The sequence below is a fragment of the Prunus persica genome, chromosome G2, assembly GCF_000346465.2.
Source record: "Prunus persica cultivar Lovell chromosome G2, Prunus_persica_NCBIv2, whole genome shotgun sequence".
NCBI classification, from domain to species: Eukaryota; Viridiplantae; Streptophyta; class Magnoliopsida; order Rosales; family Rosaceae; genus Prunus; species Prunus persica.
In genome coordinates, this window is record NC_034010.1 from 7,264,035 (window position 1) to 7,317,142 (window position 53,108).

Here is a 53,108-nt window from a genome sequence, read left to right on the forward strand (position 1 = left end):
AAGGAGAAATGTTCGTACCTTTAATCGATTGAAAGGATTGGATTTATAATGAGGAAAACTAATGAACTGAGAGTCCGTGCGTGCATAAGTGATTGCCAAGCAGTTATTGGACGTGAATCCTCTAGTGATGTAAACTATTCTATCCCGGCATCACTACCTTTCTTTTTATTTCTCTCCTTATGTACTAATTTATGGAAAAAAAGATACGGAAATCATAATTCATGGAAAAAGAGAGATACAGAAATCATAATTCATGGAAAAAAAGATACAAAAAGGGCACATGACACCGAAATAGGATAGTGTGTTTCCACAATGAGACCCACATCCATCTACCCTACCAAAACTCTAACAATGAGAATCAACATCAGCCTGGATAAGATAGGTTTTGATGGGAGGGCCCAACAACCTCGTGAGATAGGTTCTGGTCCCATAAAACTTCTCCAAAAATATTTTTAGAACTTTCAACCGTTTCAAGCTTTCCAATTTGTTATAGATTTTGTGTATGCTTTTACATTCTTAAATCTTTGGGTTTTAAACTATCTTTTTTAAAAACGTTTTATACACGTAAAAACATTTGAATTTTAATTTCAAATACATATTTTAGAAAAGTTCTATGTACCAATCGTATTTTGAAAAATACATTGGCAAACAGGGTCTAGTCCGTGGACACCTCAGTAGTGTGTATGAGAAAGAAAAAAATCGAGGTCCTCTGCAATTGTCAATTGTGGTCTTGCCTGCATTTCATATAAACAAAAAATAAAAATAAAAAATTCTAAACTTATCACTAACGTATTTGAAACTCTCTCCCCTCTAGTTTGGATTATCGCTTGTACTAAAAAATAGCGTATTAGAACATTACAACGCATATAGTTATTAAGTTTTCAAACTTTAATGGCTATCTGCTATACACTCAATGCAGGGCCATCAATGCAGTGATGAAGGACGACGGACGGTGTCGTGCAAAGGTTTATTTGGTTGTGAGATACGGTAATGGTGTTGATCAATCTAGGGATTTTGGTTAATCAGATAAATTTTGTTTTAAAAATAATTAATCACTCTTTAATTCATGTGGGAGATATAATGGATTTAAAGTTGATGATGTGGCGTATGCCACTTCATCCGAGATTCAAATTTGGTAACTTTAGCATTATTGATTGCATAAAGTCTGTTTTAGTTAGACTTCTTGCAAACGCCCTAGACCATTGTGGAATTGTTAGAAGTCATGATTGAACACACATATAATTGTATGAATTTTATAAACTTTATAAAAGTTCATTGATGTCTAGATTAAATGCACCTAGACTTTTATATTTTTTTAAAAAATTAATTTTGATTAAATACCTCCACTAAAAGGAAATGACTCCCTGTGATTGCAGGAGATGAGAAATTATACAATAGCAGTAGCTGGCATTGATGATTGGTACCGCCCAACAAAATTCAGTCATGTGTACACAAAAGTTGTGTCATTAGCACCACCAGCGTTGCATATTGAACAGAACCCAAAAAAAAGGTCACAGGTATCCAATCTATGACGGGGATACGTGACCAAAAGCCGAAAGGCCTCACGGCGGTGGCTTTAGACCATGATCGCTTCAACACTTCACCATAGATTGACAAATTTGTGTGCAGGGGCAGAGCCACCTGCAGGCCCACAATGGCCATCGTCCCCAATATTTTATAAGCCTCCCTCCAATCAATGTAATGAATTGTACAAACTAAGAGGAATTTGTATGTTTTAAGTTAATGGGCACCCAATAAATTAAATTTGGATAATAATGTGTCTTTTGTCTTTTGTTTTGGGCTTTAAAAGATATTTTGGTTTCTTTAAGATAAAAATAAGAAATGATGGCTACAGTTGGATAGATTTAGTTGAAAAATCTTAGGACTAGATAACTAGCCAAATAGGTTGAAAATATTTGATAAAAAAAAATAATTGAAATGACTATGAGTTTAACATATTTCTAAATAAGTATTACAAATTAGTTTTTAAATTGTTTAATAATATACGTTTCTTTTTTCCTAAATGCAATCAATAGAATTTTGTTTTTCTTCAATATTTTTGGTATATGTTAGGGGTGTGTGTCAATTCAAAATCAATGTAATTTAGTTAATCCGCATTCAATCCAATATAGATTGGACTGTGATTTTTCCACTCCAATTTGATAGGATCAAAAGTAAATTCAATCGAATTGATATTGAATTGGACTGGTTTTGATAATGAAAAAAGACAATGATGAAATATGAAACATTTATCATTAGGTTTAATCTAATCAAGCCAACGGAATCTAGCCCAATGGAAAAGGGCATTGACTTACAGACTAGAGGTCTCAGTTCAAACTCCCATGGCCTCTTAGCTGTGTGTGTGAGAAATCCCCCTCCCCTTTTGTTTAGACTATCACTTGTACTCAAAATATATATTTTAAAAAAAAGGTTTAATCTAACCAAACACATTAATATACTTAAATTTAAAATATAAATGAAATGCTAGAGGAAATTATTTTCATTATCTATATATTACATGGGGCTGGTTATATATTAAGCATGACTCCATCAAATAACTTAAAATGTTTATAACCTTTTCAATTACACATACCTACACAAGCAAAATAAGCATGAAACAAACTATATTGGATTGGATTCTCACAAAAGAAATCCGTCATCTGATCCAATCATATTGATTTTTGAAATTAGGGATACAATCCAATCAGTCAAATCATTGAAACCAATAAAAATTGAATTGAATTGGACTGGATCAATCGATTTTCCGAATTGAATTAGATCTTGCACACCCCTAATATATGTTAATTTTTTGGCCCCCTAAAATCTGAATTCTAGCTCCTCTCCTTGTTGTGTACATAATATTATTTGATCATTACCCAAAATACATAGGCTTAAGGCCATGATGGGCTATTGGGAGACACAAGGGGTTGGCTGAGTACCTCACCACCAATAAGCCATCAACTTTATGGGGAAAGATGAAATCCCAATGTCTTGTTGATGTCTTTGATTATTGTACCGTTGAAGTTCATCTAATGAAATTTGTCTTCAATCAAAACAAAAAAACAAAAAACGAAAGGGAGTGAAAAAATCAGCTCCCTATTTTTAACATTATAATCACAACAATTGTCGTTTTTTAATTTGTTAGCAATCGCTTTGACAAAATATTGCGGAAAAAAAAAATATTTGGGCTATTTGCGAAGAATGTAGGAAGCGAAAAGCCTTAATTGGTCTTAAGCACCACTCTATAATTAGTCTTGTCCACCCAAGTAGCCTAACAAATTTATATTTCCACAAAACAGGTGGATAATTAATAGAAAATTTACCCTCTCTCAGTTTGTTCATTAGTTGTTTATTGTTGTTGATCCCAGAAAATTAAAAAAAAGTTTCTTGTTAATTATAATCAGTTTGTTTTGCACATGGTTGTACAAGAGGAGGTAACTAAATATATATACATATGTATTCTATATATGAAATTTCGGGATTAAACTTTAATATCCAATAATACTAATTAAAGAATTCGATTAGAGGTTCGGTTTGCAGGCCATGGAGTTCTCACAACCATGATCAAGGATTTCACAAGGGATGTGTGCCATTGCTTTGTTTGCATGTTTGTCACAAGGTTTTAATTAATTATTCTCAACTTCTTTACAAGGTTTTAATTTTTCTCTAATTCACCACAAGATTATGATGTTCAATCCATGATGGTTGCAAATTACTAGGTAAATTTTGCGTTTCTCTTTACCAATTTTGTTTTCCAGTTAATTACCCTAAGAATTTGAGTCTAAAGAAAAAAAAATTTTAATTTAAGTGGATTTTTTTTTTTTTTGAATTGAAGTGCTTCATTCAATAGCGGCAAAGAAACCACTACAAGGCTACAAATCAAGAGGGCCCAGCCACAAAGGGAAACAACATGGTGCCCAAGGTTAAAAACCAACCAAATTTAACATGTGCCAAAAGCAAAACACTGCTAGTGCCAGAGATAAACCAGCTAAAGGAGTTACATGAGTAGGGACATAGGCAGAGCCTAACACACATCCATTCCTTCCAACAGGAAATATGGAGCCAAATACTTGGACGGCAGAGAAGACCATCTTTGTTCAGAACATGGGTCCGAAAAGATGGGGGTCTAATGACCCACACTTCCATGTGCATCCTTTCCTTCGTTTTCATTGCCAAAAGATTGGCTGCTTCATTGGCTGAACTAGGAATCCAAGAGCAATGACAACTAAAATACTTGGAAAGTTTCTCCTTGAACTTGTTCAGGATGGAATACATCGTCCAAGGCCCTCTCGCAATATTACCATTTAAGCATTGAGTCACAGACCTTGAATCCGATTCTATAATTACATGTCTTTTCCCCATCTCCTGAGCAAACATGCTTCCCCATAGAAGTGCTTAAGCCTCGGCTTGAACTATTTTTGCGGTGATGAACTTGCATTGAGAGTCTCTAATTATAATTCCAAGTCTGACCTTGCCGTTTCTCAGGTTCCACATAGCATCCACATTGAATTTGACGGTATTTCCATATAAGGGTAACCAGACAGAGGGAGTAGTTTGATGGTTGTTCAACTTCAGAATATTGTTGTGGGTATGCGCAGTTTGGGCAGTAAGGAAAATGGTTACAACAATTGAGGTAGCATACATCATCACTTATGGGGATGGTCTTTGGAGCTCAAATACAACATTACATATGGTTTTCCATATGTTCCACCAGATGAAAGCAATTTGTGTCATGACCCATCTTAAGTAATCCTTACTTTTTGCATAGATATGGAGAATATTGGAGAACCATTGGCTAATATTGGTGACTTCCTGAGGGTTGACTCTGTAAGTTAGGTAGCCACCAAACCGTACACTTTTAACCCAAGGAGATAGAAGCAAAAGATGCTCAAATGTCACCTCATGCAACTCGCAGATGGGGCAAATATGCTATTTTCTTATTCTTCTTTCGTATAGGTTGTCATTGGCTGCAAAGCTTTTTCTAAAGATCCTCCACATGAAATTATTGATTCTTTGGGTGGGTGGGGGGGGGGGGGGGGGGGTGGTTTGAGATGGTGATGTTGAATCTTCCATAAGGCTTTCCAGATGTTCTTCGTAATTGTGATGGAGGTTGAGGGATATTAATGGTTCAGTACTTGGTTTTTGTGATGGTCCCAACGATAGCCAGATTTAATAGTATAGCTACCACTTTTCTCATATGGCCAAATTAAGCGGTCTATGTCCTCCCTATGACCAATATCTTTAGAGATCATGTGATGGATTGAATCCAACTTCCAGGTACCTATCTCATGATCAATGATAGACCCAACTAAGGTGTCATCCAAATGGACCATGCTATTGTCTCCCTCAAGGGTCCCAGAAAGGCTAGGAATCGAAAGGTCTTTCCAGAGTTTAGTTTGTGAGCCACTTAAATTTGCCCTAAATTTAATTGGATATAATTTTGATTAATCATATTGCAGTTCCTGTGAATACTGCTGAGAGCAATTTTCAACCATTGCAAAATGTATCCAACACTGAAGAATTGGAAGTCAAGTGGTCTGACTTCCCTAAAGATTTTGTATTTGGAGTCTCTACATTTGCTACACAAGTGCATAATAATCTGTGATACTATTGTTTGTACCATAATCAACTGAGCACATTCGATACTGGAGGATTGGAGTGCATACAAACCTACAACGTGTGGAAGGTAAAACACTTATGGAAAATCCCTAAACACTGATGACGTCATCATAACCTCAGCTACCGAAGAGACATATTCCTCCGATGTGGCAATAACTTGTTGAAGGTGATTGCTGAAGCTCCAAATGGTATAACCTAAGCCTTGGACATGTATCAGCACCACAGTGATTTGCACAAAGTCCCACATCAAAACTTTGTGCAAATACTCACATCCATTCCTCTATAAAATGGGAATAATGCCCAAGTAAAAAGGTAACTACTTTTCACCTTTACCATTACTTAGCCAAAATTACTGTGCACACTACACTTACTGACTAAGCATCAGAGAGCCTTCGACAAGTATCACACCGGTACCTGAAGCTTGACAATTGATTCTTATGTCCCTCTTTTTGTAAGACAACATTGCGACCAAAGGTTCCCCTGCCGAAGGTCCCCACTTCTCCATTCCCTGTAGAAGACTCCACACCTCCTCTATCTAAGGTGAATCCAGTTGTGGACATCAACACATTGGTGCCGTCTGTGGGAACCGACTTCTGAATCTCACATCTCTCTTGGCCTTGCTGGCTCTTTCACCCATCAGACCTCTCCGTCTCTTTAGCCCATCATATTATATCATGCCAAGCGAAGCTAGCCTTGGTACTCAGCACAACACTCCCTATGTGGTGTAACATCCCATATCGACCAACGGAGAGGAGGTGATGTGCCTTATACGTGCATGCCCACCTCCATCTAACACGAGGCCTTTTGGGAGCTCACTGGCTTCGAAGTCATGGGAACTCCGAAGTTAAGCGAGTTGGGGGTTAGAGTAATCCTAGGATGGGTGACCCACTAGGAAGTTGCTCGTGAGTTCTCAAAAACAAAACCATGAGGGCAAAGAGGAGGCCCAAAGTGGACAATATCGTGCTACGACGGAGCCGATCCCGAGATGTGACAATTTGGTATCAGAGCCACTCTATCGTGTGGTGCGAGTGTGCCGATGAGGACGTTGGGCTCCTAAGGAGGGTGGATTGTAACATCCCACATCGACCAACTTAGAGGGGGTGATGTGCTTTATATGTACATGCCCACCTCCATCTAGCACGAGGCCTTTTGGGAGCTCACTGGCTCCGAAGTCATGGGAACTCCGAAGTTAAGCGAGTTGGGGGCTAGAGCAATCCCAGGATAGATGACCCACTAGGAAGTTGCTCGTGAGTTCCCAAAAATAAAATCGTGAGGGCAAAGAGGGGGGCCCAAAGCAGACAATGTCGTGCTACGACGGAGCCGATCCCGGGACGTGACATGTGGAGTCCTCCAAACGAAGACACTCTACTGATGCCGATCTTCTGGCCGAAATGGCGTGCCTCCGTGTTGATGTTACCAAAATCACAGAGAAAGTATGATCACTTTCGCACCAAAACGGTGAACTTGAGCACGACTGTCGTACCTTGAAGCACAATTGAGAGAACATTCACCAACAGTTAGACCAACATGATGTTACCTAGGGTGTTAAGCATACCGTGCCGACCCAACCAGCCATCTCCCTTCACAACACTCTAACTCAGCCTCAGCTTGACAAAGGTTAAGGCTACCATCATCTTGAAACAACCAGGTCACACCTCCTCTAAATTTCTGCACCTTGGGGTCAACCTCACTGTTCAACCAAGGGGTACAAGGATTGTAGGGATTGCATATCTGAGCTTTGGCCAAAACCCATCCAAGTTCCTATGGACCTCGACGACCCACATGTTGCCTAACTTGGCCCTCCACCGAAGCCATAACATCTACTCGTTCGAGAAAATATTGGTGATTTTGAGGATTGGGAACCTTATAACCTTAAGGATTGGAAACCTTACCATTCAAAAGCTCTTGAGGAATGAGAAGCTTATCCACCATCACCGCTAAGCACCAATCTTCGGCACATGATGTTAGATGTATGCCCTAGAAGCCAATATAGAAATGGAATATTCTAAGGATATAATATAATTAATATAATCAAAGGGTCATGAATGTTACTCTAAGGTACATAATGTACACAAAGTAACAACTCCATGGATAAAGATATGAATGGAAAGAAGTCTAAAAAAGTTTGATTCACAAGAACTTTTCATAGGATCACCAATTGGACAATGGTAATCCGCAACGACTAGTACACACAATGTTTGCTCAATTATGAGGATGACTAGTCTCAAGTCATTTGTGTAGAGACACTGAGACAGGTGTGTAGGTGCTCTATAGAGATGAAGTTCACTGAATGCGATCAACTCAAGAATTCTTGTATGGAAGTCTTACTCAAAAGTGTCAAACAAAGAATTCTAAGTTGTGATAATGCAAATTAGTCCTTATACCTAAGACATCATAGTTGTCTTGTGTATGAGCTGTTAGTTTGTTTAGAACACTATACAGTTGTATCAAAAGGATGTGACTTAAAGATGTTCTTTAGGATGCTCAGCATATGCACATAGGCATGTGAATGTACAATAAGGAATTTCTACTCTTAGTAAAAAGATAGAATACTCTAAAGATATGATTCGTTGAATCTTTGGCCAAAGTACAGGATGAGAATTGAAATAAGAACGTTTGCAATGACAACCAAGTGAATCATAGAACCTAAAGATGTCATTTTAGGGATTTGACACAAGTTAACCTTATTCTAACAACACGACATGGAGTATTATAATAAGAGAATGACCAAATTACATTGTAATCACAAACTGACTAGGTTCTCTAAATTAATAGTATTTACCTTGCGTAGCCATGACTTTCTGCTAAGTGTCACTCATGGTTTGTGGAACCCTTTTAAGGACTAATTACAATTAGTCTTCGCCAATAGGGAGAATTGTATAGAGGGATACTATTGACATTCGATTTATAAGTAATCATTCTTACCCACAGCCTCGCTAATTAGAAGTTAAAAGATCGCACACTGAAAATGTATGGATCAAGAATTGAAAAGATAATAAATGATTTTGAGGCTTGGTCAAAGTCAAAGTCAAGGTCAAAGTCAAAATTCAAATTAAAAGGTCAAACTGTTGACCTGAGACTTGATGCAGTCAACACAAGATTGACTAGGACCAATGCTTGTTAGACAAGTTAGTGATTTAATTAGTTAAGTCATTAAATCAATTAAACTAATTAGATTAGCTTGAAAATTAATTAAAGTTATGGAACTTTAGTTTTGGTCCTATATGACTTAAACATTTATAAGAAAATGGACCTTATAGACTTAGACAAAGTGTGACACATTATAAGAACCAAAGTAGCCTAAAAAGGCCCAGGAAGAGGAGGGTGTGGCACATGGTTCTTTAGTGGCACATGTATGACATTATGTCTCTATATAATCATAGTCATAGCACAACACCTTCTTAGGGTTTCAAGTTAGGCATTTAGGAAGAGACACATATCAAGCCTCCTTCCTAGCCTCCCTTGGCCGACCACCATAAAGAAGAAAAAGTTAGCACCCATTTTTCTTCTCTTGGTTCTTTATTGTTGGTGTGATAATTAGGTTTAGGGTTTATTATTTAATATAGTTGACTTTGTATAATTACCTTTTTTTGTATACTTTGTACATATTATAAATAACTCAGAATGAGAAGAATAAAATCATTCGATTCATTCATATTTCTAGATGGTATCAGAGCAATCGATCTGATTGGCTCACCTGTGATTTGAAACCCCAATTAAAAAAAAATCCCTAAACCACTCTCTAACGTCGTCGCACCTCTCTAGCGTTGTTTACCCTACCTCTATGTTGCCGCAACCTTCTAAACTTTCATCAAGAGTATACTGATCTTGGTGTTGTTACCTCTCTCCCTAAACACAAAACCCAATTCCACTGCCAATATGCCTACTCTTCCTAGTGAAACTAATCCTTTCGCGCCCTTACCAGGGACACCCAGTGTTACCATTCAACAAGACGTTGCTTCCTCTCCCATCAACGTCAAACTAGATGGAACAATTATAGCCTCTAGTCCAAGGTTTTAGAGATGCATATCGCTGCCCATAACCATACTGCACCCAACAGTTCTGATTAGAAGTATGAAGAATGGGTGGCCGAGGATGCCTTACTGAAGTTATGGCTCATCAACTCCATGCATACCAATCTCATGTTGAACTTTATTCAATGTGAAACTGTGAAGGATGTGTGGGATACGGTGAAGAAGGCCTATCATGATGCTTTTGCCTGTTTTCAAGTCTATGAATTGATGAAAAAGTCCTTTTAACTTTGACAAAGTGGTCGGCCCTTATCCACTTATCTTATTGAGATGAATTGTCTCTTTATGGAATTGGACTATCGTCCTCTAACTGATCTTAAGAATCCATATGATATTGCTAAATTAAAGAAACGCACTTCTGAAGAACGTGTCTACATGTTTCTTGCTGGTCTGGATCACAATCTTGACCAAGTGTGTAGTTGTGTGTTGGCTATTATACCTCTTCCCGATCATACTGAGGATTAAGCCATGGTGTGTCGGAGGCCCAAAGACAAGTTACTATGACTGCTGAGGGTTTCACTGAAGCATCATCTCTTGCAGCCAAGAAGGGCATATTGAGAATGGTTCAAACTGAAACAAGTTGCCCGCTAGGATAAACAGAAATCCCAACCACATTTAGTCTCATCGGACTCAACCCCAATAGCCACTACCTCTCAGGTTTATTATTCCTCAACAATTACATGTAATATCGGTTGTGCATTCTCTTTTACCTCTACACGGCCTTGGATCATTGACATTGGAGCCTCGGATTACATAACCAGTGACTTTTCTTGGTTTGTCACTTTCACTGCACCTCATTGCAGCCCTGTTAAAGTTGCTAACGGTGCTCTAACTTCTGTTCAAGGAGCTGGTCCCTTAGTTTAACACCGCTCTGTCATTGTCCTCTATCCTATATGTCTTTTATTTATCCAACAATTTGCTCTCAATTCGTCAAATTACCAAATTTTTCTGTAACCATCTTTCCCACTTATTGTGTTTTTCAAGACCTTCCCACAATGATGCCGCTTGGAATTGGTAAGGGGAGGGTTGATCTCTATTATTTTGAAGAAACTTACTCTGCTAGCTTTGTGTTTCAAGTTGATGGGGATCATATACATTGAAACCAGAGAAGATTATATTATGGCATCGCTGTTTAGGACACCCATCTTTCTTGTATTTGGAACGCTTATTTCCTAGTTTGTTTACTAAGGTTTTGAGTTCTAGTTTACGGTGTGAACATTGCATGTTGGCTAAGAATCATCATGTTACTTTTCCATCTTCCTCCAATAAAAGTGAACAACCTTTTGATATTGTTAACACTGATGTTTGAGGTCTGTTTTCTTCTCCTACTTCTGCTAATGCCAAGTAGTTTGTGTCATTTATTGATAATTGCACTAAAGCTTGTTGGATTTATCTTATGATGCAGAAAAGTGATGTGACTTGTATACTTCTTAGATTTTATCAAATGATTTGTACCCATTTTCGGGCTCAAGCTCAGGTGTTTTGATATGATAATAGGAATGAGTACCTCAATCAGACTCTTATTGATTTCTTCCATCAACATAGGATTCTCCACTAGACGACATGTGCCTCAACAAAAAGGGATTGTAGAACGTAAGAATCGTCATCCACTTAAGGTGGCACGATCCTTGTGTTGCACTATGCAAGTTCTGAAAAAGTATTGGGGTGATGCTTTCATGGCTGCTGCCTTTCTTATTAATCAGATGCCCTATCGTGTCTCTGATTATCACACTCCACTTCAGATGACGTCTACCTTTCATCTGATCCATGGTCTTATTTCCTTGGATCCTACGGTGTTTGTATATGTCTGTTATGTTCATCTTCACTCGATCCACCGTGAAAAATTGGATCCAAGGGTTCTCAAGTGTGTTTTCTTGGGATACTCTTCTACACTAAGAGGTTACAAGTGTTTTCATCCACCCATGAGCAAGTACTATGTCTCCATGGACATTGAGTTTCAAGAACATACTTCTTATTTTTCTCAAGATGTTCCCAATTCTCTCCTTCAAGGGGAGCATCCAGCTTGTGAAGGTGTGAATTTGACGCACTTGGAGTTTAGTGATTATTTGAAAAAAGATATATGAAAAAAATAATTAAAGAAGGAAGAAAAGTCAACAAACAAAACAAAAAAGGAAGAAGAAAGTGGTTGTGCTCCACTTTGCTTGAATGTGCATATAGATAAAATAAAGGGTGTAGGCCAACATGGAGGAAAGTAAAGATGCTAACTAAAGGGGAAAATGAGTATAAAAAAAAAATACACAAAGAAACAAGACTCACTGTGGGTTTCTACAAGAGTTTCATAATTATCGGGTTGGCTTCAATTGGCTACTGGGTACCAAAGCTTTTCTGATATGCACTCCTTGATCATGGGCTAATTGATAACAAATATCAAAGGCCCGAAACAAATTAATGGGTTGTCAAAAATATTGGCCCATTAGTTCTCAAAAGCCCAAAATATTTAATCGGTGATCTAAATAATTACTCATTAAATTTACAGAGGCCCAAATTGCATATTATATGGTTAATGGATTAATTTTAAAATCCTCATAGCAATATTTGGGTCCAAATGCAAATGTCAATTGTAGAAAATTAATGGGTTCATCAAAATTGCCCATTGTTTTTCTTGGACATTGACAATAAGAAAAATGGTACAAAACTATCCAATTTTTTCCCATGGGTCAATTTCAATGAGATTAAATTCAAATCTCTTAAACACAAATTCTCAATTAGTGGGCCACACTTACCCATTCATTTCCAATTTTTCCCATAGGTCATCTACCTATGAAAATCTCCAAATTGTCTCAAAGACACAAATTCTAAATTATTGGGCCACACTTACCCATTAATTTTCAAATTTTGGAACTACGCCGGTTTGATCCCATAAATGGTACATAGGCAGTCCAACATCTCAATAGATGCAACCGCAACCAAATTTGAATCATTGGTTAGGTCAACCAAATTCCCACAAATCAAATATCCATCTTCACACAAATCAATTTGGAACTATGCCAGATTGATCCCATCAAGGGTACTTAGGCAGTCTACCATATCAATAAATGCAACCGCAACCAAATGAGTAGGGTTCAGAAAAACTTTCGTCATTGATGAGAGCTTCATCAAGTGCGTTGTTCCAAAGCCGATTCAGAGGGCCAGGCCTCAGGTCACTCCTAAGGTCTTCAAGACCCAACTGAAGAAAACACCGTCCAAGAACGCTCTCCGAAATGCAAGAAAGAGGTCTACGCGTGCTCTGAGGAAGAAAGAAGCAAAGAGGTAGTCTATTGAGGCAATCTTATCCGAGCTTTCTAGGACAAGTTCAATGGTGACCGTAAGCGAGAATATCTCAAACACCTTAATTGTGCCTACTCCAAAGAAGAGTCATACCACCTGATTTGTGCAAATCATGATTGGATCAATCCCGATCAACTTGTATCCTACAGATTCAATCCTAATGACTTCCACCGACGAAACTAGTGAAGAAAGTCAAAAGGATGACTCTCATGAAAACACTAAGGTCCAAGGGGCCGAACCTCCATCAAGATCAAGAGCCCATGTTGTGGAATCCACATCATAAGAGGTTTACCCGTGCTCTTCTAAGGGTAAAAGCAAAGCCATCATCATAAAAAGGAAGGTGGTGAACATACCTCATCTACAAAGGAAGCTCGTGCAAAAGGTAAAGGTAACTGATGCTTTAAGGGATCAAATTCCCATATCACAAGGGGTAGTCCCAAAACCTCAAGATCAGTCGAGGTCCTACATGTGACCATTAACTCGTTTGAAATCTCGAGACATGATGGGGATGATTATTCCCGAGTTATCAGCTCTAAACTCAATCCCGAGACATGATGGGGATGATTATTCCCGAGACACTAGCACCTCATGTTCTAGGGTATCGAAAGCCCTTCCCTTCTCACTATGACGTCATCCCATTCCTGAAGGGTTATTAAATGCCCATGTTTGATAAATTTGATGGCACAAATAGCTCACCCCATGAACATCTGGCACTTTTTTATTCAACATGTGGTGAGACATCCCAGTCAAACGCTCTCCTGATGCATCAATTTTCCCAATCCCTAAAAGGATAAGCTTTTACTTAGTATACACAACTACCACCAAACTCTATCCTGACATGGGACAACATGCAAAAAGCATTATTGGCACAGTTTTTAGTTCTAAGAAGAAGTCTCGATCATGAACCTATCTCAAACTCCCCAAAAGCCAGGGGAAAGTGTCAATGACTTCATAATAAGAAGAAGTCTCTATCACGGACCTATCTCCAATGCCCGAAGAAAATTACTAAACAATTAGCAGTTCAAATGTGCTACAACAACCTCATGCCAAACATTGCAACTTTTGTTGCCATTGCTGAACCATAATCATTTGATGCTTTGGTGTCATAGGTGAGTAATGTTGAAAGACAAATTGCTCGCCAAAAGTCTGTGACTCAAAAAATTCAATTTGGGGAAAAGACAAATGACAAGAAGTTGGCAAAGGGAGAGTCGTTGACCACTTTTGTCAAAACATAAAAGAAAAATAACAAAAGTCAAAGCAAAGACCTACCCAAAAGGCTCACTCTTAAATGACGCAAAGAGGTCAAATATTCTTTTAATGATGATGATGTAGAAGAAATATTTGACCACCTTCTTGCCTCCAATACTATTACCCTGCCAGAATCAAAGCGTCTGGTTGAGGCCAATAAGACAAATAACCCTAGTTATTGTCGGTATCATCATCTCATCAATCATACACTCAAGGATTGTTATATCCTGAAGGACAAAATCCAAGAGCTCCTCAATAATGGTGGTTTGGAGATAGACTCTTCTTTCCGACATCAATTAGCTACAGCAAATATGATTGAGGAAAAGCTCACACCCACATTTGAATTACTAAAGGAAGTGAAATTTGCAGGTATTACTACTGATAATGGGGGTACAATTGTATATGCCTATCCAAAGGCATCACGGTCTAGTGATCTTCAAATTCCCACCATTCATGTGCTCATAACTGCACCTAGTCTAGAGATATGGGAAGATTCTTCCACCAACGAATCTGTTGAGAGGTGGAAGACATTGTTAAAAGAACCAAGCACATGGCCAAACATTTTCCACCCAATCACAAATCTATTACTCATCCTGGTGTCAAGATTCGAGGCATGCAGTCCTTGAAAAATAAAAGGAAGAAGAAGAGGGTGCAAAAGAATCCCTCAAGAAGATGAATATGAGCAATCCTCATGGGTCCCTGTCACACTCACTGAGTTTTTGCAAGTTGAGTTCTTCTCCAATGACTCCAAAGTTGAGGAAAAAATTATTCAATGCAACATGTTTTCTATGGAGGAATATGTAGTTGACACAGAAGTTGATGAGATTAACCTCCGCTCTGGTCAAAGCATCCCATCTGTTGATAAAGCACAATAAAATAAGGAAGATGTTTCCTCTAAAATCAAGAAGAAAGAAGTCAACGGCGAAATAAATTAAGGTCTCCTCATCGAAAAAAATTGTTGCAGGGGAAGTTCCGCCGTCCTCCTTAAAAGCAAAGGATTTAAAGCTCGATACTGGTAAAACAAAGGAGTCGTCACAATCACATGCACTTAAGTATGATATTTTGGTTCATCTTAAGTGCATCCCTGCTCCTTTATGTGTCTATGACGCTTTACAAATGTCGAGAAAGCTTAGGGAAGCACTTGTAATGGCTTTAATGAGCCCGGATTTGTACAAGTCATGTTTCAAATCAACAGATGTCCACACAACGATTACTTTTAGTGAAGATGACTTTTTACTTATGTTCAAATTCCATAACCGACCTCTTTATGTCGCTGGCGAAGTTAGAGGCATGACCATTAATTGAATCATGTTAGATTGTGGTTCGGCCGTGAATCTTATCCCATTAAAGACGCTCCACGCTATAGGGATGAGTGCCTGACATTTGTCTCCCTCTATGCTGACTATTTAAGGGTTCAACCCATTCGGGCAAAGGGTCATGGGCTCTATTGCATATTCATTGTTTGCCAGCATAAGATGATTCACAGTTAGTCGTCAGACAGTTGAATGGCCAATACGTAGTCAGAAATGCTACTCTCATCCGATACCATGAAATGGCAATATATCTCATGTCACAATTCAAGACTTTCATGTCAGTCACATCCCGAGATCAGAAAATGATAAAGCTGATGCACTAGCTAATTTGGCTGCATCACTAATGCTACCTGACGAAAGTGATATCCAAATCACTATTAGGGAACATTATTTACTACCTCATAGCTATAAAGAGAATTGAAGAAGTTGTTGATTCAAACGTCATTACGGCTTCCGAATGTGAGGAAAAACCAGATGATCTTGATTGGCACCATCCCATAATCGAGTATCTCCAACATGGTAAGTTGCCAAATGACTCAAGAAAAAAGGTTGAAGTCCGATGCAGGGCCACTCGGTTTCTGTATTTAAATGACACCTTGTACAAACATTCATTTGATGGTATGTTGTTAAAGTATCTGTCGAAACAAGACGCAACTAAAGTCCTCTATAATACTCATGCTGGCACTTGCGGTGCTCATTAAGCCAATCCAAAACTCTCAAATCAACTAAAGGGATAGGTTATTACTGGCCAACAATGGTCTAAGACTTGATGGAATTTGCAACTGCATGTAAAGATTGCCAATTACATGGAGACTTACACCAACCACCCCAACAATTGAAACTGACAACTTTATCTTGGCTATTTGAAGCTTGGGGATTGGATGCTGTGGGTATCATAAAGCCTAAGTCATCATGTCAACATTAATACATCTTGGCCGCGACCGATTACTTCTCTAAATGGGCTGAAGAAATTCCTTTAAAGGAGGCACGAGCAGACGATGTTACAAACTTCATAAGGAACCACATCATCGACTATTATGGGGTTTCATCAAAGATAATATCCGACAATGCATTGTATTTCAAGTGCAAGTCCATGACCAAGTTGTGCGAGAAGTATAGGTTTCAACACTCGTTTTCTGTGAGTTACAATTCGTATTCAAACAGTCAAGCTGAAGCTTTCAATAAGATATTGTACAATATCCTAAAGAAGATGGTCTCAAGGAATAAAAGAGACTGACATGAACGCCTTCCTAAAGCATTATGGACTTATATGACAACCATACACAACTCAACAGGATGTACACCGTACAATTTGGTGTTTGGCTCCGAGGCTGTTTTGTTGTTAGAAGTCCAATTGCCATCGTTAAGGGTAGCCTTACAGCTGAAAAACCCCGACGAAAACGCAAATGTGAGACTGGCAAAACTGAAGCTCTCAATGAGAAAAGACTTGGCTCGAAATATATCAAGCTCAAGTTGCAGGGGCATTCAACAGAAAAGTTAAGTTCAGATCTCTCTCAACTGGAGATTTGATTTTAACTATCTGAAGACTCTTTGTCATTACCAGGAGAATGCATGGTAAGTTTGAACCAAGTGGGAGGGGCCCTACGCCATTACTAAGGTTTTCTCCAAGGGTGCATACGAGTTGCCAAACTCCGAAGGCAAGTACATTTATCCTTGTGTGAATGGAAAATTCGTCAAGAAGTTTTATGCCTGATGATTAAAAAAAAATGCTCATTGGGCTGAAAACCCGAAAGGGCAGTCCAAGCAAAAATTAGAGCTAACCCAAAAAAAAAAAAAAAAAAAACTTTGTGGGCTGAAAACCCAAAAGGGCAGCCCAAGCAAAGAACTACGGTTGACTTGATCCCTCAAAAGGGGTACATAGGCAGTCTAGTTCCCAAAAAAATAGATTAAGTCACAAGTCCCAAAATCTCCTTTCATCACCTCAATTCAAATAGGGTGAACTACGTTCTGCTTGATCCCTTCACAGGGTACGTAGGCAAGCTACCCCAAAAGCTAGGTGCAGTCGTAAATTATCACAAATTCATTCTTGTCCATTGATAGTGTTAGCACGTGGTTAAACTGTTGTATACTATGCAAGAACTCTAACTTCACATAAGTATAAACTGGGAAATAGGAAAGCAAAATCCTACAAAATCTTTATTTTAAAAATTGTTCTTGGTTGAAAAACCACATTACAAGAGCAAAGAATACTGAAACGAAGGCCTATCTATGAATTCTTGGTGGATGAACCATACTACAAGAACACTTATTAAAGGGAAAAAGCATGCTAAACAAAAATAATAACAATAGGCTCATCTCATAGAGCTCGCTACAAGAAAAAAACAGGGCATTAATCAGACGGTGGATCTCTTGCTCTTGAGCCTTCATTGACCGTTGAGCGCTCCCAATTTGGGGAAGTAGATCTTCTTTAGCATCAATTCTTGATTGTGGAAGTTGTGTTGCTTGTTCATTCTGATGCTCCAAAGAAATCTCCAAGATCATCTTTTGCATAATAAGGGAAGTTTTCTTAACTTCATGCTCTTCCCGCACCTGGTGAACTCTCTCTTCTACTTCCCTGATGGTAGCTTCCTTGACATCCAAGTCTTCAATCTTTTTAGCAACCTCTGTAAGTTGTCTCAAGAGCCAGCTTGGTGTTTAAACATTCCTCATGTTGACGGATCAAATCCTGAATCACATTAACATTCACATCTCCTAAGGCTTCAATATAGGCACTACTCTTGAAATGTCGCCTAGCAATCTCAAAAATCCAGTCCCACGAATGTCAACTATTGACCCCAAAAGTTGAAGGGCCTTGATGATCTCGGAATGGTACATATGAAGTTGAGCAGGTGTTTCTGAGGAGGAAAGTCGGCTAAAGATACCTTCAATTTCTCTGCTGATAAACTCCCGCCTACTCTAGTTCACTCAATTCCCAAGAATCTGACAAACAAAATTCTCGACTAATATGGGCCCTACACCTTCAGAAATTTGATCATTAGCTGGGCTATTCTGAACTTGTTGAAATTCAGATTCTTCAACTAGGGGGTCAGACCCACTATCACCCATGTTAGAGTTAGCACTCTCATGAAGAATGCTTTCCTCTTTATCTAAAGAAATGAACTCAAAAGCTGGGTTATCAGCATTAATAGGCTCCATTTTGAGAGGGAAAGAGACGTCATCAAATCTCATTTCCCCTTGCACCGGATTAGAACTCTCTTCATCGGGTACATGGCTAGAGCTTCCAACCTCAACCTTGTTGTGATCTTCATGATGTGCTCGTTTAAGGTGTGAGTCTCGATTAACCCTTTAGGAGTGGTGCATCATGTGATTAACCTCTGAGAAAGGTTGCCCTCTAGCATTGCGAATTCTCTTCTTGTGTCTTCTGCTCGAAGAAGCACCATAAGGAGGTGAAAATGAATTGAAGCCTCTTTTGCCCATGCTTGTCAAGATACGTTTCAAATTATCAGTCACAAAGACGTGGTCCCTCCTTTGGAAGTGCCTGTCTACAACTGAGAAATTTTTTGACAGAAAAACCCCATGTAAGGTGCACAGGCAGTCATCTACCATCTACAATACCACCAAGAGTACTCCGCTATGCAGATAAAGTGTGGAATATAGAAACGCGTTGTTGGATCCTTGCGAAGGAGGACAGCTTGTGCTCTCGCCAATTTTTCAATCCCACACCGCTATCTCTCACAGACGCTAAATAGAAATTTGTTTGCTGGAACTCCTTGGTCAAAACCAACTAGCGAGAAAATTTGTTTGGGTAATAAGGTTCCAACCAAATGTGGCCACCCACCCTTGCAGGAAGTAATGCAGAGCACATGCAAATCAAGTACTCAAAAGTATCATCTGCTAGTGTCTCTGTTTCTAAAAGCATACAATCTTCATGTGCAACGAAGACACTAGGGGGATAAACCACAAAATCACTCCTGAAGATTATTCTAGCTCGAGTGGGGTCAACATATTTGGCCTCGATTTGGCTATACCTAGCAAGAAGAAGGTAATATTCTGGAAAGTCGTTATCACATCAACGTGTAGTCTAGTCAGGAAAATGCTAGTCTAACAGTCCAAGCACATAGTGAATGGGAAGACATGCGTTTGCTAAACCAGGACCTCTAGGGTGAGTAGCAACTGTACCAAGAGCATGGTAAATAACACCTAATACCACTGGAGCAAGTGAAACTTTGAGCCCATAAGCCATCAAACTTTCCATATAGAAGCACTCGGCCTTATGGCCTTGCCAGTAGGCATGAAAAAATGGCTAAGCCAAAAAGCTAAGAAATCAGCCAACTGATTGTTTAGCAATTACGTTCTTGCCATTTCCAGTAGCACCATATACAGCTTCTCCTCGGAAAAAATGCTCAACCCAATGATTGCAAAAGACTTGACCTTTCTTATGGAAAATGTATAACTATGCATGGATTCTCAAAAGTTCAACACTCAAAGGATACAAATCTTCACGACATAATTCTTCGTTTAGAGGGATGAACTCTTCATACTAGAGACCCAAAATTGGTAACCCACCAATAACTTTCAAGTCGTACAAATAAATGCCCATTTTGCCATTTCCTTGATGGAAAATGTCGGATAGAGGCCCCCATAACTCACAAAATGCTCTCCATACATTAAAGCAACAATCATAAGAGTAACGGGAAACGGCCACTGCACCAAAAATACTAGCTTGGTGGAAAATATCTCCAAAATTGTGCAAGGTAGTTTCTGTCCATTCCATTACAAACTGTTGGAAGGTAGCTCAACCATGAAACTTGAAATTGCTCTCCCATGCAATTTGCTCACGAAGCATCTTGTGCAAAGCCAGATAAAATTCATCTTTGGGTAAAAACTCTTTGTCCCCATCTAACGAGTTGTTTACTTTCGCCAAACGGTGAGCTTGAAAGTAAGCACATCTTGCTTGGGAAACCTGAATGACTCTATCCTCTTCATGAGGATTAAACTTGAAATGTCCACTACTCACGTGATCAAATACTGCACCAAGTCACATGACTCTCAAGTGATAAGGAGAGGTTGATCGAGTTCATAGGAAAAGATCTCATATATTCCGAGCCAGCCATGTTTGCTTCTCCATGCGCATCGAGGGCATGTTCTTGGAGAAGGTTCCAGTGTGCATTCATCACCTGAAATTGAGAATGCAAAAGGGAATTAGTTCACAGTTTAAGACATTACACACATGAAGCTTGAGGGGGCAACTATTGAGATAAAAAAATCGGCAAAATAAATTGCATTATTGTTCAAATAAAAATAAAATGATAAATGCAAGCCAACATAGGTTCCCAAAAATTTTGGGACATCTGTTATGTTTCAAATTGATGGATATAAAAGATAATAAGCCTAAAAGGGAGGCTGAACCTGATCAGCACTTATTTGAAATTCAAAAGTATTGTTTGTTCAAGGGAGACATATCCATTTGGCCTATAAAAAAGGCTACAATAGAAAAAAGAAAGAAAAAAAGAAAGAGGAAGCTGGCGACAGATTAAAAAAGGATGCTGCAGAAATTAGAGCAGTGCAAAGAAGAGAAAAAAAAAATTTGCTATAGGTATACTGTCATCCCTATTTTCTTTTCTATGTTAGGCATAGCATGCCACAAATCCATGGGTGAAAAACCCCGAAATTACTTGGATGCAAATCCATGGATGAGAAACCCTGAAATTACTTGGATGCAAATCCATGGATGAGAAACCCTGAAATTATTTGATGCAAATCCATGGGTGAGTAACCCCAAAATTATTTGGATGCAAATCCATGGGTGAGTAAAATCCGAAATTAATTGGATGTAAAAATCCATGTGGGTGAGAAACCCAGAACCTCTGCAGATGAAAGAAATCTGGAAAAAATGAGTTCAAAGATCCATGACAATTAGCAAATGAAATGGGTCTTTACTTTCATCCTGTTGTTTCTCCTTCTCTCTGCCTGAACCAGCTACAAATGAAAAATGAGAAGTTAATTCTCTACCACCAAGTGCAGCAAGGGAAAAAAATAGTTGAAGTAAAGTTATTGGGGGTTTATTCCCATAGCATATGCAAATAAAAAAGGGTTATACCTCTGCCTTTGGAGAATTTGATCAACTCTCTCCCTCTCTGTTAAAAAACTAATTTTCTCTGTGTCTGCACTGCTCTGAAACAAAAAAAAAATAGAAAGAAATTAGCAGTTTGCATATAGACAGAACCAAAAAAGAAGAAAGGTTTGAATGAGCAGGTCCTGTTGCACAACCTACTCTTGTATCAATTCCTAGTTTGGTGTTTGTGTACAGACTGTCAAACAGACTGTCAAAACAAAAGGAGGACAGCCATGGAATCCCGAGTTAAACAAACCCATTTGAAAATGGAGAAGTGCAGCAAACAATATAAAAACAAAATGGAGAAATTGATGACTGAAGCATGAGCATAGGAGTTCAGTCTCACAACAGGTGCATAATAAAAATTGCAATTTTGCTCAACTGTCTCTTCTTCTCTGTCTAGCAAATCGCACAACCCTTTGGAATGTGTTCTAAATTTGTGTTAGTTCACATACAAACAGAACAAAGAAAGGCAAAGAAAAAAAGGGGTTCCATAGAAAGAAAGAAAGAAGGCTTGAAGGGGGCGAGGCCACATTGCACAGACTTTGAAATTGTGTTTGCAAACAGGCAAAACAAAAGAATGGTTGTTGGTGTGTGAACCGGAAAGGAAAAAAAAAATATGAAAATAAAAATAGTTGGAGAAGGAAGAAAAGTCAACAAACAAAACAAAAGAGGAAGAAGAAAGTGGTTGTACGCCACTTTGCTTGAATGTGCATATAGACAAAATAAGGGGTGAAGGCCAACATGGAGGAAAGTAAAGATTCTAGCTAAAGGGCAAAACAAGTATAAAAAAAATTAAAGAAACAAAACTTGTTGTGGGTTTTCTCTCCCAGCTTGCTTCGCACCAGCAAACCTGTTTCGAAATTTTGATTTGATCATACGAATAGCTATTATGAGATATTTGAGTTAATCTCAAGTACTCCAGATAAATATGGGAGTTGTAAAGCCTGGTTATATTTGGAAACAAACTCTACTAGAGTTTCATAGTTATCGGGTTGGCTTCAATTGGTTGCTGGGTACCAAAGCTTTTCTGATATGGACTCCTTTGCTCGTGGGCTAATTGATAACAAATATCAAAGACCCGAAATAAATTAATGGGTTGTCAAAAATATTGGCCCATTAGTTCTGAAAAGCCCAAAATATTTAATGGGTGATCCAAATAATTACCCATTAAATTTACAGATACCCAAATTGCCTATTATATGGTTAATTGATCAATTTTAAAATCCTCATAGCCATATTTGGGTCCAAATGCAAATGTCAATTGTAGAAAATTAATGGGTTCATCAAAATTGCCCATTATTTTTCTTGGACATTGACAATAAGAAAAATGGTACAAAATCATCCTATTTTTTCCCATGGGGTCATCTACCCATGCAAATCTCAAAAGGATAAAATTCAAATCTCTCAAACACAAATTCTTAATTAGTGGGCCACACTTACCCATTAATTTTTAATTTTTCCTATAAGTCATTTTCCTATGAAAATCTCCAAATTGTCTTAAAGACACAAATTCTAAATTATTGAGCCACACTTACCCATTAATTTTCAAATTTTGGAATGCCGGTTTGATCTCATCAAGGATACGTAGGCAATCTAGCATCTTAATAGACGCAACCGCAACCAAATTTGAATCACTGATTACATCAACCAAATTCCCACAAATCAAATATCCATCTTCACACAAATCAATTTTGAACTACGCTGGTATGATCCCATCAAGGGTACGTAGGCAGTCTACCATATCAATAGACGCAACTGCAACCAAATTTGAATCCATGGTTTACTTCTTTAACCAAATTTGTCCCAAACACAATTCCATATTGAATCCCTGGTTTATTTAGCTAAATTCACTCAAACACTTCTTAATACAATTCAAATCGAATTTTTCTAGCAATGAGTCATTTATTCATTGCGATTCTTTGAACTACAAGTGGCTTGATTCCCGCAAGGAATGCATAGGCACCCTGAGGTTGGACTTGGGAGCAGCTGCAAAATCAAAGGCACACATTCTGTTTCTTTATGATGGAATCAAATGGTGTTCCCTTGAGGCAAGGGATTGTAATCAAGGGACATTGTGTCTCGAACGGGTTGAACTTAAAATTATAAAACCCCATTATTTAAGTAGTGGTGGTAAAATTATGTTTGGAGGTTCACATCTATGCCGATCGTGTAAGGGAGAGCCTCTCTTGTGACACGCACATCCCTTACCGATCGGTAGGCTCCGTGCCAAACTTGTAAGGGAGAATCTCGCACAACTCTCCCTATCGATTCTTCAAGATATCACCATCTAGGAAATCATTGGTTGTGGTCGTGGTACTAAGAGGGGAGGCTTACATTATGTGGATGATGTTAGCACATGAAGGAGTTTATCAATAAAGGGATTTGCTCAAGATAAAGAAAATCATATTTGGTTATGGTATCATTGTTTAGGCCATTAATCTTTTGGTTATCTGAAACATTTATTTCCATATTTATTTTCAGATTGTACCATTTCGGATTTCATGTGTAACACTTGCATTTTGGTTAAGAGTCACCTTTGTTACTTATCCGCTAAGTTCTAATAAAACCTATGTCCCATTTGCTTTGGTTTATACTAATGTTTGGGGTCCTGCCCTTGCTTCTACTGCTTCTGGATATTGGTGGTTTGTGATCTTTATGGATGATTTCACTCGTATGATGTGGTTATATTTCATGAAAATAAAGAGTGATGTCTATGATTGATTTCGTGTTTTTCATAAAATGGTACAAACTTAGTTTTATGCTACTTTGAAGGTTATTTTTTCTAACAATGGAGGTGAATATGGCAATTAGATGTTACAAGCTTATTTTTCAGGATCATGGTATTATTCACGAGATAACTTGTCCTTAAACACCACAATTGAATGAAGTTACAAAAAGGATAAATAGCAGCTTCTGGAGATAACTCGAGCCAGTCTCATTGGTGCCCACATGCACCTTACCTTCTAGGAGGATGTTATCACCTTTGTAGTATATCTCCTTAATCGTGTCCCAACCAGTGTTTTGCAATTTAAGACACCTTTGGAGAAACTATCCGCCTATGTTACACTCTCTTCTCATTTGACCATTGCTCCACAAGATTTTGGGTGTATTGTATTTGTCCACCTTCATAAAAATTTGTGTACTAAACTTGACCCTTTTGCTTCGAATTGTGTGTTTTTTGGCTACTTTCCACACCAAAAGGGTTATAGGTGTTATCATCCACCTTCATGGCGTTCTTTTGTCATCATGGATGTTACTTTTTCAGAAATACAGATGTATTTTGCCCAACAGTGTCCAATTCTTCTCTTGATGAGGAGATTGTAAGTATGGAAGAGCCGAATTGGATGATTGTGCTACCATATTTAGTTGATGTACCATCATCAAATGTGACAAAATCCGAGTTGATAGCGGATAGAATACTAGACTCATCGACTATACCGGCGGTGACGCCATCACTATCTTATGCAAACCTTTTGGCTTATGATGCTTACTTTCCGCTCCTCTACTCCTATAGTACCCAATCATGATATTCCTCCTACTAGTATTCTTAAGGTAAGTCAAGAAAATCAAATTAATACTAATAATTCTACCATTGAACATATACCTGCTATACAAAATTGCAGTGATATGTATCAATTACTACCAATGGATACCCGTGGGAAACCTCTAGATAGGTACTCACCTGGTAATTCTAAGCAGGAAAAATATCCAATTGCAAAATATGTTTCTACTCATCGACTATCACCATCCCATGAGGCCTTTGTGAATCAAATGTCTGCAATAACTATCCCCACTAAAGTACATGATGCATTGTGAGTTTCTAAATGGGATGATGCAATGACTGAAGATATGCGAGCTCTTGAGAAGAATCAGATATTGGAATTAATATTGTTGCCAAAGAGGATGAAGCCAGTGGGATGCATATGGGTATTCACTATTAAATATAAACCGGATGGTACGGTGGACAAGTACAAGACCAGATTAGTTGCAAGAGGATTTACTCAAACTTATGGTATCGACTATCAAGAAACATTTGCACATGTGGCAAAGATAAATAATATACTAGTTTTACTATTACTAGTTGTAAATCTTTACTAGCCCTTGCAGCAGTATGATGTGAAGAATGCTTTCGTGTATGATGATTTGTGTGAGGAAATTTATATGAGTATGCTACGTGGGTACAAAATTTTGGGTAAGATAGATTTGGTGTGTAAGTTGAAGAAGGCCTTGTATGGCTTGAAGTATTCTCTGAGAGTGTGGCTTGGGAGATTTAGCTTGGCCTTGAAGAATTACGGGTAATGCAGATCATACTTTTATTTCTTAAAAGGCAAAATGGTAAAGTAATTGCACTCATTATATATGTAGATGATATGATTGTGATAGGTGATGACACTGAAGAAACTGGAAAGCTAAAAACTTATTTGGCTTTTGAATTTGATACGAAAAACCTAGGAAGTTAAAAATATATTTTGGGTATTGAGGTTACTCGTTCCAAGCAGGGTATATTTCTATCTCAAAAGAAATATGTTCTGGATTTATTGAAGGAAACTTGCACGCTGGATTGTAAGCCAGTGAATACACCTATTGAACAGAATCACGGCTTGGAAGAATCTCCTTATCATACACCAGCAAACAAGGAGAGATATCATAAGTAGGTTTGTAGATTTATTTATCTGTTACGTACAAGACCTGACATTGCTTATGTAGTCAGTGTTGTGAGTCAATTTATGCATAATCCAAGTGAAAATCATGTGGATGCAATTATGAGGATTCTACAATATTTAAAGTCTGCGGGAAAGGTCTTATGTTTTCTAGGCATGGACATGTGGATATTGCAGGATATACAGACTCCGATTGAGGTGGGAAAGGAGTTAAAAGAAGGTCTACTTCTGGCTACTTCACATTTATGGGAGGTAATATATTTACTTGGCAAAGTAAGAAACAGAAAGTTGCAACCTTGCCTAGTGCAGAGGCCGAATACACAGCCATGACTAAAGGCATTTGTGAACTCTTATGGTTGCGAATACTCATGGGGAGTTGGGATTTGAGCCTAAAACTACCATGAAGTTATATTGTGATAATTACTGAGCAACTAAGATTGCAGAGAATCTAGTACAACATGAACGTACTGAACACATGGAGATTGATCGTAAGTTCACATATGAGAATCTGGAGGAAGATATTATACAAATTCTGCATGTCAAGATTATTGAATAGCTGGCAGATATTCTGAGAAAGGCGGTATCAAGTCAAGCGCTTCATGACTCACTTGTCAAGTTTGGCATTGGAGATATCTATGTTGTCACATCCCGGGATCGGCTCCGCCGTAGCACGATATTGTCCGCTTTGGGCCCCCCTCTCTGCCCTCACGGTTTTGTTTCTGGGAGCCCACGAGCAACTTCTGAGTAGGTCACCCATCCTGGGATTGCTCTAGCTCCCAACTCGCTTAACTTTGGAGTTCCCATGACTCCGAAGCCAGTGAGCTCCCAAAAAGCCTTGTGCTAGATGGATGCAGGTGTGCACATATAAGGCACATCACCCCCTCTCCGTTAGTTGATGTGGGATCTTACATATACGCCATCTTGAGGGGGAGTGCTGATACGAGTCCCTCCTAAAATTAGGAGATAATTTTGTTATTAATTGTAATTCCTTATTAGATGGGATTGTTTTTATTTTCCTAGTTGACTTATGTATATTTGTAACCCTATAAATACCTCCTAAAGAGAAGAATAATAAAATATACAAATTATTCTTAACCTATTTTTGCGTTAATTGACCATGACACAATTTATAATGTAACTGTTCCTCCTCCCCTCTCCTCTCTTGTTCCCCTTTTCTTTTGGGTTAGTGAATAAGTACCTTGGGGATTTTTGACTAAGAAGTCCCTTGTGGTGGTTTCTTCTAAGCCATGCTCAAATCGAACTTCACCACTACCTCTTTTCGGCTAATTCCTCAATCAAATTCCTCTCCCAAAACCCTCCCTCTAAAACTTTGCATATTCTCTAAATTTAATTATACATTGCATTTGAAGGAGTTTGCTAGAGTTTACCGAATTTTTTTCGCCATGATTTCGATTGGCATATTTGTGCATTGTTATCTACAGTTTAATAGATGGAAACCATGTTTAATCCAAATCCATCACATGTCTTGCATTTTCTTGTAGTGACAGTAATGTTCATTTAGGCTTATAAGTTGTTTAAGAGAAGTGGTTTATGCGATTTCTGTTTGTTTTAGTTTTTTAATTTTATTAGCGTGTTAATGTTATTGTTTTTTTGAGTTTGGTACTTTGAATATCATAGTGATGTCTTACTTCCATTTTTTTTCAGGGTGTAATGAAGTTGCTCTTTGATTTATTTTTATTTTTTAATTATCAAAATCTCGCAATGGGCTTAAAGTTCTCTCTTGCAAAGTATATTTCGTTTTCTCATCAAAACTGTTCCAAACCTTTTTGCAATGAAGTTTATCATGGGAAAATTTACCCATTTTTTCTGGATATTTACTCGAATCTTCCACTCATCTTCTTTGTTTTGTGTTTTTCTTTTTCTTTGTGAGAACGCAATCTTTAGTAAACGCCCAAAGACTGACAGAGAAACAGCAAGCGGCCCACAAGACAAGATTGACCACGGACCAAGAAGGTCAAGCCCAAATAGACTACAGAAGTCTTGTACGCAAAGGAGCAAAGAGGAAGGAAAAAAAAGAAAAGAAAAGGAGAACAGTCAAGCACGTGTTTTTTGTTTTTACTTTTTATTTTTTAAAGGCTGTTAATGGTTGTTGACGGCCGTTAAGTAAATAAATAGAGGTAAATAAATAAGGGTAAATTAGTAAGTAGACGAGGTGGGGACACAAAGGATGCGAACAGCAAATATGACCTCCCAAATTAGTTGTCTCATTCGTATGTGGCATTAACCCAAATTAGGAATTTAAAGGTCAGCAAGGCTATTATAGTAAAATCTCGCTCCATTATGACTAAATATTATTATTTAAAGTAACATATCTAATTGGTCATTTGAACCTTCCAGGAAAGAGAGCTTTCCTTTCAGGTGCATTTTTTCTATTCTCAGGTGCTTGTTTTCCATTTAAACGCTTTTTTTCCATTTAAGCAATTGTTTTCCATTTCAGTGTTTGCTTTCTATTTAGGGCACAGATATTTATAACTCAAGTGATTAAAAAGATTCAATTTAATATCGGAAATCTTGTGTTAAAGTCTCTATTTAATATCGCCCGTATAAAAAGAAAAAAAAACAGCTAATAAAGCCACTTTGGATTTATAAAGTTCGGGTATCATACCTAAAACGCTTCAAGCTTACATAGACGGCTAGATCGTGAATATCTAATTCGACTTCGTACGTAGTAGATACGATCATGCTGCCATGCATGTGATTATTTTTTTCTTAGTTTTATTTTGAATTAATAGAGAGAGATGATTCAACGTTGCGATACCTTTCAACATTTGAAAAATAAATACTATTAAACAAATAGTTATGTAATTTTTGTTCTTTCTTTAAACTTAAACAATATAGATGATTCGTAATTATTGACGTAATAAATGATTACATAGAAGAAAATCTAATACTCATATTGCACGTATGTTACAACAAATGAATACTAAAATCATTAAAAACGTCTGATACGCTGTGCTAAACTCCATCACTCTCTGATTGTGATGAGTTTCGCATAATAATTTGCGGAATCCATAAATAATAGCTAAAAACTGCTTGACCAAATATAAAAATACCTACGAATTGACCAAAATGGTGGGATGTAACGCACGTTTGGTGAAGCAGCAGTGACTTCAGGTTGAGAAAAAGTGTGGAAGCAAATCTCACTGCGATAAAAGAGTCTTCCGTATCCAAACGCCAAAAAGGTTACCCACGTCTTAACCACGGTTAAAACGTCACCTAACCCTAGTTAAATAGGCCACCTTCCAAATTAAAAAGTTACTGTTGTTGCTACATATCCTTCTTGTCCCTGCAAACCCACCACCGTTCTTATCTTTTCTCTTCCGTTTATAAAAGCTCGGAAAACCCACTAATAAACACTCTCTCTCTGTCTATCTGTCTCTCTCTCTCTCTCTTCTGACCAGAAAAAGAAAAAAAACCTCTCTCTCTCTCCGAGCAATCAGAGAGTGCTGGAGGAGCTTGATGGTACCTTCATTTTCTGCTTCTTTTATTTAAAAAAGTACTTGTTTCATTTCTTATTGTTCATGGCTGCTGAATTTTGTAAAAATATATATTTTTTCCTCAATCTTTTGATGTTTCATGGTTTTTGATGGTTGATCTGCTTGCTGTTTTGTATCTGATATGCGTCACTGTCTGGAGTTGTTTCTATTACTCATTTGTAAAAGTATGTAATAGTTTGTGTCTGCGTTTTGTTTGATATGCCTGTTGTTTCATGGTAAATATATATATATGTGTTTTTTTTTTCTATATGATTTTTTATTTTTGCGTTTTTTTCTTTTAATTTCTTGTATAAGAATTTAAGTTTTATATGTTTGGATCTGGCTGGACAGATAGGTTTAGCCTTTTGATCCAAAAGATGGCTACCCTGAATTTCCGGATTTATATTGAATTATGAAAAAGAATTAATAAATGAATTATGTTGCTTACATAGGTGGAAAATTTGCTGTAAACCTGCGTTATAAGCTATAGCCGTTTGTGTAAACTGAAAACAATAAATTAAATAAAACCTGAAACTTGGTCCTGTCAATACTTAATGATAACGTGTAATTGTGAAGAAAATGAATTTGAGTAACATGTAATTGTGAAGAAAATGAATCTGAGTGTTCGTAGATCTGGGGGTGCTTGGCTCTGTTCTCTCTGCTTTAGTGGTTCACATTTGCAAGGTATTTACGTGTCACTTAAATTTGGTTTTTATAGCGATTATCTCATGTTTTTTGTGTCACTGATGGACACTTTTCCCTTTTTGTTTTTCTCTTTTTTCTCGGTTTTTCGAGAACCTCATCATTTTTTGCTTTTCGTGGCTTAGAGCCTTGGATTTGTTTTGTTTCGTTTTGAATGTGAAAAATAAGGAAACCCATTGTGATCTTTTGTTGATTTCATGCATTTAATTTATGGTTCTTTTGTAAGTGGTTCTGACTTGTTTAGCGTATTACCTTTTATGTTTGTAATTACTTGTAGTTAATGAAATTATGTACCTTACCTTGTATTTTCTTCCATTAGATGAAAGTTGTTATTGCTAGTTCAATGTACCTGATCTATGATATACTAATTGTGGGTTTAACTAACTTATTTGTTATTTATTTCATTGGCAGAATATTGAATTTCATTTACTCTTCGCGGAGAATCCATCGTAGACTGCGTTGATTACCCTTTCTTTCATATATATTTATATACCATAAATATATCATCAGGGTTGTTCTTCGTGCCGGTGCTAAATGGGGATCTTTGAGGAAATGGGTTTCTGTGGTGAGCTTGACTTTCTTTCGACTACCTCTGGGGAAGGTGACGGCGACGGCGTCGACGCAGCTCCAGAACATGAACCAGAGGCAACAGTAGAGGAGGATTATAGTGATGAAGAAATGGATGTTGACGAGCTTGAGAAGAGGATGTGGAGAGATCGAATGCTATTGAAGAAGCTGAAAGAACAAAATAAGGGAAAGGAAAGAGTTGACAATGCAAGGCAGCGTCAATCACAGGAACAAGCTCGGAGGAAGAAGATGTCACGGGCACAAGACGGAATCCTGAAATATATGCTGAAAATGATGGAAGTTTGCAAAGCTCAGGGTTTCGTTTATGGGATTATCCCTGAAAAAGGAAAACCAGTGAGTGGTGCTTCTGACAATCTCCGAGCATGGTGGAAAGAAAAAGTAAGATTTGATCGTAATGGCCCAGCTGCAATTTCCAAGTATCAGGCAGATCATTCAATCCTTGGGAAGGATGAAGACTGGAGTGGAGTGGCATCAACTCCTCACACCTTGCAGGAGCTCCAAGACACCACTCTTGGTTCACTTTTGTCTGCACTGATGCAGCACTGTGATCCACCCCAAAGACGTTTCCCATTGGAGAAGGGTGTTGCCCCACCTTGGTGGCCTACTGGTAATGAGGTATGGTGGCCTCAATTGAATCTGCCCAAGGATCAGGGTCCTCCTCCATACAAGAAGCCTCATGATCTGAAGAAGGCGTGGAAGGTTGGCGTTCTCACGGCTGTGATAAAGCACATGTCACCAGATATTGCCAAGATCCGCAAGCTTGTTCGTCAGTCTAAATGTCTGCAGGACAAAATGACTGCTAAGGAGAGCGCCACTTGGCTAGCCATTATAAACCAGGAGGAAGCTTTGGCCCGGAGTTTGTATCCTGATAGATGTCCTCCTCTATTGGCTGGTGGTAGTGGCTCTTTTGCAATCAGTGGAACCAGTGATTATGATGTTGAAGGGATTGATGATGAACAAAATGTTGAAATAGAGGATTGCAAACCTCATGTTAATCACTTCCACATTGGTACTGCTGGACAAAGAGATAGGCCGTTACCGCAGATTAAGGGAGAGCTCATTGAGATCAACTCGGATTTTGGTCAAAAGAGGAAGCAGCTGGCTGAAGAGCCACCAATTATGCTAAATCCGAACATTTACACCTGCGAATACCCCCAATGCCCATATCATGATTATCGTCGGGCTTTTCTTGACATAACTGCAAGAAACAATCACCAGTTGAATTGTGCATACCGGAATAATTCTTTACAAGTGTTTGGAATGTCCAGCTTTCAACTTAACAATGAAAAACCTGCGGTCTTCTCTCTACCCCTTGGTCAACCAACACAAGCTGTTCAACAACCAGTGAGCCAGGCAGGTAGTTTTAATGCTTCAGGATTTGGACTGGCTGATGATGGACAGAAAATGATATCTGAGCTTATGTCATTTTATGATAGTAATATTCAGCAGAACAAGAACTCCAGTCCTGGAAACCTCAATGTTGTAGAAGGCCACAACCAGCAGCAGGCAGAATTTCGTTTTGCAATGAATGATAACTTCTTTGGTCAAAGGGTGGATATGGGACGCAACATGTCTGAACCCACCCCCATGCCTGTGGATATGGGATGCAACATTTCTGAAACAACCCCCATGCCTATGCATCGTCAAGCTTTCCCATCCACGGAAGTTCAGTTTGATCAGTGCACAATATTTGACTCTCCATTTGGTGACAATCCCAATGATACTGTTGACCTAAGATTTGACTCCCCGCTTCACTTGGCACCAGCTGACTATAATGTTCTGGACCCACCAAAGCAAGATGCATCCTTTTGGTTCCCATAAAGTTGGGTTTTTCTTGTACTGACGGCTCCAATACATGTGTTGGAGGGGAGGCGGTGAAAGCTATCTTCAAACAGTTGTGGACCGAGTAGGTGAAGCTTCCTTTTTAAGTTTAGTTGCTCATTTTATCTTTCAGACTTGTTTAGATGTTTATATTGACTGCTCCAATCTATGTTTGGGCAGTTTACACAGTTCTGGAAGCATTAGGTGAAGCTTCTTTTTATGTTTAGTTCATTTTATCTGTTGGACTTGTTAGATGTTTATAACCCTTAACAACTTGGGGGTTCTCTTGCTGCAACCTTCTCATCTGAGTATAAGGTTATCTAGTTGCAGTATTGAGTAGGGCCAATAAAGGACCGGAAAACCCCAAATGTGAGTTTCAGTACTTTTGTTGAAATGTTAGAAACATTTTCCGGTTTCCGGTTCAAATGTTGGCATATAGGTTATGCAATGTATACAGAGACATCTATATATGTGGTGGTTTGATATATTTAGCTACCCTTGCTTGTTTCTTTGGCTGGGCTGCAGAGATTGGTTTCAACTGTTCTTGCTATCAACAATACTCGTTCTGATTTATTCTATGAATCTTATGCCGTTGCTTTCGCACTTCCTTATGATAAAGCTGAAATAGGAAAATTAGTATTAATCTTCTTGCATAAGAGTGCTCAGGTTGCAGTGAAGGGTTTGTAGCTCAAGTAGTTAAGAGCATTTACCTTTGCACCCGAAGTCCTACATTAAAAATAAATAAATAAAGTGCCCAAGGTGCATAGTGTGCTAGTTGAAGTGATATGCATGGTTTTCTAATTTTGTGCACTAAAATTGTTTGTCATATCAGCCACAATGGTCTTCTATGTTAGGTATGGGAAAAAATAAATGACCTGGAAGAGACAGAATGGTTGGAATAAAGGAGATTCCAAGACCAAATTGAAATTCAAAGCGCAGTTAGGCTTGGGTCAAAGTTGGGCAAGTTTTTCACAAAGTAATTTGTTATTCTTCCAACGTATAATTGGAAAAGTTTTTGACTCAGTCTCAAGACTTTCAACAATTCTTTTTAAGGTATGTTCAAGTCCTATACGCATAGAAAAGTGTTCGTACTTTAACCGTAGAAGAAAAACGTGCTTTAGCAATCAAATTCATCTTCCCCAAAACAAAAAACAAAGAGAAGAAAATTTTTGTAGAATGATAAGGGCTTATTCTGAATGAATGCTTGAAATTTATCTTCTTCTTTAAAGGTACCACATATCTTCTTCTTATTGGGCCACTTCATGCGTAAGGAAATTGGACTCTGGATTGTCCTTTAGGTGAAACAATTGCCAAGTAAAAAAAAAAAAAAAAAAAAAAAACTAAATACAATTGTCTCAAACGAGTAATTATAGTGTGGTACTGAAGTATGGTATTGATGGTATTACAATGTCGTATAATAATTTCATTAAAACGCATATAAAGTTTTGTGTTGTAAATGCATGAGTTGGTGGATGACCACCATACCTCTTAATATTCCACCGTTGGATTTTATGTAACCTATGCACTAAGTATTTGTAATTAATGCTTGTAACCTATAGGTATATTGTAAATGATGGTATTCAATCTCCTATCTTGTAAGCCTATAAATAGGTGGTTCTACCAAAGATTTAGTAAGGAATAAACATGGTGAAGCTTTATCTTTAGCATATCACTTCTCTCTACATTTTCTCCCTTTAGTTTTATAACACGTTATCAGCACGACATTGCTCTTGGTATGTTTTCTTTCTCTGAATTTTCTTTCTTCTTATATGAGCTAGAGTCATCACATGGTATAGAGTTTCTTTGTACTCACCATCAGACTTCATCATGCTTGTTTAAGAAAAAAATTCTTATTCTTATTACACATGAATATAATGCCATGTTTTTTGTTTTTATTTGTTTGTTTATTTAATTTTAAGTATGATCTTAATTATTATGATGAGTTTGAATTATACAAAAGATCAGGGCCCGAAGTTCCTCGATCCTCATCATATAACTAGATTAGGACCTAGAGTTCTTTTGATTGAATCAGAACCTGAAGTTCTTTGATTCCAAATAATTGAGGGCGTGAAGTTCCGCGAATTTAAAGAGCACATAAGGACATAAAACTCCTCGATTTTGTATTAATCAAAATCAGAATTCCATGAGGCCTACATATGTCAAGAACTTGAACCAGAAGTTTCGAGTGCATATACATCGATTTGAGTATGAAGTTCAAAGCACAACTATTAATTCAATTTATTTAGATCTACGTATTCGTACCTGAAGTTTCGAATATATATTGATATGAACCTGAAGTTCATAGTTTTTCATGGATCTTAATACTATATATGAACTTGAAGTTCATTACTTATTTGTGCCTATATGAACCTGAATTGGTTGGAAATCCAATTCTTAAACTTGTAGTTTTATCTACATATTGAATCCACATTAATATTGGATTATCTTGGAATTTCATAATCTTTAATTGATTTATTTTATTCCTTGTTTATACCACTTTACTTATTTTATTATATTATATTTTATTTATGTTAGGTTATTAATTAATTTCGTTTTACAATGGTAATGTTTTGTATTACCGCCCCAATATTGATAGCCAGAGGCGTCTATTGGAGAAACTTCCTACTTTCTTTTGTGGGTAGGAAGTTTATGATGTTATGAACCAAAAGTTCTTGAGGCCCCAATATTACACAACTATTATAGTTGAAGATTATGATGTCATGAACTAGAAGTTCATTGACCGAATAACTTTTATGTTGTGACATGACTATCTTGGCAATCCATGTCCCACAATGATGCATAAGATTTTTATAAATTTGTAAGGACATCGTTTAAAGACTCAAATTATTGTCTTGTCCAACAATATCATTACAAAGAACGCTCACAAATAAAAGCTGTCATAAGATCATCTCAGTCAAAAATTGACTTTGAGCCATCTTTCCTGAAATAATTCAAGGGGATATTTGTGAGCCTATACAACATCTAATTATGGATCACTTCACCAGTTTTACTGAATGTGCCTACTAAAATGGTCACATATTTGATAACGACTGTGAGTTTATTTTCCTACATTTTGAGACAATTTTCCCGCCGTTAGGGGGAGAAATGACAATTCCTAAATAACGTCGTGAAATAGTGTTGAATCAATCCGCTTTTGTCTCATCAAGATAATGCATATATAAGTTGTACATATGCTAACATGGATTGATATTCTCGTATCACAATCCATTAACATGGTGACTATATATATAATGCATGCCTGAAGCATGTCAGGAATATAGGTTCTAAAGACTTAACTCCTCAGAAATGGAGATTATTTGAAAAATTCAAGCCCTATAAAAAATAACGCTCTATAGGAGGTTATGATCCACATATTCTAAATAATTCATTGTAAAAGAGATGTTTGTCCCATAAGTGACAACATAAGCCCCTGAAGAGGCATTGGTACCCCAAAGCAATGAGATGATTATAAATTATGCATGTGCATGCACATAAGAATTGTGGGATCACAAATTGATGATACATTTGGTTTATTAGTAGCTACTACAATCATCAAGGGCTATGATTATATTAAATCACGTTTCATGAATGTCGACAAGTTAAGTGATTGGCCAAAAATGGAAATAGGCAATTCCATTTATCACTAAATAAGAAGAGTTGGATATTGAACCTATAACTCAAACACCAAATTACAAATGTTCAGTATGAAGGTTACGAATTGGTGTTTGTGAAGTGAAATAAGATCACTAATATGACATAAGGTTTCCTGGGAGAGACATGTGGTTTTAGTCTCCAATCTCATCGTAAATGCATCCACATTTCTATAAGTGCAGTTGTTACTTTAACGCAAAACTTATAGTATGTGTTAAATGCATATTTATTAAGACTATATGGTACATGGAAATCCTCAAAGCTCATGAAATATTTGAGATATATCGGATGAAGCAACCTCTTGAAGGATATAAAGTACCACAATATTCTTAATTAAGAGTTAACACTAAGAGTTTGAGTATTTTAAATTCAAATTTGATATTGTTGTAACATATTCTAACTACTAAATTAGTTGTTGATACTCCTAAAGATTTCAATCATTTGAAAAGTGAAAAGCAGGTTGAATAGTGTGATAGATGATCATGTATGAAGACAATGTTGCTTGTATTGCTCAAATCAGAGAAGGAGAGATATTAATCAGGGGGAGATATCAATCAGGGGGAGCATCCCAATTCTACTACATTCAAGGCAGATGCGCGTTGTACTCTTTTTCCCTTCGACTAGGTTTTTGTCCCACTGGGTTTTTCCTAGCAAGGTTTTAACGAGGCAATATAAGCTCATCCAACACCATATCAATGATTCAGAAGAAAGTTTCACTCTTTTTCCCTTCGCTTTGGTTTTGTCCCACTGGGTTTTCCAAGCAAGGTTTTTAATGAGGAAACAATGTCATTGTATGGTGGACATCCAAGGGGGAGTGTTGTAAATGCATGAGTTGGTGGATGACCACCATACCTCTTAATATTCCACCGTTGGATTTTATGTAACCTATGCACTAAGTATTTGTAATTAATGCTTGTAACCTATAGGTATATTGTAAATGATGGTATTCAATCTCCTATCTTGTAAGTCTATAAATACATAGTTCTACCAAAGATTAAGACAAGAATAAACATGGTGAAACTTTGTCTTTAGCATATCACTTCTCTCTACATTTTCTCCCTTTAGTTTTATAACATTTTGTTAAATATGTAATTATTTCTATTTTTTGAGTCGTTTGGTTGAGGATTTTAGAGAATATTGAAGACATTTAAGTAGTGATATTCGTTGTTTTCTTTTTATAGAAGCCAATATCATAACGCATAGATTAGCTTGTTATACATTATTTGTGAATGATGTATCATCTTGGTATCAAGACCCACCTGCTATCATTTATGGTGCTTTAGTGGGGGATATTTTATAAATTTTTATATCAATATATTGATTTTTTTTTCCTAAAAGAAAAGTAATTATTTCTTAATATCCACTAAAAGTTGTAAAAAAATGCTATGTGAATTAAAATAAATGAAATATAGTAAATATTTTGTAAAAACATAAGTGCAAATAAGATCCTCAAGCGATCTTACAAACATACAAGTTAAATTCAAATTTAAGTAACATTTTAAGAAGGAAGTTAAAAAACCAAATATGTTATAAAGATAGAGGGAAAATGTAGAGAGAAATAAGGGGAATGGAAAAAAAAGAATTTGTTCTCTAAATTTGTTATCTTCATCTTTGATAATTACCTATTTATACGCTTACAATCATAGAAAAGTAATCCACTAAATATAGGTTAAAGGCTACTAATTACTATGCTAATAACATATGTTACAAAATAATAAAAGGTGGAGATAATGGATATAATGGTGGTTATCCACATTCCATGGATTTATAACACTCCCTTTGGATGTCCACCATACAATGACATTGTTGTCTCATTAAAAACATTGCTTGGAAACCCAAGGGGACAAAGCCGAAAAGAAGGGAAAAAGAGTGCAACTTTTTTCTGGATGATTGATATGGTGTTGGACACGCTTATGTTGCATTGTTAAAACCTTGCTAGGAAAAATGCAGTGGGACAAAAACCTAGTCAAAGGGAAAAAGAGTACAAAGCGCATATGTCATGTATGTAGTAGAATTGGGATGCTCCCCATGATTGATATCTTCTCCTGATTTTCATTAACTTCGGGAATATAGGCTTCGAAAAAGCTTTGGTAAAAAGGGTTTGCCAAATTATCTTGTGAAAAGCAAATGAGATCTAAATAAAATATCCAAATTAAGTTAAAAATATGAAAAGAAAATAAGACATCAAATTAACTGGGGATGACTCCGCCACTAATTATAGAATCATGTGATTTGCCATTAATATCAGCAAAGAAGGTTGAAACATCAAGGTGGGTTATATCCACTTGGTGTCAGTCCATAAGATCAGGTTCAAACCAATGTGTCTCAACAATTTATTTTTTTTGCTTTCTTTGTCCATGATCGAGGCTTGGTAAAGATCTACCAAATATTTTGACGTGCGATAGACGTGTGCCCAATGCCCGTATGCAGCACACCTATGACAAGCTTCCCCAATTACCTTATCAGTGATATTTTTGGGGCCCTTTGCCTTGTCTTATTTGTTCCATTTCTAGTGGTTATTGTTTATGGAGTAAACATTAATACATCTACCAAAACTTCTGATTTTGGGATGTTTACAATTGGAATTGAGGAACCAGGTCCTCAATTATTTAGAATCAAATAACTTTAGATTCTAATTCTATCAAGGAAATTCAAGTCTTGATCTAGTTATATGATGAAGATCGAGGAACTTCATGTCCTGATATCTTGTATAATACAAACTCATTATAAGATATAATAATTAATTAGAATCATGCTTAAAGAAATAAATAAATAAATAAACTAAACAATTGTATGAAAATATGAAATAACGAGAGATGTAACCTACAAAATGCATAAATATTAACGAAGAAAAAAAAAAAGCATATCGTCTTAGAATGATTAAAGCACCAGAGCTGAATAAGATGAGAGATGAAAAATAAAGCAAACATGCAACCAAAACAAAATTTTCAAACATGGCATTCATGCCTAAGATTAAGAAACTTTTTATTTTTTATTAAAGAAAAACAAGCATGGTGAAGTATGATGGTGAGTAAAAAGAGAACTCTATACCATATAATGATTCTAACTTAGAAGAAAAATAAAATTCAAAAATAAATAAATAATATCAAGAGCAACATCGTGCTAATAACGTATTATAAAACTAGAGGGAAAATGTAGAGAGAAATTAGGAGAAGGGAAAAACGAGAATTTATTCTCTGAACTTGTTATCTTCATCTTTGATAAGTACCTATTTATAGGCTTACAACCATAGAAAATCAATCCACTAAATATAGGTTAAAGGCTACTAATTACTATACTAATAACATATGTTACATTTACAATGGGCTCGCTACACAACATCCTTAGACAGATTTTAAGGAGGAATTGAAAAAATACAACTTCAACCATACTCCCTATCCACCTCATAAATCAGGAGACATCTAGGAGCTCCTAAACCAGAGGAGAGAGAAAGGACTCTTAGTGGCTCAATATAATTTAATACTGCTTTGTTTTATGCGTAGTTTAAACTTATAATTAATGCTAACAATTTTTTTTTAATGGAGATGGACCAATCATATTGAATTAAAAAATAACTATAGTATTTATGATTCCATAAACTAGGAAGCATGATTGAAGTTCAAATTTGATAGAGAATTCCTAAAATAACTTTTATGTGTTTTTAGTTAAATTTTAATTAAAAAAATAAAAGCATAATTATAGATGCTCTAATGAATATAATAGTGATGAACCACATTCCATGTATTTGTAGAAACATGTCCCGTCATGGCGTTGGCGGCCATATGCTTCATGGAAGACATGTTTGATAGGTACCCGGTAAAAAGATCCCAATATCTTTACAATTACAATGCATATTTGACATCATTACAATCCAAACAAATTAAGCTCCCGGTTGTATTACTTGAGTTTCAAGGACCTTCCACAGGTTGAGAGAGAGAGAGAGAGAGAGAGAGAGAGAGTAGCACTATTTCCTTGCACACGCAAGAGAGATTAATCAAAACAAACAGCAGAAACCCTATTTCTGTGCACATGCTTGACAGTTGACTCTGTCTTTGTCTCTTCTTCCTCATCACCTACCCCTACAATATATTCCCTCACGTCCCTTTGAAATCTTTTTTCTCATATTTTATGCATTAAACAAGTTGAACAACTGTTCACAAGCTGATGTCAATCCATGTAATTCCAATGCCCGTTTCAACTTCTCTCCCTTATCAATGAAACCACCTTGCCCTTTCACCAATATTATACACATTATTTTCTCTGCGACTGCTTCTCATCATCAGATTCAAAGATTCGATTTCTTTCTATTCTATCCCTCTTGGGTCTCTCTCCCTCTCTCTCTCTCTCTCTCGCTCTCCCCTTCTGCCAGTTCGATCTCTTCAAGGTTTTTTTTTTGTCATCGTCATGGGACAAGAAACAAGAAGACTGGCAGATGAGTATGAGATATCAGAGATTTTAGGCAGAGGAGGATTCTCTGTAGTGAGAAAAGGCATCAGCAGAAAATCAGGCAGCAGTGACAAAAACAATGTGGCAATCAAGACCCTCAAAAGGCCATTTGGACCATCAAACCCTCCGCCCGGCAGATCGGGTGCCGGTGATCATCAGAAAAGCTTTGCTGCTGCTTTCCAAGCCCGGAAGCAGGTGTCCATATCAAATGTCTTGCTCACAAATGAAATCTTGGTCATGAGGAGAATAGTTGAAAATGTCTCACCACACCCAAATGTCATTGACCTCTATGATGTGTATGAGGATGAAAATGGGGTCCACCTTGTGTTGGAGCTTTGCTCTGGGGGTGAACTGTTTGATAGGATTGTGAAGCAAGAAAGGTATTCTGAGGCTGGAGCTGCAGCTGTGGTAAGGCAGATTGCTCAAGGCTTAGCAGCTCTTCACAAGTCCAATATTGTTCACAGGGACTTGAAGCCAGAGAACTGCCTGTTCTTGAATAATACTGATGATTCTTCTTTGAAGATTATGGATTTTGGGCTCAGTTCTGTGGAGGAGTTTACTGATCCTGTTGTTGGGTTGTTTGGTTCCATAGATTATGTCTCACCAGAGGCTCTTTCTCAGGGACAAGTCACTACTAAGAGTGATATGTGGGCTCTGGGTGTAATCTTGTATATCCTTCTCTCTGGGTATGTTCTCCTCTTTATTTTCTTGGGAACCAAACAGATGACTGTAACATTAGTAGTGTTTTTTTTTTTTCTTGGGAACCAAGGCCCTTTTTCACTGTGCTGGACTCTCGTTCGCTAATATTAGTAGTGATTAAGGCATAGTTTAACTTTAATTGGATCCTGGAGTTACTTTACTCTGCTCAACGTTTTTTAAGCAATCCCATTTAAGGATAGAGAAATTTCAAGTCAATCTCTAAATGTCATGAAATATTTAATTTCTACAAATTTCTAGAGCACTCTTAACGTATAAATTCTTGTACAATGCCTTAGGTACCCACCTTTTATTGCTCAGTCGAATCGGCAAAAGCAACAGATGATAATGGCTGTAAGTCGTTTCTATTCACATTATACTAGAACATAGAAATTCACATGATATATATATTTTTAAACAGTTCTGTTAAAGTTACAAGAGAAAATACTTTTTCCTGCAGGGAGAATTCAGTTTCTATGAGAAAACTTGGAAGGGCATTTCTTTGTCAGCAAAGCAATTAATTTCGGATCTCCTCAAAGTTGACCCTGACAAGAGACCTAGTGCTCAAGAGGTAGGGTAGCAATTAATTTCCTATTTTTTCTGGGTTAAGTCATAAGATATCTGATCTGAGCTAGAGTTAAATGGCAACTTGGCATGGGTTGTAAACTTCAACTAAATGCACTTTTATAGAGTATTACAGTTCTTGGTAGCTCAAAATGAACTCATCTAGGTTTGTAACTTAAACTAATTTAGTTCTTGTGTTAAACAGCTTCTGGACCATCCATGGGTTGTAGGTCTTTCAGCCAAAGAAGATCAAATGGATGCTGAGATTGTGTCACGACTGCAGAGTTTTAATGCTCGGCGAAAACTCCGTGCTGCAGCAATAGCTAGTGTGTGGACCAGCTCGATTTTCTTAAGGACGAAGAAGCTAAAATCACTACTAGGTTCCCACGACCTTAAACCGGATGAAATCCAGAAACTGAGTTTACATTTCAAGAAAATGTGAGTAGTCAAAACAGAGTTTTGCATCTTACTAAGTCTGTGAATATGGTGATAAAATGCAGGCCAGGCATAGACAATTGTAGCACATCAGCTACATAACAAGTTCAGTTTAATGATTAACTAATCATGCTTATGAAGATAACCAAAGGGAATTCTCTTTAAGTGGATCATTTAACCAATCCTAAGTTCTCTGGTGAGCCAATGCATATATATTCTGATCAAGAATACCAATTTGGCAAAGTGCAGATGTGTAAAAGGTGACAATGCTACTCTATCTGAATTTGAGGAGGTGCTGAAAGCAATGAACATGTCGTCATTAATTCCTTTGGCACCCCGGATCTTTGACCTATTCGACAACAATCGTGATGGAACAGTTGACATGCGAGAGATCCTCTGTGGGTTCTCCAGTCTCAAGAATTCACAAGGAGATGATGCACTCCGCCTGTGCTTCCAGGTTTGTTTTCATCTAGTACAAGTACATGAACAAAATTTCACTCTAACCGAACTAATTTTGACTCATAATGAAGCTTCCTGAGGAAATTAAACCTTCCTGGCCAAATTAAAGAACCTAGGGAGTGTTTCGGTTAAATCTTTCTACTAGTTTCATCGTCATAAAGTTTTTGTAATCCAAATTTCCTTCTCTCTTGCTCTGCCTTCTTCACTATCATTATTCATGAACCCTATACTAATTGTCTCTCTCTTTTGATTTTGCAAGCAGATGTACGATACGGATCGGTCTGGATGCATCAGTAAAGAAGAAGTGGCATCCATGCTCAGGGTAATGCCGCTTAATTCATCTCACTTGGTATAGCTTGCTTGCTTGATTAGTTTCAAATAAGATCATGACCAAATAAAATTACATTGAGCAGGCTTTACCAGATGACTGCCTTCCAGCTGATATCACTGAACCTGGGAAATTGGATGAAATATTTGATCGCATGGATGCAAACAGTGATGGACAAGTTACCTTTGATGAGTTCAAAGCTGCCATGCAGAGAGACAGCTCTCTCCAAGATGTAGTCCTCTCCTCTCTTCGACCATTATAGCTTCTCCCATCATCCACAACGGCGATCAACTTTTTCACTAAATTCTGGAAGTTAATTTCCTTCTTTCTTTGGACATATATGCTATAGGCAATAGAAGACCAATGACCAAAAAGCTGAAAATAAATGCTAACTTCTGCCATGGAAATTAGGAGCTTTGTCACTTTTACTTCCAGACTAAACAAAATCGAAATCCAAGGTAGTACTTTTCTTTCAGTAGCAGCAATGAGAAAACCCAATCCCTAGCCTTAGTACTTTTTTTTTTTTTTTGTCTGAGAAGTTTTTTATAATTAAAAAAAAAGGATGATTTTATTTAAAACCAAAAAAGATAACCAATCCGCCACATGCAGCCAAGGCACAAATTTTAAATCTTCTGTTAGCATTATTTGCCAGCCATTCAAGATATATGCCTTAATGTTACCACCAAAGAATATAGAGATGTTATTGGCACTCTAAAATAGTCATCACTCACTCCACCCTAATGAACTATTTATGATTTACCTGTAAAAATCTAACCTGTGTTTTCCATACAAAGAAAGAACAAAAGTGGCATCTGCATACCAAGCAAAGAAAGGAAGATCGTGAGATTTCCTTTTAAATATTTACTCTCATACCATTGAAGAGAACCTTGGCAAGACGCACAAAAGAATTTTTTGAAATCAAGGTTTTGCTCTCTTCCTGCGGCCTGACCTTTATGACAGTAATAACTATAAACCTATCATTGATTCATCAAGTTCTTGTCCCAAGTTAATAAAAACAGATTTTGGAAATTCCCTTTTCCCTCTTTTATTTTCCTGGAAACTTAAAAATTATGTTTCAGTCACCAAGATCGAGTTGCCGAGTACAGATTCGTAATCCGTACACTATAAGATTTATTAACGTATTAAGTATACATACTGTAAGTTATAGCACAAAATGAAGACAGAATGTCTTTAATTGTGATCCTAAATATTCAAAAAAATTGATTTGATATAAGATATACAGAAAAAGGATAATAATAGTTCCTGCTAAAGAGTAACTCCATTCATGCTCACGACCTAGTCACCTAGCTAAACCATATTCAAGACATTGATATATGATCATTTTGGGGATGGTTCATCTCTAGACTATACTGATTGACACAACTCACTACCCACCCCTGTAAACATTTTTTATTTTATTTATTTTTATAATCTTACGTTCAAGGCAGGGTTCTCCGTTTCGTAGCACACTGCTGCATCAGTCAAATGATTCAATGAAACTCAACAGTTCTGTTAATTCGTATTAACGTCCGTTATATCCAGCAATTCATACTAGAATATAAGGAAAGAAACTAATGCCACCAACTAGCAGAGTAATCTGTACAGTTATTACAACCATTGTGATATTCTATACTACATGTCATCATTTGTGTCCACACCTCTCCCATCATCACTACCCCTATCATCTGTACTGTCATTACAGTCATCCATATTCTCTACTCTATGATTCAAAAATTTCCACTCACCAGGGACTGTCACGTCCATCCAGCTTAGGCCATCGCTGCCAATAGCTCCCAGATCTTCCACCCAATCTCCCATGTTGGCATCGATAGCTTCTAAGCATATAGGATCGAGTGTACCTCTCGTATAAATGGCTTTACTTGCTTCAGAACGCCTGCTTCCAATAAACAAAAAACGAGATAGAACAAATAAATAAAAAGGAAAAGAGTTGAGGCTGATGAAGAATGGGAACAGTTAAAGGCTCACAAACGTTACCAATTAGCCAGTGGAATTTCAAAATTCTTCCTTATTATCCAAAGCAAAATAATAATTTATTTTGCTAACACATATAAATTTGTAAACGTGTAATACTAAGTTTTAAGGAATATTTCACAAAATTGTTGAACTGGGTCAGCCAAATTGACTTAATCTGGGTTAATGGGAACTAGGGAAGAATTTGAATCCATTAAATCACTTACTAGAAAATAATATATATAAAATGCACTCGTTTTTTGTTAATTAAAAGATAAAAGATGCTACTTAGCTACAGTCACGACACTAAATAATTCCTCTGTAAAAGAAAAAAAAAAAAAAACATGACTAGGGCAACTAGATTACACTATGCAAAACAGTTTGCAAAAAAGTAGGCATTCTGATTCCGGAACTAGCAAGTCAACAGCTTCTAGAAATTATATTTAATATTTATTCAACGAGGACGTAAGAAAACTCTGTTATGATTCGCAAACAAGAACACAAGTGTTTTGTGTCAATAATGTCAACTTCCAAAAGTCTAGACAGAAGAAAAGTCAATAAATACATATTTGCTTTCACTTAAAAATCCATCTAGCTATATTAGGATAATAATCATGAAACTAGCATCTAGCTATATAATTAATTATGAAACTAATAATCATGTGCAAATTTCTTTACAAAAATGCACAACACCTTTCAAATTCTGCACTCCTTAGTCTTAAATTTTTACCGTTGGTGTCCAACATAGCAAAGTTTTATAGAATAACGGCCTTATAAGTCATATATTGTCAGCAACATAAAGTAACATGCTACTTTTCATATACTGCTGCATAGCACTGAACAATGTCTTAACATAGTCTTATCATGGATTGGGAAGGAACCAAAATTCACACAGCCCATCAAGGGCTCAATGGACAGATGCACTTTTTTCACCAAATGGAGGAAACTCTCTTTTTTTTTTTTTTTTCTTTTAATAACAGAATGTATTCCTTGACCAAAATACATATGGAAACTTTGAGAGAGAGCACAGGGAAAGCTTCTTGGGCATTGGGTTGACAATGCAGGAATGGGCATCCCCTCTTCCATGACCTTTTATGAAGGTGACTACATCAATGACCGAGACCGAGAGGCCCACAACCCTCATTTTCCTTAAATGCATTCATCATAGTCTCCGTCCGGAAGTGCCTCACTCTCACATTTATCTATCAAGTCTCTGATATGTTCAATCTAGCATCCTATACAGTACCACCTTCTCTTAGGAACAACTACTTCCTTCAGGCTCATAACAACGAGTCCCACAGTCCCACTCAACATCTAGCAAAGATTCTAAGACCCAAACTAATTATCTTAAGCTAGATTACCCTTAGGAACATATGGCCTTGATAGAGGAAACTAAAGCAAATTCGAGTTTATCCCAACTAAAGCAAATTCCATTCAATTAATTTTGGAATTCTTGTACTCACAAAATAGCATGTCTCCCCCAAAGTCATATTTTCATGCTTAAATATGAAAATATATCCTTATCCAATGAAACAGAAGACTAGCTAGTCCCAGGATACATTTTGACTGCGTTCATTATCCTTCCTCAAGAGCTTCAGAGTGCATCACAAGGACTTTTAATTGAAAGGAAGAAAAGAAGATAACTGACACGATAACTCTGGCAGTTATTCTAGGATAAATTAACATAGGTCCATTTTCATTGGAATTTATCCCTGAACTACAGGAGTATACAGCGAGGACCTACGTGCCACTAAGATTTACTCTATCTTGTGCAACCTTGGCGTAAAAAATACATAAACATATTTAAAGAAACCCTAGTAGAGATAAGAGAGTAACTCCCGGCTATGACATATCTTATGACTATCAAAAGAAGTTACTGAGGATGGAAAAACTTACCTATGTTGAAGGTGCAAGTTATAATGAACAAATGCAAGGTGGTTGAACCTTTGTTGCTCCAATCGGTTCTTTTTCTTCGAACACATACGTTCAAACATGGTCCTACTCCGCTTATATCGAATAATGCTGCAAGTTTGACTTAGTATCCTGACAGCTAATCGTTGGAGATCGGGATAATCTGCTGCATACAGTGACCACCAAGTAGCTGCAGAACAACACAAATAGTTTAATGCTTACACTGTACCGAAAAAGAATCTGGAAACTTGGAAACAATGAAAATCATTTTGACCTGGGGCCAATGATTCTCGACAACGTAATGCGACAGGTCGACCAAAATCCCCTACAGCTTCCTCGTAGAAATTTATATTGCTCGTAATCACAACTTGAGCTGTTAAGTTAGGCTCTAAGGTTTCAATACAGTCCAGCAATCCCTTCTGGATGACTTTGTTAGTAGAAAAGCTAGGGTTATAAAATATAGATGGGTTGAGATAGTATGCAGCTGCATGAAGGGGACTATGAAGCTCCTCTTGCCAAATGTGATCAATAATCTCCAGATATGGCACGTAGTCAGATTCCTTATTGTCAAATGACACAATTATACTTTTCTTTGCTTTTTCCATTGCATCATACACATAGCCAATAGATGGCTTCTCCTCGCAGTCCATAAGCTGAAAAACAGAAAGTAGGGGCTTAGTCACCTTCAGAATCTGATCACACAGTGACCAGAAAAGTTGGTCCGCAATAATCTCTGCCAGCTCAAGTCCAGCCTTTTGCTTAGAGAAGGTTGAATGCATCCAAGCAGCACTGGCAAATATCTTTTCGAGCCGGTGCTTCAAAGCTACCATATTCTGTAGTGTCAGGAAGGTGGAAGCAAATCTTGTGGTTGCGAGCTGGACTATGTCTCTTCCACCTGTTTTCCTCCTTACTAGATTAAGCATCCAAGCACTGTTGTATATAAATTGAGTAATCTTTTTTGCCTTTGCCAAGACCTCTTTAACTTCATTCATTTTTCCAATTTCCTCAAGCATTAATTCAATACCATATCCACCACACGTACTACAGAAAAAGGTTTTATATTTCTCCATTAGAAGTTTTCTCGCAGCTTTACAACTGGCTGAAGCATCTGTGACAAAATTGACAATCCTCTTATGCCCAACTTCTTGAACAACGCAGTCAAATAAATTAAGAAGTGCATCTGGACATTCTGAAATGTCTGATGCATCTGCAGATTTGAGGAACAGAGTGCCTTTAGGACAGTATACAAAGAAGTTTATAACTGAATTACCAGTTTTATCCACCCACCTATCAACCATGACAGAACACCCAGTCACATCCCAAGATTTTCTGAGTTCCTCTTCATATTCTTCTGCATCCTGAACGCTTTTGTTCAACAGTTTTCCCCTCAAAGCATGATAAGAAGGCATCTTATAGCCAGGTCCTGCAGCAGCAATGGCATCAGCCATCTGTTGATAAAAATGCGAATTCGCAGCAGTGAATGGTATACCGGATTCATACATAAACCTTGCAACAGCCAAATCAGCTTGGGCTATGATCTCTTGAGAAGCAAAACTCTGATGTAAAGGCTGAGCGACAATAGTTGTTGCAGCAGGGAAAGAACGTTTTTTGTGCTTCTTCATTTGATTTGAAATGCATTCCATAGCCTCTTTTTCCCTTCTCCTTCGCTGGCCTCGTGTGCAAACGGTCTTTTGAGTTCTCATTCCATCTTCATTTTCTCCTCCTTCCCTATACTGCAAGTAGGGTGCGGAATCCTTGCTATTACTTAATCCTTTCTGCTTTTTAAGCTTCTCCAGTACTTTAAAACCAAGATGTTGTTGAATCTGCACTTTAACTTCTTCAGGTACTTCCTCACACGGAGCTACATTCCCCCTTTCCCCAGCCAAATGCTGTTTTAGTCTGGAAATTCCGCCCCCAAGCATTACTTTATGGCAGTATTTGCACTTAATCTTCTGGCGACCTCCATTCACCATAATACCATGAGCCCAGCCAGGATCGGATGCACGGGGAGGCACTGAAACCTGATGATTAGCACATGGTAGAAAAAATGTAAAAATTAGAACACAAAGACACATGTATACAATTAAAGAAGAATTGATTGTTGTCCTTGGCCATACTATGAGATAATAAGATGAAAATCCTAGGTCTCTAAGCTCTGATATTAAATGGGAATGCAAAACATAGCTCACTTGAGTATCCTTGTACTGCATATCTGGGGAAGTGTCAGAAAGCTCCTGAGCAGTGTTTTCAAAGGCATGCCTTCGCGCGCGTCGGCGAGCGCGTCGGAGAGAGGCGGCAGGAAATCGCCCGAGGCGGTCGGCTGTTTCACGAGTTGCACGTTTAGCGCGGGGAAGGCGTGAGGAGGCGTTGCAAGGCGTGGCCAGGCGGAGTGAGGCGGAGCAAGGCGCGCCAGATCTGGACACTTCTGAACCGGAAGAAATTTTGCGACTCTGCAAATTGGCTGCGACTCTGCGAGGAAGACGACTCGCGTGTTTTTTTTTTTTTTTTTCCTCAGGTTCATTGTAATGAAACGACGTCATTTCGATTGCAGTTTTGTTCTTTTTTCTAACTTTAAATGAAACGACATCGTTTAACTCGGGGTGTTTTAAGGGAAAAAAGGAAAGTTTCTGTTTTTTTTTTTTTTCCCTTACCTTTATTGTAATAAACTTAAGGCAAGATTTGTCCAAAAAACTTAAGGCAAGAAGAATTAATATTTTACTTGCCTTTTCCAACTCCAACGGGTGGTAGCTTTATTCTACTTACCTTTTTTTTTTTTTTTTCTTTTCTAAATTAATATATTAAGACATGGACTTTTATATATATATATAGGGGCCTTCTCCATTGCGAACTTCTAAGATGCGGAATGGTCGCGAACTTTTGTTTTTAACTGTTGAATGGCTTGTATGGTTTAGATTTAAAACAAAGTTTAATAACTCATTTTTTTCTCTCTTCCCTTTCCTCTTCTTCCGCGAGTTCGCTCATCTCTCTCTCTCTCTCTCTCTCTCTCTCTCTCTCTTTTTTGTCTTCTTTTCCTTTGTCAGTTATTTTCCTCATTTTCCCTCCTGTTCCTTTTTCTCTGTGTTCTTTTTTTTCTTTTTTTTCTTTTTTTTCGCTCTTCTTCCTTTGTCTTCCTCCTTTTTTCTCTTGTACCAGATCAACAAATTAGTCAAACCCGATTCCAAAAATTAGCCGAAATTCCCAACATGAGAAAACTAATTTCAGAAAGAACACCCATGGGGAATTGCATCTCTAATAACTCTAACAACGAATTCCCTCTCAACAATATCACTAATGAGCTTGAAAGCCTCATGACAGTCCCTACACATTCTCAGGTTCTTCATTATTCTAATGGTGAATGCTTACCAACGCAAAACCCAATGCCAATCTCTCACTGTGCAGACCTACGATTCCCTCCTTGGCTTCGTCCTTCTTGGCTTATCAACTGCAATTAGTAGTTTCGGCTAATTTTTGGAATTGAGTTTGACTAATTTGTTGATCTGGTACAAGAGAGAAAAGGAGGAAGACAAAGGAAGAAGAGCGAAAAGAAAGAAAATAAGACAGAGAGAAAAAGGAACAGGAGGGAAAAGGAGGAAAATATCTGACAAAGGAAAAAAAAAAGACAAGAGAGAGAGAGAGAGAGAGAGAGAGAGAGAGAGAGATGAGCGAACTTGCAGAAGAAGAGGAAAGGGAAGAGAGAGAAAAATGAGTTATTAAACATTGTTTTAAATCTAAACCATACAAGCCATCCAACAGTTTAAAACAAAAGTTCGCAACCACTCCGCATCTTAGAAGTTCGCATTGGAGAAGGCCCCTATATATATATATATATATATAAGATAACTATAACAACCCGTTTCTTAAATAATATTTAATTATTAATTTATTAGAAGGAAAGACAATTTTGCCCATAAAATAGTTTATTTGAGAAAGTTGATTTTTTTGACCGGAGAAGAATTTGAAAATTTCGCTTGTACCGTTGCATAGAGCACGATGAAGTGAGTTCGTAGACACGTTGTGAGCTCGAATCGAGGTTACAACGAAGGAAATACGATCAAGATACATTGAGGAGTAAAATCGTAATTTTTGCAAGCCAGATTTTTAAATCTGATTCTTCTCCTCTCTCTCTCTCTCTCTCTCTCTCTCTCTCTCTCTCTTTTCTCCCCTGCGATTTTTCTTCTCCTCTTTGCGACAGAACAGCCAGCCATTGTTGGCTGTCAAGCTTTCTCATCCAACCGCCATTTTCAACACCACAAGCAGCAAAATCGTCCTCTTTCTTCCCTTTTTAAAGCCTCCTACAATTTCAGATCAAAACCACCAAGTTTGAGCTCAATTTTGAGCCAAACCCGAGCCCAAAAACTGGGTTGTTTTGAACAGTGGTTGTTCGTGGTCTTTTCCGATCAATTCCGGCCACCACAACTCAGGTAATTGAACCTAAAATACTCTCATACATTCTCTTTGTGTTATCCTTTGAAAATTCAACGAGAATCCATTCAAATTTCTTTGATTTTGAAACTAAAAATTCTAGGTTTTCAAGAGACAAAAAGCTTCGTTCGAGGGCTTTAGAGATGGAATTGATCGTCGAGCCAAGGTATAAAGTTACTCCCCTTGATGTGCTTAATCCGTAGGTGTGATTATTGGCCGGCGGTTTTGGAGTTTTTCGATCGCCGAAAAATTGCTCGATTCACCCGCCGGCGGTGGCGGCGCGTGGCAGCGCGTCACCGGGGTGTCAATGTTAAGTTTTTGTCTTAGAATGTTCGCCACGTCGTCCTGAGCATGACGGTATGCTCGAATTTCAACTTGGTTATCGTTCGGTCGTCGATCAGATATCTCATATTAGGCGTTATCCGAGTTTGATACATCCAGACCGTTGGATCAACTTCATTTTCAAATATGTTAATCTAGACACCTCTAGGATTGTGTAGAAATTCACGGATCGAGAATCGGAGTCCCGAATACTCCGATTTAATATTTCAAAGATTAAGTTAAACAATAACCATCTGATCGTATGATCATGAGCAATCCGACCGTCCGATTCGGACCAGACTTGTAGGACATAGTTATTTAAATGTGAGGAACTTATAGGAACTCTTAGATTGGTAATTGGAGGTAGTGGACCCCACGAGGTCCCGGATTGACCAATATGGAAGTTTATCACTTAGTGAGTCTCAGGTCTTTTAAGACAGCTCTAACCATCCGAAATGCTTAAGTGGGCATAAGAATGACTTTAAAGTTAGTGCACGCACTTCTAGGAGCCGGGGGTCAGGGTTTTAATTAAATACTTATACCGAGCAGTTTTATTAATTAATTATTTATGGTGGTTTAATCAGGCACCCGGGACCAGGCAGACCCGTAGGAGGGACCTCCAGGAGGTCCAGCTAGCTCGGACCAGGAGTGAGTGGACTTTTCTTTTATAAATGATTTTATGCAAATGAATTTCATTATTTGATCTTGAATAAGTTTTATTGATTATGGTTTTCCTAGCATGATTTGTTGAAGTTAAATATCTTTATTTATTTGCTGCCTAGTTGAAAATGCTAAAAAGATATGGAAAGTAAAGATTGAGATATTTATCAGATAAAATGGCATCAGAGTTCTAGATTTAACAAAAATTTAGTTATTCATCAGACCTTTCAGAAATTTTATATTTTCTTAAGCCACCTTAGGTACCTAGTTATAGAAACAGATTGCCTTCGGTATATGTTGCCTTCAGATATGACGATGTCCACGGACATCCAGTTTGCCTTCAGTTTTGTCAGCGAGCTTGGCATCTGCCTCACGAGTTTCGGGGACGCCGGGACTG

At 37.5% G+C, this 53,108-nt stretch overlaps 3 protein-coding genes across 3 annotated transcripts; 2 read left to right on the forward strand and 1 right to left on the reverse strand.

Annotated features, from left to right (window-relative positions):
* On the forward strand, positions 29,539-33,385 carry LOC18786541 (ETHYLENE INSENSITIVE 3-like 1 protein). Its single transcript, XM_020556789.1, has 2 exons — positions 29,539-29,722; positions 30,850-33,385. The coding sequence occupies exon 2, from the start codon at positions 30,973-30,975 to the stop codon at positions 32,845-32,847; it is 1,875 nt and encodes a 624-aa protein (XP_020412378.1). The 5' UTR covers positions 29,539-29,722; positions 30,850-30,972; the 3' UTR covers positions 32,848-33,385.
* On the forward strand, positions 40,279-43,933 carry LOC18785509 (calcium/calmodulin-dependent serine/threonine-protein kinase). Its single transcript, XM_007220381.2, has 7 exons — positions 40,279-41,630; positions 41,940-41,994; positions 42,101-42,211; positions 42,410-42,642; positions 42,889-43,096; positions 43,361-43,420; positions 43,512-43,933. The coding sequence occupies exons 1-7, from the start codon at positions 40,903-40,905 to the stop codon at positions 43,686-43,688; spliced, it is 1,572 nt and encodes a 523-aa protein (XP_007220443.1). The 5' UTR covers positions 40,279-40,902; the 3' UTR covers positions 43,689-43,933.
* On the reverse strand, positions 44,940-50,242 carry LOC18786984. The gene is made up of 4 exons (XM_007219580.2): positions 49,498-50,242; positions 47,583-49,329; positions 47,294-47,498; positions 44,940-45,320 (listed from the first exon to the last, which is right to left on the reverse strand). Exons 1-4 carry the CDS (start codon positions 49,846-49,848, stop codon positions 45,059-45,061), a joined length of 2,565 nt encoding a protein of 854 aa, XP_007219642.2. The 5' UTR covers positions 49,849-50,242; the 3' UTR covers positions 44,940-45,058.

Excerpts from the sequence above, each read along its gene's own strand:
- LOC18786541 (XM_020556789.1), top strand. The coding sequence starts at position 30,973 with ATGGGGATCTTTGAGGAAATGGGTTTCTGTGGTGAGCTTGACTTTCTT.
- LOC18785509 (XM_007220381.2), top strand. The coding sequence starts at position 40,903 with ATGGGACAAGAAACAAGAAGACTGGCAGATGAGTATGAGATATCAGAG. Across the intron at positions 41,995-42,100 it reads AGCAACAGATGATAATGGCT|GGAGAATTCAGTTTCTATGA; the intron begins GTAAGTCGTTTC and ends TTTTTCCTGCAG. Across the intron at positions 42,643-42,888 it reads AGTTTACATTTCAAGAAAAT|ATGTGTAAAAGGTGACAATG; the intron begins GTGAGTAGTCAA and ends GGCAAAGTGCAG.
- LOC18786984 (XM_007219580.2), bottom strand. The coding sequence starts at position 49,848 with ATGACGTCGTTTCATTACAATGAACCTGAGGAAAAAAAAAAAAAAAAA. Across the intron at positions 47,499-47,582 it reads TCGAGAATCATTGGCCCCAG|CTACTTGGTGGTCACTGTAT; the intron begins GTCAAAATGATT and ends GTTGTTCTGCAG. Across the intron at positions 45,321-47,293 it reads AACTTGCACCTTCAACATAG|GCGTTCTGAAGCAAGTAAAG; the intron begins GTAAGTTTTTCC and ends TATTGGAAGCAG.